The 65,851-nt window shown below is 62.8% G+C and overlaps 6 protein-coding genes and 1 long non-coding RNA gene across 17 annotated transcripts; 3 read left to right on the forward strand and 4 right to left on the reverse strand.

Moving 5' to 3' along the window:
* Window positions 1–2,683: 2,683 nt before the first annotated feature.
* On the forward strand, window positions 2,684–6,485 carry PSCA (prostate stem cell antigen). Its single transcript, XM_082433470.1, has 3 exons — window positions 2,684–4,255; window positions 5,328–5,435; window positions 5,712–6,485. Exons 1-3 carry the CDS (start codon window positions 4,204–4,206, stop codon window positions 5,924–5,926), a joined length of 375 nt encoding a protein of 124 aa, XP_082289596.1. The 5' UTR covers window positions 2,684–4,203; the 3' UTR covers window positions 5,927–6,485.
* A 5,203-nt stretch (window positions 6,486–11,688) lies between these two features.
* Window positions 11,689–16,232, forward strand: THEM6 (thioesterase superfamily member 6). Its single transcript, XM_082433469.1, has 2 exons — window positions 11,689–12,416; window positions 14,550–16,232. Exons 1-2 carry the CDS (start codon window positions 11,904–11,906, stop codon window positions 14,661–14,663), a joined length of 627 nt encoding a protein of 208 aa, XP_082289595.1. The 5' UTR covers window positions 11,689–11,903; the 3' UTR covers window positions 14,664–16,232.
* Window positions 16,233–19,547: 3,315 nt separating this feature from the next.
* Window positions 19,548–30,345, reverse strand: SLURP1 (secreted LY6/PLAUR domain containing 1; the record flags this gene model as incomplete). 2 transcript variants are annotated; one of them, XM_082433468.1, is made up of 3 exons in its annotated part: window positions 19,548–19,752; window positions 19,996–20,115; window positions 20,562–20,922. In XM_082433468.1, the coding sequence occupies 3 exons, from the start codon at window positions 20,920–20,922 to the stop codon at window positions 19,577–19,579; spliced, it is 657 nt and encodes a 218-aa protein (XP_082289594.1). In that variant the 3' UTR covers window positions 19,548–19,576. The 2 variants fall into 2 exon arrangements, 1 of the variants encoding a protein (XP_082289594.1); XR_014255601.1 differs by lacking the exon at window positions 20,562–20,922 and adding an exon at window positions 26,527–30,345 and having other exon boundaries at window positions 19,670–20,115.
* A 1,962-nt stretch (window positions 30,346–32,307) lies between these two features.
* LYNX1 (Ly6/neurotoxin 1) lies at window positions 32,308–37,925 on the reverse strand. 9 transcript variants are annotated; one of them, XM_082433494.1, is made up of 7 exons: window positions 37,804–37,925; window positions 36,704–36,905; window positions 36,388–36,489; window positions 36,162–36,184; window positions 35,661–35,803; window positions 33,392–33,426; window positions 32,926–32,990 (listed from the first exon to the last, which is right to left on the reverse strand). In XM_082433494.1, exons 2-5 carry the CDS (start codon window positions 36,753–36,755, stop codon window positions 35,675–35,677), a joined length of 306 nt encoding a protein of 101 aa, XP_082289620.1. In that variant the 5' UTR covers window positions 36,756–36,905; window positions 37,804–37,925; the 3' UTR covers window positions 32,926–32,990; window positions 33,392–33,426; window positions 35,661–35,674. The 9 variants fall into 9 exon arrangements, 6 of the variants coding, with proteins under 6 accessions (XP_082289619.1, XP_082289618.1, XP_082289617.1 ...); XM_082433493.1 differs by lacking the exons at window positions 32,926–32,990; window positions 33,392–33,426 and adding an exon at window positions 32,308–32,608; XM_082433492.1 differs by lacking the exon at window positions 33,392–33,426 and having other exon boundaries at window positions 32,308–32,990.
* A 310-nt stretch (window positions 37,926–38,235) lies between these two features.
* LOC309646862 lies at window positions 38,236–49,588 on the forward strand. 2 transcript variants are annotated; one of them, XR_014255633.1, is made up of 5 exons: window positions 45,330–45,407; window positions 45,558–47,506; window positions 47,829–47,973; window positions 48,130–48,202; window positions 48,638–49,588. It is a non-coding gene; the product is annotated as an uncharacterized lncRNA (long non-coding RNA). The 2 variants fall into 2 exon arrangements; XR_014255632.1 differs by lacking the exons at window positions 45,330–45,407; window positions 45,558–47,506 and adding an exon at window positions 38,236–42,727.
* LY6D (lymphocyte antigen 6 family member D) lies at window positions 43,367–44,888 on the reverse strand. The gene is made up of 3 exons (XM_082433554.1): window positions 44,761–44,888; window positions 43,873–43,971; window positions 43,367–43,657 (listed from the first exon to the last, which is right to left on the reverse strand). Exons 1-3 carry the CDS (start codon window positions 44,810–44,812, stop codon window positions 43,422–43,424), a joined length of 387 nt encoding a protein of 128 aa, XP_082289680.1. The 5' UTR covers window positions 44,813–44,888; the 3' UTR covers window positions 43,367–43,421.
* LOC309646861 (uncharacterized protein) lies at window positions 46,238–55,406 on the reverse strand. Its single transcript, XM_082433555.1, has 2 exons — window positions 50,922–55,406; window positions 46,238–46,314 (listed from the first exon to the last, which is right to left on the reverse strand). Exon 1 carries the CDS (start codon window positions 53,259–53,261, stop codon window positions 53,025–53,027), a length of 237 nt encoding a protein of 78 aa, XP_082289681.1. The 5' UTR covers window positions 53,262–55,406; the 3' UTR covers window positions 46,238–46,314; window positions 50,922–53,024.
* Window positions 55,407–65,851: the final 10,445 nt, after the last annotated feature.

Consider the following 65,851-nt stretch of genomic DNA (forward strand, 5'->3'; position numbering starts at 1 on the left):
TCCTGGGCCACCAGGCCTGGCGAGGTCCTGCTCTCACTGTCTTCCAAGCCCACGGGGCTCCTGAGTGCTGTGGTCCCTCTGCCCATGGCCCTTGGCCTGGGCCACGCTGGGCACCCAGCCCAGGTTCCAGACCCTCGGGTGGAGAGATGTCCGGTCCCCCCAGAGCCAGGGCGAGGGTTTCTCACAGCAGAGGGGACTTTACTTGGGGGTTGGGGGTGTGGCCGGAGCTCCTGGCTCCCCGACTTCACTCGGGGAGGGAGGAGTGGACAGGAGAAGGGGGGCTGGCTAGGGGCTCAGTCCTGAGAGGCACCGAGGCCCTGAGGACTTGGGAACACACAGGAAGGGCACCTTTGCGACCAGGGCTCTCTGGGGACTGAGACCCCTGAGCCCAGGACGGACGGTGTGGGGCTGGTGCACCGATCAGGTGGATGGGGTCTCAGTGCCCTGCACGCACACTCAGCTGTGGGACGCGCATTTACACACGCCCTCCATGTGCACTGTTCACCCAGGAACACACCCTCACACATGCATTCCACACGGTCGCTCCCACATGCAGTTTTCACACACAGAGACACCTCACAGAGTCGGAGCTTGCAAGACACGGCTTTAATTTTGAGAACCTATAATGGGGAGCCCGGCGCCATGGACGCTGTCCCCAGTCTGTCAGGGATCTGGCAGTGCACCAATTACCCTCCTGGTGATACATGCACTTTTCTAAAGGAAAATGTCTACAAATGTGGAAGAGAATTCAGTTGCGGTTTTGCAGTAATACCCCATCTTTACTTTTCTTAATTAATTCTGCATAAAATAATGAATTCATTCAAAACTGATGTCCATTAAAGTGTGGAGCCATGTGGCAGCCCCAGGAGGCGGCAGTGGTCTGTTGGCAAGGAACCCCTGTGAGGTGGGTCTGCCCCACACAGCCTGCCTCCCCCCCAGTGCCCAGCCCCACCACCAGTCCTAGCAGCCCCGGCTGCACACTGGCAAGATGAGGGAAGTCCCTGAGCTATGTGAACAGGCAGGATCTCCAGGGAACCCAACCGGTTTGGGCCCATGGGCAGGCAGGCGGAGGGCCAAGAGAACAGGAAAATCTGGAGTCCCAGGAGGTGGCTGCAGAGCGGAGGAGAGGAGGGGCTAAGGGCGAGTCACATGGAAGCCACCCCTCGACCCCATTCACTGTACAGAGGAACTGCGGGGAGCCACGCCCCTACAGGCCTTCCCAGGAAGGTGGATCCCACCAAAGGATCCAGGCTCAATTCAGGCTCCCTGCGTGCCCAGCGCACGAGTGGCGGGATGGGGCTCAGCATGGGACCAGGGTCGGGGCTTAGACTTTGACCCCAGTGAGAGCTCAGTTTGGGGCCCAGGTCAGAGCTCAAACTGTGATTAGGAGTGGAGTTTAATAACTCCACAGGGCATGACAGCCGTGGTCTTCTATATTTGAGTCATGTCCATTAGGTCATCTATCTCGGTCAGCTTGGGCTGCCATAACAAAATACCAGAGTCTGGGTGACATAAACAAGAGAATTTGTTTCTCTCCCAGTTCTGGAGCCCGGCAGTCTGAGATCAGGGTTCCTGGGTGGGCAGGTTCTGGTGGGGACTCTCTTCCTGCTTTGCAGGTGGCTCCCTCGCACCGTATCCTGGCGTGGCAGAGAGAGAGCTGGTGCCACATCTTCTCAGGTCACCGAATCCCATCGTGAGGGCCCCAACCTCATGACTTCATCCGACCCTGAGGCCCCCTCTCTGAAAACCATCAGGTTGGGGGTTAGGGCTTCAACATATGAATTAGGGGAGGACACAGTTCAGCCTATAGCACTGCGCCCTTGGCCCTCAAAATTCATGTCCTCCTCACATGCACGGTGCATTCCCGTCATCCCAATAAGCCCAGGAGTCTTAACTCATTACAGGGTCCACACGAACCCCTAAAGCCCAAAGTGTCCTCCAGACCCTCTCTACATCAGCCATGGCCGAGTCCAGGTGTGATCCTTCCTGGCAAATTCCTCTCTGGCTGTGAATCTGTGCAACCAGACAAATTACGTGCCTCCAAAATACAGCCGTGGGACAGGCCGAGGACAGAGATTCCCACCGCAAAGGGAAAAATCGGAAGGGAGGGTGGCGGGTCCCAGCCCCAGCAAAGCAGCGCCATCGCCGGGGCTCCGGGCGGTCCTGCCTGACGGCAGCCGAGGACCCTGCGGTGCTGTGCTGTGCACGGCGGGGTGTGGAGTAGCATCCTTGGCCTGCACCCCCGGACGCCAGGAGCACCCCCATTTGGGCAACTGAAAATGTCTTCAGGCCCCGCCAAACGTCCCCTGGGCCACGGAGACGCCCCCATCTGAGAACCAATGCCGTACGGTAACCACTTCATATCAAATCACGTCAACGAACACACGGGTAACTGTCAATATTTGAAGAATGAGTGCTCCAGGCTGGTGCTAGGTGTTGGGTGCCTTGAACACAAAACAGATAAGAAAGGCCCCGGCCCAGGGCACCGCAGCTCCCCGTGAACTGGGGTGGGGGCGGGGCGCAGACGGGCAGCCCCACAAGGGAACAGTGAAGGCACAAACATTTTACTTCCCACGTGAGGCAGCTGAGCTGAGGGGGTGGGGGGGGGGGCGGGGGGTCGGGTTCAGAGAGAAAGTACCAGGCGGGCAGCGTGGGCAAGGAAGGTGCCGGTGCAAGGGCCACGCTCACCTCTCTGTGACCTTGAGCAAGTTCCTCCCTCTCTGGGCCCCAGGCTCCAAGGGACAGAGCCCGGCCTGGGGGGAGCCGGGGCGCTGGGGTCGGGGTAGACCCCAGGATTGCCGTGAATCCCGGGAGGGCTGGGTCTCAGGGCACCCCTGCACCCAGGCGTCCCCCCACTGCGGGGCACTCACCTGCTCCCCGGCCTTCCCTACGGCCCAGGGAGCCCCTTCCCCTGGTGCCCCTGCTCCTGGCAACGTCCTTTCCACCCCTGACGTGCCCTGGGCCCTTTTCTGGGGGGTAAATCAAGGAGGGGAGTGAGATATGCTCCACGAGGCCATCCACAGGGCCAGGAAGATCTGAGGAAATGAAAGGCCCTCTCCCCTTGTGGGAGGAGCTCCTCGCCCCCAGACACACCCTGGGGCCAGCAGGCGGTGGGTGCAGCCTGTGCCTGCCACCACCTGGCCGACACTCCAAGGGGTCCCAGGGAAACTGGGCACAAAGGGAGGGTCAGGTTGAGAGGGCCACAGGAACCACTCATGGCCCCCAGGGCAACAGCAGCCGGGAGCCACTGGCCCTCCTGGTGCAGAGGAATGAGGGGAAGGGCCAGTCCCAGAGGCTGGCTGGAGCTGCTGTGATGGGAGAAGGCTGGTGACAGGGATGCAGCTGCTGCCACGGTGGCCCAGGCGTCAGGTGTGGCAGAACAGGTGGCCTGGCTGCTGAACCTCTCACCCTCAGGTCTTGGCCAGTGGAAGCCTTTATAGGATCCTTATGGGACCCAGGACATAAACAGGGTGGAGAGGGGGCCTGGGTCTGGATGGAGAATGTCTGGCCCAGTGCCAAGCTCTTGTCACCTCCTCGTCCCGCAGAGGCCACTGACATGGCATTTCCCGGACTCCCCTGCAGCTCAAGTGCCACGGTGTGGTGGGGTATTGAGTAAGGTCATGAGGGTGAGGCCCGCAGCTCCGGCCCGTACGCTGTGCGCCACACCCTCGCGCCCTGGCAGCCTCCCCAGGAGGTCCCCACCAGGCCCCCTCTCTGCAGCCCACGTTTCCTTCCTGCTGATTGTCTGTGCCGTCTGTGCCGTCTGATCGAGGCCTGTCAGCCCAGTGGGACTCAGCCACAGGGGTCAGCGTGGCTCCCGCACAGAGCACAGTGGGGCCGAGGGAGGGGCCCTCAACCTGGGCTCAAAGACGGAAGGAGTGAGTGAATCTGGGGAATGCGGTCTCCTTTCTCTGGCCTCGCTGCCCCTCTGAGCTGGTGGAGAAGCGGTCTGGGGCCTCGTCCTGGGGTGGCTGAGACATGGCCCCTGCCCCAGGCAGGCTCTGCCTTCCCGAAGCAGAAAGAAGGCCAAAGGGAGTGGGAGGGTGCAGCCGGGCGAGGGCTGGAGATTGGGACCTGCCCCGCCCTGGAGCCCTGCGGCCAGGAAGCTAGTGGTGTTGACCGTGGGCGGCCACCCCCCCCACCCCAGCCAGCAGAGCCATATAAAGCCGCCCAAGGTCTGCTCCCCGCTGCCCGCCCGCCACCATGAAGGCTGTCCTCCTTGCCCTGCTAGCCGCTGTCTTGGCCCTGCGGCCAGGTGAGACCGCAGGGGGCCAAGGGGTGGGGGTGTGGGGGAGCAGGGCCCGGGGGCAGGGGGGATGATCGAGGAAGGCCAGAGAGGCAGAGAGGAAGGAGGTGGTGGGGGCAGGCTGGGCGGAAGGACGCGAGGCAGAGGCAGGGAGAAGGGGCTTTGACCCCACCCAGGTCCCCCTGGGGCAGCTCTTGGTGCAGCCAGGATACCGGGTCATCTCCTAGCTGTCCCCCGAGGCGGGAGCAGGCGGGTCAGAGCAGGGGTCTCTCCTCTAGCGCCGTGGGGCCGGCCTGGCTGCTGGAGGGGTGACGGACCGAGGGATGCGCAGAGAGCCTGCGGGGTGGGCGGGGGGCACAGGGGCAAAGAGCCTCAAGTGAGGAAGGGCCACAGAGGGACGGAGGGAAGAGTGACCGGGCCCTTCTCCCCAGGCCCAGCCCCGGCTTCCGATGGGGGCAGCAGGGGTAGGCTGTGGGCCTGCACTGCTCCAGGACTCTCCCGGCCCAGGGTCCCCGGGTGATCAGTAAAGCTCTCAGAGCCTCAGCTCCCTCTCCTGGAAAGCAGGGATCATGGTGGTGCCCGAGAACACACGGGTCCACGGGTCGGCCGGCGTGTGGGGTGCCCATGCACAGGCCACCCACGGGGAACCTGTTGGCACTGAGGTGACGTGGATCCCAGCTTCATCATCGTTTTACCCAGAGGAGACCTAATCGTCACGACAGCTGGGGCCACTGCCCCCAGGGACAGAGCAGGGCCGGGCCAGGGGCGCACCTACGGGCTCACAGCTCCGGCTCGGGGGGAGGGGGATGCTGAGAGGCAGTGTGAAGGGTCCTGTGCATCCTGCCCCCACCCGCCTAGTGTGCGTCCCTCTCAGGAGCGTGGGCATCGTAACGGGGCCTGGCAAGCAGGGGGTGGGCATGGCGCCCTCCCTGTGAGGGGCCCCCGCTTTGTGGCTCTTGTGCACCAGACAATGCTCCCTACTCTGTGTGACCGCTGAGAAAACGAGGTTCCCCCCATCCCCCCGCAGCGTGGGAGGGCAGGCTGGGCAGCCTCTGAGCTCCACCCCACCCCCACCTTGCAGGCACCGCCCTGCAGTGTTACTCCTGCAAGGTCAAGGTCAGCAACGAGGACTGCCAGCACGTGCAGAACTGCAGCCGCTCTGAGACCCAGTGCCGGACCGAGCTCATCCGTAAGTGGCCCTGCTGTCCCCGCAGGCCTCCCTGCGCCCCTGCCCTGCCCCCTGCACCATCCCCTAGAAGCCCTGCACCTTCCCTCCACTGGCAGGGATTCAAAGGGCCTGGGATTAGGCGTCTGCGCTGAACTGTCCATCCTTCTGTCCACCTGCCCCGCTGCCCACTTGTTCTCCTGTCCACACATAAATACTGATGCTCCGCTTCCCATCTGTATTTGGCGGGTGAGTATCCAGGGCCCGGCCCTCGCCCAGTGGTCCCCGTGCCTCCCCCAGGTGCTGTTGATCTCCTGACCTTCATCAGCAAGGGCTGCAGCTCGCACTGCGTGGAGGACTCAGAGGACTACTATGTGGGCAAGAAAAACGTCACATGCTGCTCTACTGACCTGTGCAACGCCAGCGGGGCCCACGCCCTGCAGCCGGCCATTGTCACCCTGACGCCGCTCACCGTTCTTGGCGTGCTGCTGTTCTGGGGCCCCGGGCAGCTGTAGGATCCAGGAGGACCCTGTTGTGTCCCATGCTGGGCAGTGGTGCCCAGGGGCCCGGGGGGCACTCCTCACACACACCTGGTCCAGTCACGGCCCCTTCTGAACCCTAACTCAGGTCGGGCGATGCCCCTCTGCCCTTTCCAGCCCTCCCTGGCTCCCTCCAGGACTCCTGCCCAGCTCCCACCTCCCGGCAGGCTGCGCTCTGTGATGTGGAACAGCGTGCAGATGGTCCATCAGACCCCTTCCCAATATTCCGACCCACCCCTTAACCTTCACTCAGGCACCTCTTCCTCCAGGAAGCCTTCCCTGCCTGACCCCGCCACGAGCTGAGCCAGGTCCTGCCTGTGGTGTCCCCCGCACCCAGCATGAAGCAGGCTCTCAGGAGGGCCCCGAAAAGGCTGAGAGGAAACATTCCGAGTAGAATTAGGGTCAGGGGTGTGAGGTCCTGGGAGCCCCAAGAGATGAAGCTTGGAGGGGGGACTAGCTCCCCATGTTCATGGGGGTCCTGGGGCAGCAACCCCAGCACACAGCAGGCCCTTAATAAAGGTCCATGGGCTTGGTTGCAGTGAGTCTGTCCTTGCATGCCCGCAGGCTGAGGTCAAGGTTGGGGTCCAGGGCTGTGAAGGGTTGCCACCTGGGGCCACGTCTGTGGCTGTGGCCGTGCCCTTGGCTCCGGCCAGGGCAGGAGCAAATGTCCGACTCCTGGAAGGGAGGACATCGCTGCAAGGCCGCGTCCCTGGGGCCTCCCGGCTCTTGCTGTGTGGCCTCGCACATGTTGCTCAACCTCTCTGAGCCTCAGATGCTCACTGGGACCCATCTCTGCTGTGAGGACTGACCCAGAGACTTCAAGGCATGGAGACATTTCTGGGTGGCAGGGGCTGCTGCTGCATGAGGCCGCCAGACCCCTGCCCTGTCCTCCCCCTTCAGCTTGAGGACAGCCCCTCTGTCTGTTTCTTCAATTTCTTATTTTGTTTGTTGTAAGGGCTTCACACCCAGAGCAAAAAATTCAAACTGTACAAGAGGGTCTCCAGTGCTGAGCCAGTTCCCCAACCCCGAGCGCGGGACCCTCCCCTCTCTAGGATGCTCCCATCGCATGCTTGGGGCTCCTTCTGGGGTAACTAACTGTGAGGCCTGGGGGAGCCCCAGGGGACACGGCCCCTGCCTGGCCTCTTTCATACCTGGGAAAGTCCTTCTGAAAACCCAGCTGGCCCCTGCCCTCGGACGCCAGGGCTCAGGAGGGCCGGGGCCCGGGTGAGACCTGCCTGCACAGGACGGTGCTTCCAGCCCACACCAGGCGCTGGGCGGTGGATGAGGCAGGATTAGAACCCGGGTCCTGGAGGGACCCTCCAGGTTGGCACAGCAGCAGGTGGGGTGGGGTCACGCTCACCAGAGTCCAGGCCAGGGCACAGGGAGCCCCAGGCAGCCCAGTGTTCCGGGTGGTGACGTCGGGAGGGCAGAGGAGACCAGAGGTCCCCACACTCAGAGCCCACGGCAACCCACACCTTAGCACCTCCCTGTGCAGGGCTGCTCCGCCCTGGGGCCGAGGCTCGTGCAGGTGAGGTGCCCTGGGCCCCAGCGGTTTGAATTCTTTGGGTCAACATGAGAGGAGAGAGACGGCAGGTGGGAGGCCTGACCGCGCTCCCCAGGCCCTGTAACCCGGGGCCTCCCCTCGCCTCCTGAGCCATCCCTGAGGTCACGCAGCCTTGAGCCTCCAGAACAGGGACAGGCCCCGGGCGGCCCAGGAGCCTGCTCTGCTCCCGACCCAGCACCTCGGGGCAGAGGTCTCCCCCTCCTGCAGGACCCTGCACCCTCTCCAAGGGTGAGGACAGCACGGGGGCCACCTGCAGGGGCAGCCCAGGGTCGCTCAGCCGGCCCAGCGCAGGGTCTGGCCTGGGATCCCCACCGCTCCACCCCACACCATTTCATCGTCAGAAACTATGCGAAAGCAAGAAAGAGCAAGTGCAGAACCCTCTCCCCGAGCCCTAGGATGGTATCCGGCCCCATTTTCACCCTCATGCTGATGCTTCTTGTGCAAGAATAAGGAGCATCCTGTGAGTTTACACACCTGGTCACACTCTCTTCAGGAAACGACTTCTTTTTTTTCTAAACCTCTATCTCTCCTTGGTAAGGACTAGACACCCCGTGGTGGTTGAGATGATCCTCCGGACAGACCGACGTGTTTTTGTTTTTAAGATGCCACTTGCTGAGCGTCTTCCGTGGGAGAGATACTGTCCTGGTCTGTCTGCATCTATAGTAACAGGTGACGACAAGAGCAGACATGGCGTAGCGCTCACCACGGGCCGGGCACTCCTCTGCCGCCTCCCATGCAGCCATTCATTCATTCCTCCCCCCTTGGGGGCAGGGCTGTGCAGAGGAGGAACCCGAGGCAGAGAGAGGTGAAGCAACTTGCCCAAGATCACACAGTTAGTTAGAACTGGTGAGGCTGCATTCCAACCCCGGTTGAAAGAGGCTCAGAGAGGTGAAGGAGCTGACCTGGGGTCACACAGAGGGCTCCTGCCCACCCCAAATCAGGCCCCTGAGTGGGCATCTCCCGCCCTGGCCCCAGCTCCCAGCCACACCCAGCCCTGGGCTTTCCTCCCCTGAGGACTCTGGCTCGGCCGGACCATCTCTCCGGCCCCTCGGGGGCTGAGTTTGATGACTGGTCCGGCTCCCTGGGGATGTCCCCACCCTCCCCACTGGACTCCAGCTGCAGCAGAGAGTCAAGCTAGATGGGAAGGAGAGTGGGTCTCCAGTGGGTGCTGTGCAGTCCTGGAGTACCCCAGGGGGCCCTTCCTGAGTCAGGAGAGACGCAGAGCTCTTGCCCAAGCGCCCACAGCTGCAGGGCGCAGAGCTGGGACCCCATCCATCCACCCCACAAAAGCTATGGGGTGTTGGGGCAGCCCTCGGGTGAGCAGCTCGCCTGTGCCCGGTGCTTGGACCACCACCGTGGCCCTCTGCCTGAACGTCAACACGCGCCCTGGGGGCCCAGGCCTGCCTCACCAGGGACGCTGGCTCGGGACTCGCCCTGGGCAGACAGCACCCAGAAAAGAACCCCAGCACAGGAGTAGTCGAGTCGGTCTCCCCCAGGCCTGCGATAGAGCTACCCTCTGTTAGGGAGACCGCCCCCTTTTTACGGAACTGAGTTTCAGGTGGCCGGCCCCCCAGCTCGCACTGCGGACAAACAGGTCTGCGCCCTCGCGACCCTGGCTCTGTCCCGCCCGCAGGCTACCCCTTCGTGGCACTGTGGTGGTGACCAAGGTGTGCGCGGACCCATGCGAGCCCTCGAACGCGGACGGGCTGGGCCAAAAGGGTCCGCAGAGCTGCTGCCGCCAGGATCCGTGTCCCGCGCCGGTCGCTGCTGGCGTCCGGGCCGGGCCCGGCCCGGGGGCGGCTCTGGGGGCGGGGCGGGGCGGAGCTTGGGCGGGGCCGGGGCGGGGCCGAGGTTGGGTCCCAGTCCAGGGAGGGGCTGCCCGCCGCGTTTCCGCCACTCGCACTGCTGCTCCTGGTTTGCCGGGCGGCATCCTGAGCACCTGCTCCTCTTGGTTCTGGAGCCTCGAATCCAAGCAGGCAGCCGCTAGAACTTAGGCTGCGGGCCTGCCTCTGGCGGTGACACCCGGTGCTACCCAGACACGAGAGTCCTTGAGGAACCAAGGGGACCCAGATGTACCCCTCCGCTGCTCCTCCACCCTGCTTGATACTCCAAGCCAGGGCCGAGGGAAGGGATCGAGGTTCCGCGCCCAGGACTCCTTCCAGACTCCCAATAAACTGCCAGTGACCCATCACAAGATGCCTGCGTCCATTGTGTGGGACCGAAGCGGCCCGATGGTTGGGGGGGGGGGGGCGGAGAAGGCGCTGGTCCTTACAGCATTCACGTTTTGAGCGCCCTCGGTGCACCGGGCATCCCGCTGGCCCTGGGATTTGGCAATCAACGAGACAGACCAGGCCCTGGCCTCCTGGCCTCAAGGTCTAACAGGGCGAGAGCCCCCCCTGCCTACGGATCATATCTGTGAGTAAAAGTGGAGTGAGACCAGGGCTCTGGGGATCTAGCCCAGTCCGGGATTCAGGAAAGGGGCAGATGGGGCAGGGAGGGTCCCCTGGCAGAGACAACAGCATGTGCAGTGTGTGTATGTGTGTGTGTGTGTGTGTGTGTGTGTGTGTGTGTATGGTGTTGGGTGGCCTCCTGGATAGCAGAAGCTCAGAAGGAAGCCAGGTGGGCGGGGCGGTGGGGGGAGCACAGGCTGTGAGGAAGTTGGGGGCAGGGGTCTCATAAGCTCCCGGCTGGATTCTCATTCACCAAACTTCACTGACATCTCCAGAACCAGGTCTCTAGCTTCGGGGCCCTCCCCTGGGGGGACGGGACAAGGTGGGTGACAAGGAGGCTGTGTTCTCAGAGGAGCAGCCAAGGGGGGCTCCAAAGACATGTCATTCTTCTATTCGCCCTGAGAAGCTAGCTCACCCCCGACAGACAGCTCAGAGCCAAGCCAGGGCAGGGAGAGCATTACCCGGACACGCGTGAGCAATGTGCGGGAAGGGCCTTCTTACCGCCAGGGCTTCCTAGGGCCTGCCCTGATAGGAAACGAGTTCCCTGTCCCTGGGAGTATCCAAGCAGATCCAGGGACTCAGGAAAACCCAGACCCCACTCTGCCCAGCTGCTGGCCCCAGAAGCAAAGCCAGAAAAGCAAAAAACTCAGCCTCTGCCCTGACAGTGAATGTGGCATGGGAGGCCACCCAGCCCCAGCGTGGACTGTGGAACAGGGCTACCCCAGGATCTCCTTCAGGGGCTTTCAAGAACCCCTCAACCCGAGCCCAGGCTGGGTGTGGACTGGATGAAAGCCCAGTTGCCTCAGTCCAGCTGCTGCCAGATGCGTTCTCAGAGCCTCGGGACCTCAGCAATCACTCCTTAAACCCACCCATCCCGGGACTCCAGTACTGACCTAAGGAGGCGGCCTCCGGGGTCACTGGCAAACGCCGTCGTTGGAGAGGCCTGGAGGCCGGCCGGGCCTTCTCTGGGCCTTCCCTCCCGGCCTCGCAGAAAAGAGGGACAGGACACCTACTGTTCGTGGCAGTCCGCCAGGCCAGGCATCCCAAGTGCCGAAGGCAAGGCCTTTGAATCGGTTGCTGAGTCATTTACATTTACTGACTCCTCCCTCTCCATCCGGGACGTTATTTGCTCCCGCTTCAAAAAGTGCAAAGGGTGGGAATGCTTGGAAATGAGGTTGCGGTTATCAGGACCTTTGGGGAGGAAGTGGTGAATGTGGAGGGAGGGTTAATGAGGTTACAGGCTGAGACTGAAAGGGTGTATTGGAGCCAGACTGAGATACTCCCTGAACCCGCCGCATATGGGGCTGTCGCCCTGCGAAAGTGGGGAGCCAGCCCCCGGTGGTTCTGGAGTAGAGGAGGGTCGGTTTCCAGCAGCCTCCAAGCACCGCCGCTAGGGACCGGCCTATGTCCATGTGTCCTGCCAAATTCCACAGCCTAGGCTGGGGAGGTGCTGGAGACTTTGACCCTCCCAGATCAGAGGCGGAATCTCCGGGGTCACTCCAAGTCTTCAAGAGCCAGGGAAAGGCGCGAGGGGCTCGCGCTCCCAGAGGGCGGGCAACGCTGGGGGAGACCCGGAACGCTCCCGCGCCTGCAGCGCGGGGCGTGACCGCCAGATGGCGCTGTGGTGCTCGGCGCGCCGCCCTGTGCCCCGCCCACTCCGGGGAAAGCAAAAGCGGCGCGGGCGGCTGGGGTAGGACGGACCACTGAGAGCGGGGAGGGGGGGGCCCGGGGCGGGGGGCGGGGCTCCGCGCAGGCCTCCGGCGCGCCTCCCCCCTCAGCCAGCCTCGCGAGATGGTTCGCTCCGGCCGCGCTGCGCTCAACGGTTCCCAGGCTGGCCGGCGGAGCTGGGGTATCAGGGCTGCACCGCCGCGCGCACTGTCGCTACCAGCGCCGAGGGCTCCGCAGCACCCCTGCGCCCGCCGCTGCCGCCGCCGCCGCGATGCTGGGGCTGCTCATGGCGGTGCTGGCCCTGGGGCTCGCCTACTTCGCGCTACTGGACGGCTGGTACCTGGTGCGCGTGCCGTGCGCCGTACTGCGCGCGCGCCTGCTGCAGCCCCGCGTCCGTGACCTGCTGGCTGAGCAGAGCTACGCGGGCCGCGTGCTGCCCTCGGACTTGGACCTGCTGCTGCACATGAACAACGCGCGCTACCTGCGCGAGGCCGACGTGGCGCGCGCCGCGCACCTGGCCCGCTGCGGCGTGCTCGGGGCTCTGCGCGCGCTCGGGGCGCGCGCCGTGCTGGCCGCATCGTGCGCGCGCTACCGCCGCTCGCTGCGTCTGCTCGAGCCGTTCGAGGTGCGCACCCGCCTGCTGGGCTGGGACGACCGCGCCTTCTACCTGGAGGCGCGCTTCATCAGCCTGCGCGACGGCTTCGTGTGCGCGCTGCTGCGCTCCCGTCAGCACGTGCTGGGCACCTCGCCGGAGCGCGTCGTGCAGCACCTGTGCAAGCGCAGGGTAAGCGTCCCCCGCCCCGAGCGCACTCCTCCCGCTGGACCCTGAGGACTCCTGGTCCCTGCCCCTGCCCTTGGGAAAGGCTTGCCGCCTACCCCTTTTGGGGTGCCCCTGTCCGGCCGAGTACCGCTCCAGCCCTTTTCTTTGGACCCAGGGCCTTCTTCACTGATGCCATTCTTCTTGGGACCTCTCAGGGTCCCCTCATCAACTCTCTGTAGTCGGACTCAGCATGGTCCTCTCCTGCCATCCCTTATCAACCCCTCAAGGCTCCCTGCCCCATGATACGCCTTTTCCAGAACAGGGAAGGCCAGACCAGGCGTCTCCCAAAGAGTCTAAGTGTGGCTTGGAGTGCGGAGCCGGCCTCACTGGTCCTGGGTTCTGAATGTAGCATGGAAGCCAGGTGGGGGTGGGGTGGGGAGATGGGGGCTGGGGCGTTAGTGAGAGGAGGTTGCTGGGAGTTCTCAAGGACCTGAGACCCCCTTCACCCAGCTTAGACCTGAGGGGCTGGGTCACCATCGCCTGGGTTAGGGGTGAGCCTTGAGCCCTATAGAGCTGCAAGCCCTTCTGCCTTTTCCAGTTGGAGAAAAGAAGGCTGCAGCACCTGCCTGGGGCTCAAGGCCCCTCCCCAGGGCCTGCTTCTCCCAGCACGGCCTGCTGCTGCAGCGTGGCACCTGGGCCCTGGGGACGCTGCTGCGGTGCTGGTTGCCAGGGCAGGCTCCTGCTGCAGGCACGTTCCTAAAAACATGCTTGGAGCCTCCATGCCAAAGCCAGGGCCCGCTGGGCCCCAGGGTGCCCTCAGGCAGGGTGCTGCCCTCTCTGGCCCTTGACAGGAGCAGAGGAGGGACACAGCCACACGTTAATCACGAGAGGCTAGCCTTTTCTTTATATCGGAGGTGGGGAAACTGAGGCTCAGAGGGGCAATGCGAACTGCTTGAGGCTGCACAGTGGGCCACAGGCCCAGTCCCCTGGTTTTCTGTCTCTTTGAGTCAGGGACGCCCCCAAAGGGCCTGGAGCCCTCCCACCCCACACCCACAGAGGTACTCTGTATGTCCCTTCATGCATCAGGAGGCTGGGAGGGGACGGCCATCGAGGCTTTAAATCGATGGGCTGAGAGCTGCGAGCAAAAGGCAGAGGAGAGGGAGCCAGGGCCACTTTCCTGCAGGGGAGGGTGGTCAGGCGTGGGTTGATGGATGAGATCCACATGAGAGGCGAGGGGGCCCATACCATGGCATGGCGAGGACACTCGGCCACAGATGGCCAGGAGTCAGCCGGCCTGAGCCCCTGGGCCGGGAGGGTCCCGGGCGCAGTCTTGGGTTTAGTGTGGGACAGGCTGAGCCCAGTGCCCAGAGATCTGCATGCTGAACGGCTGGTGTGGGGCAGAACGGCCTTGCAGGGAGAGCTGGGCTACAGCCAAGCCTGGATCTGGTGATTCCAGCTGGGCTGGGAGGAGCACGCTTCCGAGAGCCAGACCCAGCTCTGCCCAGACTTACCCTGTGACCCGGCTCTGAGCTCCTCTGCCCAGCCTCCCTGATGCCCCGAGGTGCGTGCGCATTCCCCCTCATCCCTGTGAGTCCCGCAAGTCCTCGGAGCCCTCCAGCCTGGCCCAGCCCCTTGCCCCATCACAGAATGGTGGCCGAGTTTGCAGGGAGGCGGCTGGCGTGGCTGAGCAGGGGGGCGCAGGAACGCGCTGCGGAGGCCCCGAGCTGACGTCTGGCTCCTGCTGGCGCGCTGAGAGAGAGGGCCTCAGGCAGGGCCCTGTCCTGGGCTCTCCCGGCAGAGCCGCTCCAACGCCGCTTCTGCCCCTGCATCCCCTGCCCTGCCTCTGGCCGCTCTGGGTCTCCCGTCTCCTGTCACCCCCTCCAACCAGCTGGCCTCAGAGGTTCTTGCCCCTCAGTCGTGACCCAGTAGGGGAGACAGGCCTGACAAGGGGCGTGGTGTCCTGAGAGCTGGGATGGGGAGGAGCCAGCACTGCGGGGCCTGGGAGGGTGTCAGGGAGGGGGCTGGGGCTGGGGAACGGTGTGAGCCGAGGTCCAGAGGTGTGAAGACCGCAAGCTGGCTGTCCCCCCGCCCCCGGCCCTGCTGGTCCCCACGGCAGCGGGTGGCCCGTGGGAGCCTCACCCTCGTCTTCCCCCGCAGGTGAAGCCCCCTGAGCTGCCAGCCGACCTGCAGCACTGGATCGCCTACAACGAGGCCAGCAGCCAGCTGCTCCGGGCCGAGAGCGGGCTCGGCCATGCTGTGAAGGACCAGTGAGCACCGCAGCCTACCCGCCCTGCCCACCAGCCTTGACCTGGGGGCAGTTGCCCACCCTTCCCCGCCTGCCAGGAGGCAGAGAGCGCAGAATGGGCCGGCCGGGCTGGGCTCTCTCTGAGCTGGAGTGGCCTTGCGACCGGCCCAGCCCCCTTCACACGCTCGAGGCCCTCCCCCGCCCCCATTATCGATGCCCCTCTACGCCCCATCCCACGCGGAGCACGGGATGCGGGTGACACAGGCACCCAGACCAGCTGTGCGCTCAGGATGATGACGATGGGCAAACTGGGAGGCCCAGGGCCCTTGGCATGCAGGCAGCGGGGTTTGGGGGTGGCCCACCCAGCAGGTGCAGCCCCGTGTCCATGTGTCGCGTTGGGGGAGAGTGCCTGGAGCAGGGGTCTGGCTAGAGTTGCCCTGAGCACCAGAGCTTGGAGTCCGAGCTGCCGTGGGGGTGAGGCCCAAGCAGTCCTGGAGGCGGGGCTGGGGCTGGCCGGGGCCGGGGCCTGGGGGCCTGATTCGGGTGCAGCAAGGAGCTGGGAAGGATCAGAGCAGCATTTCAAGGCAGATCCCTCTGGCTGCGAGTGAGGGAAGGGGAGGCCCAGGGCAGAGTCTGGCAGACTAGGGGTCAGGCAGACTGACCCAAGGGCACTCAGGAGGGAGGCCTGGCCACCAGGCTCCCGGGATGGGGGCAGGTCCTGCAGCAGAGGCTTGTGGCCCTGGAGAGTGTGCTGGGGCCAGTGCAGGTCAGGTGGCACAGGGGCTCCAGTGGAGGTGGTGAACTGTCGTAGCTGACGGTGTCCTAGTTGGGGCCTGCTGCTGAGGAGGGATTGGGGAGTGGGATTCTGCCTGGGTGCCCTCACCCATCTGCACCCATCAGTGCCCATAGGACTGCTGTGTGACGCTGGGGGGGGGGGTCCTGCCCTCTCTGGGCCTACAGCACCTCAGTTGTCTGCCCTCCTGCTGGGGCTGTCCTTGCCTGACATTCTGCCCCGCTGTTGACTTTTTTCCTTCCTGCGCAGAGAGCTGCTTCCCTCAGTGGGCTGAGGCTGGAGAGAGTCTTCTTGGTTTTGCTTGAGTGGCTCTGTCCTGGCAGCTGCTCTTGGGGCTCCCTGATGGCGTCACCGGCCGAGGGCTCCCACTCCTGCCCAGTCTCCCGCCTTGCAGCTGGGGAAAGGGAGGCCTGGAGAGAAGCAGGCACTGGCCCGGAGCCTCCAGGAGCGCTGAGGGCAAAGCAGGTGGGCCTTGTCCCTGGCTGGCTGGGGACAGAGGTCAGGGCTCTGGGTGTGGGATTGGTGCTTTCCTGTGTGGGGGCTGCCTAGGGCAGGGTGCCCACTCACCTGTGCCCCTGCAGCTGCCCCCTCCGGCCCACGGGGCAGGCCAGAGCAGCTGGGGCCCAGGACTGCCCCCTTGCCACCCAGCCCACGACCCCGCTGCCAGCTGGAGCCAGGAGCACAGCCGCACCCCTCATGCCTCCCCTGTCCCCACAGTGTCATCTGCCTCAGCCACCGTGGGAACACTGCAGTATTTCTGTTTATTTAAAGAAAGCCCAAGAGTAAAGGGTCTCAAACGTGAGCTTGCTGGGGAGTCCTCATTTCCGAAGCCCTGGTCCCCCAGGGGTGTTTTCTGGTGTGGGGGGCTGTCGGGCTTGTTGGCTGAGCTTGGGGACCACGCTGGCAGGCTGGAATGCTGTCCCCATTCCACAGAACGTGGGGTCGAGGCCAGAAAGGAGCTGCCCCAAGCCCCTCCAGCCCTGGTCCTCTTCTCATCTGCAGCTTTCCACAGGGACTTGGGAGGTCATGCCCCAGACTCTGGGTCTGGGCCCCCAGGCTCCTGGGGTCACTGGGCAGGGTGTGGGTGCCAGGGGGGTCAGAGGTCAGTGGGCCTTGATGCGTGGGGGGCCAGGGGGAGCATAGGGGCTGTTCCGCAGGCTGCTCCAAGAGGGCAGGGAGTGGGACCCCTGGGATGTAAGGCAGGTGAGTGATGGAGGGGCGGGTGGTGTCTGTGCTCTGACCACCTGCCCAGGAGGGCCAGCAGTGGGACCTGGGACAGAAGAGCAGTTGGAAGCAGCTGGGTTTGCAAGAGGCATTCAGCGATGGGACAGTGGGGCTGGAGAGGCGGGGAGCAGGTCAGCGGTTTGCTGCCAGGGTGGTCGGCTGAGGCCTCGGCCCTTTCCACCTTTCCGGGCAGCCTGAGGGCCTTGGGGACTGACGGGCCGTGCCTCATGCCTGTCCTGAGCCAGTGGCCACGTGGGGGCAGATGGGCACCCGCACAGAATGTCTGTTTCTCTTCGTGTAAGAGGTGTTTGCACAGGTCCTGAGGGGTTGGGGGCAGGGGAGGTTGGGGGATCGTGTTAGGTGTCTGAGCTGAGCATTGCCAGACAGGACAAGTTCCCGGGTGGGACCACAGATAGGAAATGGTGCACGCAGATGGTCTGGGCCTGGGCAGGTCCAGCCAGTGGTCCTAAGTGGCTGGCTGGGGCCCTGGAGCAGGGCGGGGGGCTGCGGAGGCAGGATGGGGGTGCCTGGGTGTGGTCTGACCCACTTGGCCGTGTGTGTGTCTGTGTGTGTGTGTGAGTGTGGGGGGGGGGGGAGAGAGAAGGGGTGTTCAGGATGGTCAAGGGCATCTGGGTTGCATGTGGCTGCCCCAGGGGCGTGGGGGCTTCTGTGTCCACTTCAGGGAGATGCACCCCAGCTGGGCAGGGGGAGGGGAGGCTCTCGGTCCACATCTGGAGGACAGGCCAACAGCAGAGGGGAGGAGGGTCCTTGTTGACTAGGGGCCCTGGGGCCAGGGCTGGGGCTTTGGAAGTGTATCTGCAGCCTGGCTCTTCTGGCGAGTCCCACTCTGATCCCATGGACTGGCCGCTTTTGTTGAGAAATTCAGGTGACTGTTTCAGCCCGCACGCGGGCTGGGCACTGGTTCTCCCCTGGGCCACGCTCCCCACCTCCCACAGGCCGACGGCTACAGAGATGTCCGCGCCAGCACCCCACAACCCTGTGTTGTCTGTGGGGTATCTGACTCCCAGGTGACTCCCCCGCCTGACACCTGCCTGCGGGACACGGGGGTGGGGAGGGGAGGGGCGCCGGAGCTCCTGGCGGGGCAGTGGTGGCGTTCCACACCCTCATCTCATCTCTCCTTTTCTCGATTTTAACTTAATGGAAGAGGGACCCTTGCTCCTTTCCCTTGCCAGTGGGCAGGGGTGGGGGGTTGAGCAGCCCTTGGTAACCCTTGGTGGGCATCTCCCCTCCCTTTGCAGTTCTCTGTGACCCACAGCTTCCCCATGACTGGAGGTGGGGCGTGGGCGCGGTCTGGCACCAGCTCCGTGCCTCTAAGGCCTCACGTGCCTGCAGATGGTGTGAGCAGCTGCCGGCCACCCTCTGGCCACTCCTGAGGCCCCTCCACCGCGGCCTCCCCAGCTCCCGTGGTGGGTGCGGGCCGGTGGGCGTTTCCAGGCCCGCGGGCTGGGCAGGGACTTGGTGGGCTCCCTTGGGCTCAGACCACCTCGCTGAGCTCCCGTTGGAGGTGTCGGCAGGGCAGACGCATGACCTGGGTGCCCAGAGGAGGGGTCCGAGGGGCGCGTGCCCTCTGCTGGCCATGTCGGCGCAGGGCGGAGGCCCCGCAGGTGCCTGCTGCCACCCGCCCGCTCACCTGCTCTGCACCCCTAAAGAGCCCAGAGGTACCCTCCGTGTTGCTCCTCTGGTGAGGCTGAGGTGGGAGTGACTCAGCCTGCCACTCCTTGGGGTGAGGGTCCCCAAGGTGAGGCGGTGGCCCTGGCCCTGGCCTCCAAATGCAGGGTCCATTAGGTGCTGTCTAGAAGTCTGGCCGCAATGCAGAGCGTGGAAAGTACCCAGCCCAGAGGCCCGATGGCACGGTGGGCAGAGACACCCTGGGCTCACTCTGGCTCCCGCCTCTGCCTCCCTGTAGTGGGGCTGGAGCAGGTGACCGCCAGGGACAGCTGGGAGCCACGTGGGAGGGGCAGGAGCCTGAGACAGGGCCTCCTGGGACCTAAGGACCCTGGGCTCCTGGGGGGTGGTCAGCCTCCGAGGACACTCTGCTACCCATCCTTGGGCAGACAGGCCAGGCCACTGGGAGTGCTGCGGGCGCAGCACGGCCTGGACCCCCGAGCTGGCCCTGGGGGCCTGGGGTGAGCTGGCATGGCCTTCGTGTTCCGTGCACACAGCCTCCTCTAATCTCAGCTGTCCCCAGGGCCCAGGGTGTAGTAGGCCCATTGTCACAGGAGGTGACTGAGCTCCGTGGAGATGTATGGGTGCCAGCAGGCCCCGGGGCACCCCACTCCTACACACTCGGGAAGACCCAGCCTGGGTAGGCAGGCTGTCTGAGCTCCACATGCCCTCTTCCCCAGCCTCCGCTTGCTGCTGCGGCAGCCCTGGGCTGGACAGGCATACTCGCCCGTGGAGAAAACTGGATTGCAACCCCAGTTTCCTCCCCATCCTGGGGGTGTGGGGCGGGGGTGATGCCTACAGGGTCTCAGGGAATATTCTGGAAGCGGGGTCAGATTTTCCTTGGGCTGAGGAATGGGTCCTGCCTGGTCCGACATGCAGGAAGGCTGGCCTAGGATGCATTTCTCCCCCTAATTCTCTGTTTTCCCATCTGTGAAATGGGTCAAAATGGCCCTGGGTGAGAACAAGGCTCAGGGGCCAGAACACGCCTGGTTCCACCCAGCTGCCTGAAGGCAGTCTGTGGGCTCTCAGCGTCCAGAAGAAAAGAGGTCGTCTCCAGCCTCACCTTATTTATTTTTGACAAGTTTGGTGGAGGAGGGCAGAGAGTGCCCTGAAACGGTTCTCTCCCCTAGGGTCCCACGAGTAACCTGAGGCCCAGTGAGCTTGGGCCATGGGGGCGTGCCAGCAGCGCTGACCGCCAGCAGTGCCAGGCTCTTCAGGAAAGGAGGTGGCCCAGGATTATGGCCCCCTAGGGACTAGGGCCCCAGCACTGAGCCTGGCAACCCCCATAGAATTACAGAGGTCATGGAAACAGCAGTAGCTGGGGTGGGCAGCCCCGATGGTGTCTGGGTCAGCGGCCTCGCAGGAGCTGGAGCAGGAACTGGTCACCACGGGGCTGTGGTTGAAGGGGAACTCTGCCGGGGAGGGCAGCCATCAGAGACTGGTCCCCACCGCCCAGCGCCTTCTTCAGCCGCCCTGGCCTCCATGCACTTGACCGTGCCCTTCCTGCCTCTTCCCATGCTACCCTGAGACCCCTAAACTAACTGCCGCCCTGGGAAGTTACCCTGTTGGGGTCTGTGATGTGGCCCTGAGATGGGAGCTGGGAGCCCGAGGCTGATGCAGCCCCACAGAGCCAACCTGCGGGCCCCCAGCCTCACCTGACTCCACCGTCAGCTGCGAGGTCTTGCACGCTGTGTCCTCCGGCTTGCAGTTAGTAATGGTCTTGCTCAAAAGAAGGGCCCTGGGCTGCTCACAGGTGACGCATCTTAAGGCCTCACCTGGGAGAGGGATAGGGACAGACCCTCATCATCTGGCCTTGAGACCCATCCTGGACACAGGAGGAAGGGCTGGAGAAGAGGCCAGGGATGGTCCAGCCCCTGGGCCGTTCCCCACGGATCCACCTGGAGCATCTTCTCCTGTCCCTCCCTGGGAGAGTGGCTCGCCCTACTGAGCCCCTTCAGGCCCAGGCCACCGAGTGCAGGCTTGAACACTGCGACCCTCTACCCGAGCCTTGGTTTGCCTTCCTGGAGAGCGGGCTGTGACCCCTGTCCTGGGTGAAGCCAGGCTCAGGACCGGGCAGCTCATTTAGGGTGAGGGAAGGTGAGCCCAGTGGGGGACCTAAGGAAGCCTTCCCCTCAAAGCCCCCCAGTGGCCCCCTCCCCACTGAGGAGGTGGGCCAAGCGAGGACCAGAGACAGGGCCCCTTGCCAGCCGGCCGCACTCACCCAAGCTCACGGTCAAGGCCGAGGTGAGATGCAGCGGCAGCAGGGCCCTGGGAAAGGCCGTTCCCTGTGCTCCTGAGCCGGGAGGGCGGCCGCCTGTGCCGGCCTCCGGTGGGGATTTATAGCCAGCCCTTGGGCCCCCATCTGGGTGGCACAGGGCAGAACTGGGAGGCGGTTGGCCGGAGGGTGCGTGGCCGCCAGCGCACGCACAGGCCCTGAGGGAGCGGCACCCCGCGGCGCTGGAGGCTGCCCTGGCCCCTCCCTGCAGCCCGGCCTGTTCTTGCCACACAGGAACTGCAGGCCTGTTTGTCAGGCTCCGGCCTGGACTGATGTCCATCTCAAACCCAACCAGGCCAAGGTCCATCTACTCCACTCCGAGACGTCCTCTACCTGGTGCATACCTGACCCAGGGACCCACCAGAGCAGAGGCCCGGAGGTGGGGTGTCAGGTCAGGTGCAGAGGAGGTGAGTGCCTGGTGAGGGGGTGGGTGTGGGCCCACCAGGCCCCCTTTTGGGCTGATGAGGGTGGTGCCAGGACCAGCCGCCTCATCACTGCCAACCCCTTCCCCACGAATGGCCTTTAGACCAAGCCTGGGCCTCCTGGTTCTAGACCCCAGACAAGAGGGCTCTGCCCCCCCCGCCCCAGGCTCCTGGATCTTCTTCAGTGCCCACCTCCACTGCACACTCCCATCTCCACGCCTTTGCCTGTGCTCTGCTTCTCACTGAGCAGCCTCTCTGGTCTCCCGTCGTAGCCTCCAATCTCCCCAGTCCAGGTGCTTCTCACCCAGAGTCCTTTCTGGTTTCTCTGTCCTCTGAGGGCTCAGTGAGTGGTTGTGTGGATGGATGGATGGGTGGGTGGGTGAGTGGATGGATAGATGGGAGGATGCACGGATGGATGGTTGAAAAGACAGGTGGGTGGATAGACGACGTTTGAGAGAGTGGGTGCGTGGAGGGAGGAATGAGTGGATAGACGCTGCATGGCGGGGGGGCTGGCTGGTGGGAAAGGGGGGTGGATGAAAGAACAAGTGGACGGGTAGGTGGTGGATGAAATGGTGTATGCCATGTGGATGGTGGAGGGGGGCCGGCTGCAGGGTAGGTAGGGAGTTACCCCCAGTCTCGGGGCAGGATGGCATGCTGGGAGGAGCTCGGGGCTGGCACCCGGGAGGCCTGGGTCTGGGCTTTGCTGCCGTCTCCACGTGTGGCCTTGGGGTGACTCTCATCCCTCTGGACTGGATTTCTGTTTGTATGATGGGACTAGGGACCCTGGGCAGTTGTGAGGGCAGAAGTGACCTGGCCACGTGGACTGAGAGATGGCTGCAAGGAAACAGGGCGGGGGCGTTGTTTGCAAAGGGAGAGACTGTGGCTAATGCAAGTCGGACCATCAAGTCGCGCACGGCAGGTGCGGCACAGACAGCAGCAGGACGGCCCTCCCCTGGGGCTTGGTCCGCGAGCGCACTAAGGACTTGGTGAGAGGACCCGGGGAGCATCTGGTCTGGAGCCTCGGGGACTGAGTGGGTCCCTGCTCCCCCGACCTCCCGTGCGACCAGGTCTGCTCATGAGCCACCCTGACCCCCTTCCTTTATGTGTAGACCGGGCAGAGGATCATCGACCCAGAGGGCAGCTGTGAAGACTTGCCCGTGAAGGTCACAGTGGAGGTGGACGTGGAACAGCGGTGGGGTGGGCGTGCCGAGAAGCAGGCTGGTCTGGGCTCCAGGTCGGGGGACCCCGTGTGCTGTCGGGGGAGGCTGCCTGGAAAGGGCCTGCGCCCCGGCTCTGAAGGAGCCGGAAGACCTCGGAGGTGGAGGCTGGCAGGGAGGGCGCTGCCGGGGCGGCAGCGGGGTAGTGGCCAGGAAGGGCACGCAGCCTTCCCGTGTTTGCCTGTAGGGCTGTGTGTGTGTGTGTGTGTGTGTGTGTGTGTGTGTGTGTGTGTGTGTGTGTGTGTGTGTGTGTGTGTGTTTACTGAGTCTCAGTCCAGGCTTTAAGGCCAAGTGACCCTCCGCTGTCCTCATTTTTGTGAGAGGCGCGAGAAGAGCCAGGTGAGAGGTGTGATGCGTGACTGGGGGCAGCGTCTCCCCCTTGACAAGCTCAGCGCTGTCACAGCCCCCGATGTGGCATCCAAGACAGCGTGTGAACGTTCCTGGCCTCCCAGCCCAAGGGTCCGCCCAAGGCAGGGGGTCTGCGGGGGTCCTGCTGGCTGGGAGCTGGCTCGGATGGCAAGTCTTACCCACAGGAAGCAGAGGTGTGGAGTTGCCAGGGTCCGAGGAACAGGGGGCCTTCTAGGCCACCACCGGTCTCTTCTCCCACGGGCCTGGGGTGCCCTCGGTGGCACCCGACCATGAGTCCTGGCTGCTGCCTTCCTCCCTCCAGGAGCAGGAGGCCCTTAAAGGGGGTGATGGCTGACAGTGGGGCTCTCTGGACCCAGGGTTGCAGGCTGGGGGACACCCTGTGGTGCAGAAGGAAGGCTACACAGCCCCATCTCAACTTGGCTGGAGACGCTGGGTGCTGGGCGCCCCTCCCAGATCCCAGGGGCCCACTCACCCAGGGGCCTAGGAGAAGCTTCTGGAGCAGGGCAGGGCAGGGTGGTGGGGCAGAGAGGAGGGGGCGTCCCAGGGTACCTAGGGCCTGTCTCCTGCCCTCCCCTGGGTCCATCCTTCCTCAAGTGCCTGGGTCTGTGCTGAGTGCTTATAGGACCGTGTATACGTGTGTGTGTGTGTGTGGTCGGGGAGTGGTTTGAGAGGCCTGTCGGATGGGTGGCTCTCTGGGGAGATGGTCTGGAGCTTTGGAGCTGGCCCAAGGCCAAGGTGAAACAGAGCTCCCTCCTGCACTGGAGCTTGGGCTGCCCTGGGCAGCAGGGAGTGGGGCTTGGTGAGGCGGGGCCAGGGGAGCTTTCCGGGGTGGGCCCGGAGAAGGCTTGCAGCCTGTCCCCCAGCCTGCGCCTCTCAGCGCCCTCCACCGCACGACGCAGGGGACCACGTCACCACAGGCCTGACCACGGGGTAAAGCCCTGTTCAGGGGCCAGGCCAGTGAGCCTTGGGACGCTTCATGGAGTCATCCCAGGTCCTGGGCCGCTTGCCCCCCTAGACCTACCTTCCACCTGGCCTGGCCTGCCCTCCTCTACCAGCCAATGTCTCTGTCATTCAAGGGCAGCCCTAATGCCCCCTCCTCCAAGAAGCCCCCCAGATCCAGTCCTGGTGGATGTGGTGCTCCCCCTGCCCGTGGGGCTCCCAGAGCCCCCGAGGCCAGGAGGGCAGAGACCTGCCTGGTTGGTGGGGGTGTCCCAGGGCTATTGACCGTCCTTGTCCCCACGTCACAGGGAGATGGAGGGCACACGGACAGACGGGGCAGCAGTGTGGGCGAAGAGAGAGCTCCCAAGAGAGCCTGGGCGGCTGGGCCGGGCAGAGGTGGACGGAGAGATGGATGGAAGGGCTAGAAGGGCTGAGGGGGACATGGCCTAGGTGACGGAGCCTGAGACACAGCGGGCGGCCCTCCCCATGCCAGCGGGCAGGTCCGCTCCCAGAAAAGAGATTCAGGAGGCCTGGTGCGGCCGTGGGCCACGATTGCTCAAAGGCCCAGGGCAGGCGCCCCGTCCACGTAGCACAGGTCAGTGTTGCAGCAGGACACGGGCTGGGTCCAGCCGATGCCATCCATGTCCGAGGGCACGCACTTGCTGGCACAGGACTTGGTCACCGCGGAGCCCCCCCGGAAGGGGGACGCTGGGGGTACGGGGGCACCGGCGTCAGGCTGGCCTATGACCCCGCCCTCCACGGCCTCCAAGCCCCAGCCCGGCTGTCTCCTGCAGCATCCACTCTGGGGTCACCACCCCCGTCTCAGTCCCTCCGTGACCCAGCCCCTCCTCCTGTCCACCACCATTGCGCAGCACTCGTGGTGATTCGCTCCAGATGCCCCGTGGGATGAGGCCACTCCTCCCCCAGCGACTCCCCAGCCAGGCTGAAGATTGTTCCCATCGCAAGAAGGACAGGGAGGAACGAGGGAGGGAGGGAGGAACGAGGGAGGGAGGGAGGCCGGCTGCTTGGACCCAAAGCCCTTTCTGGAACTGACGAAGGTGGCGACTGCTCTCTGCCCACGGGGTGCCTGGCCTGGAGGCAGCTCTGACCCTGGGACCCCAGCCCCGCCCTACCCGGCCCCACTGCCCCATCTCCAGGGAGCAGAGCGTGGTCTTGCACATGGTTCTGTGGGCATTGCAGGTCGTGGTGGTGACTCAGCTGGACACGTTGGTGGGCTCAGGACTGTTGTAGCATTGCAAGGCCACCACTGGGGAAGGAGTGGAGAGGGAAGGGTCAGGCAGGCCCTGGCCCTCCCAAGCCCTCTGACCAGAAGGCCCAGGTTTGAGGGGGACAGCTCCACCCAGGGTCCAGTCACCCACCGACCAAAACTCAGGGAAGATTCAAGAGCTTCGAGCTGGGGTCCCCGAGTCCTGAGGCCGACTATGCCCCTGGAGGGGCCAAGGCCAGGCAGGGATGAAGCAGCTTTGGGAGCACTGGGGAGGCGCGGGGAGACAGAGGCACTGGGGCCCCTGCAGTAAAGGGCCTGGCAGGGGCAGGCGGGTCACCCCTGGCATCCTCATCAGCAAAATGCAGGACTGAAGGGCTGCAGAGGGGATCAGGGATCAGGCAAGGAGGTATGTGGCGTGCAGGGTGGGCCGGGCTGGGCCCGGTGTGCCCGCTGGTGGAAGCTTAACAAGGGAGGGGAGAAGAGCCACGGTCCAGTGGGACCCAGGCCGGTCAGGGCGCAGGGTGGTGGGGTGGCGGGGGGCTTAGGGCACACAGGCTGCTCCTCTTCCCTCCAGCCCCAGTGCCCCACCCCTACCATGGCAGCCCGAGCCGCCCATGTGCACAGTGAGGCCCCTCCACCCCCGCTGACTGTTGCTGTGTCTCTCGGGATGACCTCAGTTTTCCCCTCTGGGAAATGGGCAGAACCATCTGGCTGGGGCCCACCCAACCCAGCTCCTTTTCTGGTTGGGGGTGGGCCCCCCAAGGACCTGGGATGTCTCTCAGACCCCCAGTTTCCCAGTATGTCTGGTTTGCTTCCCTCTTCTCCACCTCCTGCTCCCCCCACCCCCCGGTGCCTCCCTGTTGTCCGCAAGGCCCCTCCTGAGACCTGCCCCCGCACCATGGCCCGGGAGCCGGGGAGCGTGATTCTGACCCTGCCCGCCCGCCCCAGCAGAAAGCCCTTCCCTGGAGCCCCATGCTGACGAAGGGCTGTTCTCCAGTGGGCACCCAGGACCTTGGCCACCAACCCCCCTGCCAGTCTCAGCCCTGGGGAGAGGCCCCTCCCCGCCACACCCCTCCTCACCCTGGCCCAGGTCGCAGGCGCCCCGTCTGCCGCAGAGCCCCACCGTGCCTGGCCCACCCCACTGCCACCTCTCCCTTCTCACACCACATCTCCTCTGCCGCTCTGCTTTCTTCCTCTCCCTCCATCCCCCCATCACCCCAGGCACTGCCTCCTCTGGCGGCCCCGCACCCCTCACCGAGCTCACAGCCGGCGGCCAGCACCAGCGCCAGCAGCGCCAGCCGTGTCCCCCAGAGTCTGGTCCCTGCAGTGCGCGGTCCTGGGCCTGCCCCGCAGGGATGGCGAACACCCGCTGCAGCCACCTGACCGGTCAGCCGAGCAGATCGGGGGACTGTGGGTGGCAGAGGCACGGAGACCCGCCCCCCGCCCACTGGGCCCCACCCGCCTCCACCTGGACACCCGCTCCTCTGTGGTCCCCCCCGCCCCTCCCTGCCCCTTCCCCATTCCTCCACCTCCCGCAGTCTGGGCCCCTCCCCGCACCCTCGTGACCCCCCTCTTAGGATTGGGGGTTCCTCCCCCGCCTCTGTAACTCCCTCGCTGAGGCTCTCTACCTTCTCCCCCCACCCCAACCTGAGACACGCCTGCGCCTGAGGAGGACGCCCAGGCCACCCGGAAGGGAGCAGCAGAGGGTGAGGGCTCTCCTGCACCCTGAGCCCTACCTCTGCCAGGCACCTGTCTGGCCTGGGGTCCCCACGCCGTTCTCCAGGGTGGATTGCTGGTCTAGCGGTTCTGCGTTCGAATCCTCCCAGGGCGCCCCAGGCCCCAGCACCCAGCTTCTTTGAGGTGGTCACGTGGGACGTAGCGATGGGGAGATGGCCGCCAGGACAACCAGCCAAAATGTGCTCACAGGCTGAAGGGGACAAAGACAGGAAAAGTGCTGGGTCAACAGGAAGGTCCTGGATGTGGGGAGGGGGAAGGGGCAGGGTCGCCTTGGGATGCTAATCCTGGCGTCCCCTGGGGGGGCAGGCACTCCTGGATCAGGGCCCAGGGGGCTGCCCCTCAGGCAGGGCTCCCCTGGCCCAACTGCAGGTCACGAAGTTGACAGGCAGGCCCCGGCCCGGGCTCAGATGGGGGAGATGTGGATTTGGGCCCTAGATTCAAGCGGCTCCAGGCACTGTGCCCCCCCCCGGGGCGGCCTGCACCTCAGCCTCGCCAGGTGTGCCCCACCTGTGACCCTGTCACCCCCTCCTCCAGGCCCCATGCTGCCCGAGCACACGCTGGGAGGGTAGGGGCGGGTTGTTGGCAGGGCTGTGCGCAGAGGCACTCGGGGCTCTGCTGCAGCCTCGCTCCACCCTCCATCTTCTACCAAAGGCTCCAGACCTCACTCCCCTCCAGACTCTGCTCCCGCTCTTCCTGCACCGGGGATGCCCTTCCCACCCCTGCCTCTCGTGGTTGAAATTCTTTCTTGGGACCGCCCGCCCCACCCCGCCACCACCCCACGGCCTTTTCTAGCCTCCGGGCATCAGCTCTATTTGGGGTCTGGTCTTTGACCCCGAGACTGGGAGGGCCTATGTCTCCCTGGGCACTGGGTCGGGGGACACCTAGCCTTCCTTAACACCCAGAATGTGTGAGACACTCCGCCTGCTGAATCTTATTTTTCTCACTACAGCCAACGATGGTACCCAGTGCTGATGCCTGGATTTTGGATGCAGGATGGGAGGCTCTTGCAGCGAGCTGACAGGCCGGTCATCCAGGGAGGGCTGGGCAAAAGCCAAGACAGCAGCCGGGCCTGTCTGATTCTGCTCTTCACCAGGCTGCCAAGCTTGATGCTGGGTGCAGCTAATCCTGGTGGTGCAGACACCACCACGCACAGCCGAGGTTCTTCCTTGGGTTGAGCCCAATTCCTTTGCTGTGGCTGGCCCAGCCCACCGCCGTCCTGCCCTCAGACCCAGGGCCCCCACCTGTTCTTTCCTCCCGGAACATACCTGGCCCTTGGGCATTAGCTCCTCCTAGAGTTTCTGCGTGACCCCTGCTGGGGAGACACAGGCTGAACCTTTCTGCAAAGTTGCTACCTACTTAGGGTGAGGAGGAATGTGCCCCAGCCAGCGTCTGGGCTGCTCTGCTTAGGGTGCCTCCCTGCTAAGAGGTCTACATCCTTCTCTCTGTTTCTCCAGGAGCCTCTGGATCAGAGATCAGCGTGCGACCAGGCTCAGGGGTCAGAGTGTGACCAGGCTCAGGGGTCAGAGTGTGACCAGGGTCAGGGCTCAGCATGTCACCAAGGTCAGGGCTCAGATTGTGACCAGTGTCAGGTCTCAGAGTGTGACCAGCATCAGGGCTCAGCGTGTGACCAGGCTCAGGGCTCAGAGTTGACCAGGGTCAGGGCTCAGCGTGTGACCAGGGTCAGGGCTCAGAGTGGGACCAGGGTCAGGGCTCAGCGTGTGACCAGGCTCAGGGCTCAGAGTTGACCAGGGTCAGGGCTCAGCGTGTGACCAGGGTCAGGGCTCAGAGTGGGACCAGGGTCAGGGCTCAGCTTGTCACCAGGGTCGGGGCTCAGCATGGGACCAGGGTCAGGGCTCCGCTGCTCCAGCTGCCCGGCATGGCCTCCTGCCCAGCCTGCCTGTGGGGTTGTCTCCTCAGAGCAGTGTCTGTGGATCCCCAAGTAGGCCAAGGGGTTTCCCTACCTGGGTTTCCACTTACCTATGCCCCTCTTGTGTCCGGCAGAGCAGACTGAGGGCCCTTAAACCCATGTTTCTAAGATGTGAAGAAACTGCACAGACAGTGTGAAGGGCTCCTGGGGCCGTGGCTGTACCTGTTTCTTCTCTCTGCAGCGCCCAGTGGGATGCCCTGACGGATTACTCCCTGTCCTAGCGGGCACTCAGGCTGCTCAGTCTGTGCTCAAAACACCGCTGTGAGGCCCTCCACTGCAGAGTCTTCACGGCCTTTAGCCACGGGCAATGGGACACACACACGGGGGCCAGATCAGTCCCTCGAGTACCGTGCTGTCTCCCTCCCGGGCAGGGCCCTCCTGGTCCAGTGGTCAGGGCTTCTTACCCCACGTCCCTCCCGTCCCAGGTGTTTGGGTGACTTCTCGGCAGCCTGCACTCAACAACACTCCAGGGACATCTTACAGCTTCACAGGCGGCACCTCCTTGCACGATTCCCGCAAGGGCACACAGCGGGCGGTGTCCCTGCCCCCTTGGCATCACTATCCTGCCATTTTTTTGCTCAAAGATTTAAAATGCTACTTCCTTCATTTTGCTCCTCTCTGATTGGAAGTGTGGTTGAATGTCTTTTCCTTTGAACGTGCTACTCACGTCCTTGCCTCTTCCTTGTGGATTTGTAGTTTTCTTTATATAGGAATGGAATCCACCTCTTTTTCGCATATAGCAAATGTTTCCTACCTTGTCTTCTTTTAGTTTTGTTTATGGCATTTTTCACGCATTTCTTTTTAGATTTGTATGTCATCATGAATCTTTCTCAATCTGAATTTTGAGTCTTGTTTTTCTTAAAATGTTTTTTCTTTTTTTTCTTTTTAACAGCTTTATTGGGTATACTTCACATACCATGCAGTTCACCCATGTGAAGTGTTTTTGGCATATTTAGAGATACGTGCAACCATCAGAGTCAGTTTTAGAATACTTTCATTGTCTCAAAAAGAAACCCCTACCCTTTGGCCGTCACCTCCAAACCCCCTGATGGGGGCCCCTGGGGGCGGAGGGTCAGCCCCCCACCTGGGTGGACCTGGTCCCCTCTCTCAGGCCCTCTTCTGGGCTGAGGCCAGTGGGTTCTCTCCCTGCCCTGCTCCTGACTTGCTGGACGCCTGGGTCAGGCTATGCCCCTCTGAGCCTGGCGCCCCCCACCTGGGCCAGGAGGGTGTGGCCAGCCCGCTCCGCACCCCCTACTCATGGGTGGCGATAGTGATACAGCGGCTGGAGCCTGCTGGGCCTCTGGACTTGTGGGAGCATCCTCCAAAGCCCTTGTACTGGTGACACTGCAAGGCTTGGACTGCAGCCACAGGCATAGGGACAGACAGACGGACACACAGACAGGGACAGAGCTGAGGGCAACTCCTGCATAATGGCACCCTCTCTTTCCACTCAGCGACGTCTCAGTGGACACTCAGCACCCGGCGGGGCTCCCATGATCCCCAGGCCATAGGCTGAGCCGGGGGAGGGAGAGGAGGCCGCCCAACCCCCGTGACCCAGCCCTGGCGGTGACAAGGGCTGTCTCTGCATTGAGCTCAGATCCCCCAGTCTTCCTGTCCTCATCCATCCACCCTGATGACCCAGGGGCAGTTCTCGGGGGTCATTGGTGAGGCCTGGGCCCCGAGCCTCACAGACTTTTCCCACAGGGCACAGACCCCCCTTCCCCAGGGTCCCTGCAAGGGGAGACAGTGGGCAGATCCCAGAAACAGTTGGGAGGGGGAGCGCCAGGCTTGGGCCGGGGCTGTCCAGGTGCTTCCTCTGTCCATCTCATTTAGGGCCATGGGGCTGGTGAGGCAGGTGCTGACCCAGGTGGGAAAACGGGTGAGGGCTGGGGGAGTGGGCTGGTTGGGATTGGATTGGGGGGGCCCAGCTGGTTTTGTTCAGGCATCTGGGTGGGTGGAGATGCCACCCCAACTCGGGGGTCGGTGGGGAGATGACGAGGCCAGGTGTGGGCAACCCCATTTTGGGGCATGTCCCCGAGGACCCCTTGAGCAGGTCTCAGGGGCAGATGCAGCCAGCGACAGTGGATATGGGCGGAGCCAGAGAAGACTGCAGTGATGGGAGTGGGAAAACTGCCTCCAGAATAAGGCCGGACCGGAAAGGGGAGAGGCCTGGATCCTCCCTGGGGGGGAGGAAGGAGGAAGGCAGGAGAGGGTCGACCCAGGAGCAGGCCAAGACATCAAATTCAGGTGGGTGGGGTCACTGCTGGACTGGGAAGGCCTGTGGGGGTGGGGGAAGGAGGGGTCAAGCCAGGGGCAGGGCGCTGAGCGGTCCGCACCTCTTGCAGGGACGAGGACAGGGTGAGGGCTCAGCTGATGGGCCCGCAGGTCTGGGGTGGGGGGGCGGTTGGGCAGAGGGTAGGAGCTGGTGGACGGGAGGGCCAGTGCCTCAGGAAAGGGGGCGCGGGGGCAGGAAGTGGGCTCCCCCAAGGTGGGAGTCACAGCTCAGTGGTGGCCGAGATCGGAGGGACAGGCTTAGAGCCAGCGGGGAGGGCTGGAGAGGAGGTGGCCCTGAGCCCTGGACTCACCCAGCTCCAGGTTCAAGGCAGCGGCCAGCAGGAGCCCAGGGAGCAGCCTCATGTCCTCCTGGGGAGAGGCCTGGCTCCCAGGGCGCCCGGGCTGCTGTCTTACACCAGCTGCTGCTCTGCCCCGCCCCAGAGGCCAGCTCAGCCGAGGAACTGGACTGGGGCCTGGTCCCCAGGCTCGATGGCTGTGTGGCCTCCGGAGAGCCTCATTTAATTCCATAAACCTCTTTCCTGGTCCTCAAATGATACGACTGTAGATCACGTAAGATGGCGTGGCACACGATGAACCCTCAGCGCACAGCCTCTGGCCTCCCGGGTGAACAGGAATGAGGGTCTGGCTCAGGCCTGGGGGCCTAGCCCCTGGCCCTAAACATGCAAACAAAGCTTAGGGCCCGCCAAAACCAGAAGCCTCACCAGCACGGCCCCCTGCGGGGCCCCCTGCGGTGAGTTAGCGGAGCAGCTGCCCTCCAGAGCCACAAAGCACGGTCCTCAGCATTCCTGTCTGTCAAATGGGCCTCCCTCCAGAAGTGGTGGTTCTGCACTGTCTGCCCCCTGGGAGTGACGAGGGACCCTGGTCACGATCGTGACTGTACTGCAGGGCCCAGGACCTGTGGGAGTTCGTCCAGTGCTGGGGGGCGGGGAGCAGAAAGGCCCTTGGTATTAAGAGAGGCCCCATGATGGGTGAGAGCCCAGAAGGACCCTCCTGAGAGCAGGAGCCAGACTTTGTGGGAGCGATGCACCAGCCAAGCCATTCTGCCAAAATGGGAGGTGCACCGTGCGGGCAGTGTGGGTGGCTGTCTGAAGGGGGCCGGCCCTGCCGGCCCAGAGGCCCTTGTCTGCCCTGGCAGCCCGAGTGGCTTTTGTCCATTCCTCTATCTGGTGGGCTCCTGTGGGCAGTCGGTCTCAGACCCCGCTCCCAGGCAGAGAGGAAGAGCCGGGTGGTGGGGGGGTTCCTGGGGTCCCACCTCCCCCACCAGCCCCGTCAGCCTTCCCCCAGGGGTCCGCTGGGTGAGGTGGTGGGCCTGCCTCGCTCCCAGGGAACCAGAACTGGGGCCGCTCCCGTGAACCCTGGGAGTCCTCCTGCCTCTCCTGTCTGGCTCCCCTCCCGTGGGTCATCCCCTGCCCTGGGCCAGGGCTGGTTCGAGGTCAAGACTGGGTGACCCAGGGTGGGCGGGAGCCTAGGACAGACAGAGCCAGCAGGACCGGCAAACCAGACCACTGAGTGGAGGTGAGCGCAGGAGGGGTGGCTGGTGGGACAGAAAGTCGACACATGTATTCAACCATTTATTCACTAGCTCGAGGAGGTGCAAACGAGACCTCTCTGGGAGGCCGTGTGAGGGAGGGGGGCCATGGCCTGAAGTCGATGCCCATGCTGGGTAGGGTCAGGAAGTGGACAGAAAGGGCACCATCCGTCCGTCTGTCCATCCGTTCATCCATCTGTCCACCCGGTGCCTTCTGTGTGCCAGGCCCCAGACTGGGCAGTTACGCCCCAGCCTGGTGGGCGCTATTGTCCCCATTTTATTAGCAAGACAACAGAGGCTCAGAGATGTGAACGACAAGCTCCAGATCAGCCTGAGGGACAGGATCCAACAAAATTTGGGGGAGGGGGAGAGATGAAAAAGAAAGGGACCTCTCACTTTCTTTTTATCTTTCTCAGAGGTTTAGAATCATGAAAAAAATACACGTTCATCACCACAAATCAGATGTTACAAAGGGAGGTGAGAAGCAGCTGTCCAGCCTCCCCTGTGCACGTCCGCCTGCACCGGGGCCGCAGCTGTGTTCCAGGCAGATGGACGGCACAGGAGTCCATGGAGGTGCCACCACACAGTCAAGCAGCCGCTCCTGAGACAGGCAGGCTGCTTCCAGATCTGAAACGTCACGAAGAGCCGCGAGAAAGAGCCTGGGCCTCTCCGCCTGCTGAGCGGGCTCTCGTTTCCGTTGGGGCCCCACGATCCTGACACAGGTGGGGAAGGGGTCTGGGCCAGGTGAGCTCGGAGTGCCTGGCACCCCTCTGCCCTCCTCTGTGCTATTCCACCCCTGGCCCAGCACCCAGACACAGGGCTGGACGCCCTGACTCTGTCCTTCATGGCTTCTCAAACCTCCTGGTGCTGATTTTCTCTCTTTCCTGACCCTAAGCTGTTATAATTATTTCACATGCTAAAATCCTCTTAAATTTATAAACCCACCTTCTCAGCTTCCCCTTCCTCTCCCAGCTGATGGGAGAAGCGACTGCAGGGTGGGGCAGGGGTGCAGTGGGGGCGGGGGACAAGAAGTCCCACCTGGCTTGGGCAACTACTTCACCTCTCTGTGCCTCAGTTTCCTCATCTGTGAAAGGGGCATGATAACGGCTCCTACCTTGCAGGGTTGTCTTGCAGTGCTTAGAGCCACAACTGCAGGGAAACGGGCAGATGTTAGTTACTAACCTCATGGACAGTCAGTTGGGACAAGTTGACTTGTTTGATTTCCAAAGGCCCTACTGGTGCGTTCCCCTGATTTTGCAGTGCCACACACTCCCCACTAAGGGGCCCGGCCAGGGCGTGAGCATAACACCTTAGGTGTGTCTGTGCCGAGTTTCGACCACAGCCGGGCCAGGCAGAACCCAGTCTGTGGAGGTGGGACGCGCAGCATGGTCCCCGGTGCTGGGGGTGGTGCCATGGGTATTGGGATGGGACCAGGTCAGGGTGGAGGAGGGTTGGACAGATGCAGGCGAGAGGCAGGTTGTGAGAAGCTCCCCCAACACCAAGCACACCCAGCTGCTGGATCCCTGATCTCAGTGACCCCAGAGCCCACAGGGGGCCAGGCAGGGCTCTACTCCATCCCCGCCAGGACAGGAGGGAGGGAGGGAGGGAGGACCCGATCTAGCCGAGGAGCCACCGGACCCAGGACAAAGTGCTTGCACAAGCAGGGCAGTGACAGTGCTTCCCAGGCCTCTCCTGCTGAGTCAGGAGGGCAGTCTGCCCACGGCTGCCCTCCCTCCCAGGAAGCATCTGGAGCTGCAGTGGCCCTGCAGCCAATTCTGCAGGGAGTGTGGTCACTTCCCTGAGGTGGACCACTCCTGGAAGTCTTTGGGTGGAGGAGCTGGGGGTGGGGTCTGGCTTCCCCCCAGCCTCCCCCAGGGAGGGGCTCACACCACACTGGGCATCAGGGGGAGGGACCACCTGGCCGGCTGTCTGGGGTTCGGTCCTTCTGCTTCTTGGCCCTCTGGGAAGCCTGACCCAGGCCTGCCTAAGGACCTCCTACCCGGGCTCCCCCAGGGCGACCTGATCCCCTGAGGTCTGGCGGTCCCAGAGGGAAGCTCTCAAGAGGGAATTTCCAGCACAGGTCCCTCTGACAGGGGCCATGCTTAGGGGCCAAGGGCTTCTGAGTTCCAGGGACAACCCCCCACGTGGGCACCTGCCACCATCCTGCACACTTGGGTGCCAACCTGAAGGGGCTCCTTGGTCCCTCCCCAGACACTGGAGCTGGGGGCACTGGTCAGCTGAGGAGGCCTCAGGCGCTGTGTGACCCCCGGCACAACGCTGCGCCTCCTGACTGGCCTCACTGGAAGGAGGGCCCGGCTCCCCGGGCCACCCGGATCCAGAACAGCAGACGCTGGGCAGACCCGGGCTTCCCCAAGCTGGCCAAGGGTGGGGCTCACCTAGGGTGGGTGCCTTTTAAATGATGCCCTTTCTTGGGTCTCTGGGGGTCCCAAGGCCCAGCTTGACTCGGGGCACCTGAGAGCCACTCCCTAAGCTGAGGCTGGAACGCTCCAGCCAGAGCGGACCTCCCGCCCTCCCCGTGGGCAGAGTCAGAGGTCGAGGGGTCCGCGAAACCCTTTGGGGCCAAGGCCAGCGCACCCGGCACTCGTTCAGTCGGGATCCTGCTGCCGACAGGATACCAGTCAAGCCGCTGCGAGGGGCGAGGGGATCCCGGCTGCGCGGGGAGGGAGCGTGGCCCTTTACACCCTCCTTTCCCGACCCGTCCTCCCCTCCTCCCCCGGACCTCCCCACTCCCTCTCCCCTCCCCTCTTTTCCTGACCCCAGTCCCCCTCCCTTCCCTGACCCCTCCTCCCCTCCTTCCCCGGACCCTGCCTCCCCCTCCCCTCCGGCGGACCGAGCCCACCCCTGCCCGGCGCGGCCCCGAGCGTCCACCAGAGGGCGCCCCGCTCCGGTTCAAGGATGCACCGCCCCCGCCCCCGCCCCGGCGAATCCTCGGCGCCCCCCCCCCACCTCCCCCGTAAAGAGGCGCACTCCGCCAGGGCCTGCTTAGGGCTGAAGGCCAGGCTTCGGGTGGCCACCGCTCTGCTCCCTTCCCTCCTGGCCCAAAATAGTCCTGGGATCAGCTCTCAAGCTCGACCAAATATAGCCTGGCCTCTCCAGGCTCAGGCCTTGCGCAGGGGCCCAGCGCCGGGTCTGGAGGGGCCTCAGGGGCCTCTTTAGACTGAGCCACTTCCTCCCCTGCCAAGGGCTGCCTAGACACGAGGGGACGGCCGACGGGGGGGTGGGCACAGGGCTTCCCCGATCGGCCCGCCATGCCACACGTGCCCTGGGCAGCCCTCCTGGGGCCGTGGAGAGCCTTCTTCCTAGGACTGTTCCCCACCCCCTAGGTCCCTAATCTCCCCTCCCCCTCCAGCACACTTACACACCTTCACATCAGTGTTCACCGGCCAACTGAAGATCCCCCATAAACAGCACACCGTGCCCACACCCCCATCCTTGGATAGAGGAGGGGGCTGAGCTGCCCCATCAAAGCCAGATGCCTTGGGAGGTGTGGTCCCACATCGGCCTTCTGAAAACAACAGGTCATGACCTGGAAGCAGACCCCAGGGTGGCTGGGGGAGGTCAAGAGTCCTCTTGCAGACACTCCTGGATGCGGCTGGGTGGGTCTGGGGAGGGCGGGGGTGGTGGTGCACGGGGAGAGGGTGGGGCCTTGCTGCTGAGCACTTTGCCCTTGAGTCTGTGGAGGGCGGAACGGGGCTTTAGAGCAGACCCCAGAGGGTGGCCAGGAGTACAAGGGCCAGGGTTGCAGGGGCCGCGAGGCCAGCGCCGTTACAGAGGTCGTACTGGCAGCACGAAGTGGTGGACGCGTGCTTGGAGTAGCCATCGTACACGGTCTCAAAGCAGCTGGGCACACATGACTTGCTCACCTTCATCCTGGTCGGGGTGTAGTCTGCAGAGGGATGGGGAGGTGGGCCAGGACCCTGAGGGGCCAACCCCCAGCATGCAGGGCCATCAGGCCAGGTTCCCCTAAGCCAGGAGCTCCCAAAAAGGATCCTGGGGCAGGCGGGAGCCTCCCTCCTCAGCCTCCCTCACACTCCCCCACCGCCGCCGTGCTCCCCAGGCAGGGCTGTGAGGGGCATCCCCGCAACTCACAAGTGCGCGTGGTCATGCAGTAGGTGACCATGGCCGGGCAGCGCACGGGGTTGAAGCAGTTCTCGCCATTGTAGGCACACACGTGGCAGTCCAGAGCCTGGGCTGGGGGCCGGGGGCCGGGGCCGGAGGGAGATGGGGGTCAGAGAACAGCGAGAGGCCCCCTCCTCCAGCCCATCAGCCCCCTGGTCCCGTCAGCTTCCCCAGGTCAGAACAGCTGGGAGGAGAGGCGGTCACTGGGATTTCTGCCCCCACCCCCTCCAGCCTGCCTGTCCCCAAAGGTGGGTCTGTCCATCCCTCTGTTCTCCATCCATCTTACCCACAGGTAGGCCCACCAAGGCCACCAGGAACAGGGCGAGCAGGGGCGCCATGGCTGGAGGTGAGAGGGCAGAGTGGGAGCAGGGAAGTGGAGAGCAGCTGGTCTTCAATTCAACTCAGGCCAGGGCTGGGGCAAGGCACAGAGGGGGTGGGACAACCCCCTGCCCTCTGGGAGCTCCTGGTCGACTGGAGGCGCTATGGCCCTGCACAGAGGGGGATGAGGACAGGTGGTCACAGCAGGGCCTGAGGGACCCACAGGCTTGGGCAGAGGAGCCCCCCAACTCAGCCTGGGAGTCAGGGAAGACTTCCTGGAGGAGGAGACACGAATGAGATGAGAAGGAAGCAGGGGTGGGGGGCCAAGGGGAGGCCAGAAGGCTGGAGGGGCCTTGAATGCGAGGCCAAACCCACAGTCTACCAGGGATGGTTGATGCAGGGGCCCAGGAGCTTGGCACCCAGCCCTCTCCCACCCAGGGCCCTGGGGCCGCGGGGTGGGTCTATCCTCACTGCTCCCCCTACCCTTTGCCCCTGGCGTGTCCCCACGTGGGCCCCCCCCCCCACTTTCTGACACTTTCAGGGCCCAGCTAGGGGCCCCTCTCCCGGAAGACCTCCAGAGCCCTGCCTGGGGTTTTGAGTCAGTACTGCAGAGCTACCGGCAGCGGAAGGCTTCGGGGCTCTGTCCAGCCTGCGGGGGAATGCGCTTTGAATGCACTCCAGGAGGGCACTTGGGCAAGACAAGAACTTCCCAGTCTGGATCTGCTGTTTGGAGCGGAGATGCCCACTCTCTCGGAAAGGGTCTGGGGGTGTGTGGAGTACGACTCCCCTCCCCGCGCGGATAGTCCAGCCCCGGGTCCCCGCCTCGGGGAACTAAATTAGACCCTCCCCTTCCCGAGAACAACAAATCCATCTTCCATGACCCATTTTCCGGGCGTGCACCTTGGGATGTTCAAGGTCTGAGCAAGGCCGGGCCTGCGGCTCCAGCTCTTCCCGCCCCCTCCCGGAGAGTCCCGGCCCCAAGACTGCGGTCCCAAGTTCGGAGGGCTGTCGGGGTGACCTCAACCATGACCTTCACCACAATGAGCCCCCGTTGCGCCTACGACTCACCCCTCGCCGGCCCTGCGAGCCCGGGTCTGACAATGCGTCTGTCCGTGAGCCCCGCCCTGACCACGCCGCGCCGCCGCCCCGCAGCAGAGCCGCCCACCGCGCGTGACCTCACCGCAGGCCCCGCCCCGCCCCGCCCCGCCCCGCCCCGCCCCGCGGCAGAGCCGCCCACCGCGCGTGAACTCACCGCGGGCCCCGCCCCGCCCCGCCCCGCCCGCGGGTTCGTCCTTCCCGCGGGGGCTGGGACCCCCCCGCCCCCCGCGGAGAGCCAACCGCGCCCAGACCTAGGCCCCCCGCAGGGACACCCGCGCTACCCTCAGACGCACGCCCTCCTCGGGGTGGGGCACGGGCCATCTCCACGGGGACGGAGTCTTCTGCCCCTCCCTCCCTCCTTCTCCCTGCTTCCGCCCGCCGCCCTTCGCCCACTCACCCCCGTGTTGCTAGTCAGCCCCGCACCCCAGCAGCAGCCCGCGCCCCTTCTTCCTTTAGCCCAGTTGTACAGGGATGTTAGCGGAGCTGCAGCGGGTGCCGGGGTGGGGGTGGGGGGGCGCTGACTTCTGGATCCGGCTTCTGGGTCCCCACGTGGCCCCGCTTTACCTGCTGTGTGACCTCGGCAAGTTACCTAGCATCTCTGGGCCTCGGTCCCCACACCAGGTCCCTCCTAACAAAGCGTAAAAGCAAGCCTTGAAAGGAGCCCATTGTTTCATGGACCCCCCTTCCACGGTAATAATAATGTTTAAGGCAAAATTTAAGATTTTCATGGGCCCTAAATTTTTTTTTTTTTCTAATGTGAGGGGAAAAATGCAACATTTTCTTTGACCCTCAATTTTATTTTTCTTTAAAAGAGTTGAACCACTTTGGGGACCCTAGGCCCTGAGCCTCCAACGCGAAGTTGGCACTCTCCCTGGACGCACTGGGATGGTTGGTCACCCTATTTGCCAAATAGTCCCTGAGATGCCACAGGGTGCCAGGAGTTGGGGATAAAACGGGCAAACGTTCCCAAATATTCTCACGGTCATGAAGCTCACACTCTAATGGGGCATAAAATAAACACGTGGGTCAAAACCCAAGTATGCTGTGGGCTTCAGCATCAGATCATGATGAATTAACAGCAACTGGATTTTACGCTTGCCTTTAAACAACTGAAAAATGGGACAAAATAAATGAAGCCATGGTTCTCGGAGGTCGCACAGCAGGCAGCAGGGGCCATGACCCTGGAGGTGGGGGAGACAAAAGAGCTGCAGGCCACAGCGCAGGGAGGGGAAACCCAGACAGAGCCCAGGATTCTCTGATTGAGGAGAGGAGAGTTCAGGGAAGCCAAAGCAGCTGGATCTCACAGGGCAGAGAGGAGAGAGCTGTCCCCTCTCCAACCCACAGGGCTGGGGAAGTCAGCAGAGGGTACCTGTGTCTTAAGCTGAGGGCCCATCAGTGCACACATTTGAGGAACCAACCCCAAGACGTGGAAGAAGCGGGCACAAGAGTTCCCAGAGCTCACAGAGGGCTGGAGGAGAAACCTTGTATCAACTGAAAACAATACAAACCCACACAAGCTAAAAGTCTTGAGTTAATATTTTATTTGGGGACCCTACTGAGGACCATAGCCCAGGAGACAGCCTCTCAGCTCTGAGGAACTGGTCCAAAGAGGTAAGGGAGGAGCCGGGACATACAGGAGTTCTTGCTGGGAAAAAACAAACAAACAAATGTACTCAAACATCAAAAGATCACTGCTAGTCACAAAAAGCAGACATTGTAAGTTAATGATTTTAGTGCTTTTCTCTGTTCGGGAAGATGCAAGAGTCTGGGCTCATTGAAATTATTCCTTTGATGTGCATCTTAGCTATCTAGGGCGAGTATCCTGTTTTCCTCTATCCTGAATTCCCCTCAGGGAAACTATAAACTCATGGAACCCAGAAATTCAATGAACCTCAAGCACAAGAAATTGAAGAAAACTATACCAAAGCACATCGTGATCAATTGCTTAAAACCAGTGATAAAGAGAAACCACTAAAAGCAGACATTGTGTGATGCACAAGAAGAGAAGGATGCCAGCAGATTTCTTGTCAGAAACAGTACAAGCCAACACAGTGAAGCAATATTTGAAATACCAAAACACAAAAACAAAACAAACAACTTGGAATTATATGCCCCCCAAAAACATCTCTGAAAAGTGAAGGGGAAATAAAGATGCTTTCAGACATGCAAAGGCAAAAAGAATTCTTTTCTAGAATTTAAAAAAAAAAAAAAAAAAAGAGCAAGAAAAGAAAAATCAAAGAGCTCTACTTAATAAAGTAACAAAGGAGATAAAATGGAATCACAGAGAGTAATCTGGTCATTGACAAGAAGGCAGAAAAAGAGGGGAAAGGAAAAAGAACAGGTGGGACAGAGGGAAGACAGAAGGCAGGATGAGAGAGTTAAAACCATGACACCTCTAATCACACTGAATGGTCCAAACACCCCAACTAGGAAGCAGAGGTTGTCAGATTAAATAAAAAGAGAAAGAGTCATGTCTCTGCTGCCCTCAAGAAGTCCACTGTACATGTAAGATCACATGTAGGTTAAAAGGCAAAGCACAGAGGAAGAGACACCAGACTCACAGTAATTAAAAGAAAGCAGGAGTGACCACACTCATATCAGACAAAGTGGATTTTAGAGCAAAAGATATAGCCAGGAATAAAGAAGGACGTTACATAATGATAAAAGGGTCGGTTCATTAAGGGGACATAGCAGTCCTAAATGTTTATGCACCTAACAACTGAGTTTCAAAACACACAAAGCCATAAAACCTGATAGAACAAAAAGGAGAAAAAGAAAATTCATGATTCCAACCAGAGATTTCAACACTCCTTTCTTAGAGAATTTTTTTTTTTTGGCTGCATTGGGTCTTCGTTGCTGCACGTGGGCTTTCTCTAGTTGTGGTGAGCCGGGGGCTACTCTTCATTGCAGTGTGCAGGCTTCTCATTGCAGTGGCTTCTCTTGTTGCGGAGCACGGGCTCTAGGCACGCAGGCTCAGTAGTTGCGGCGCATGGGCTTAGTTGCTCCGTGGCATGTGGGATCTTCCCGGACCAGGGCTCGAACCCGTGTCCCCTGCATTGGCAGGTGGATTCTTAACCACTGTGCCACCAGGGAAGCCCAACACTCCTTTCTTAAGAGCTCATAGAAGTCAACAGAAAATGACTAACGATAAAGGAGACTTGAACAACACTACCAGCCCATGTGACCTACTTGATAAGTACAGAAGGAGAGCCCGTTCTTTTCAAGGACACACAGAATATTGATCAAGATAGACCTATCGTGGGCCATAAAATAAATCTCAACAAATTTACAGGGATTGAAATCCTACAAATTATTTTATTGGGCTACAGTGGAATTAAATCAAGAAATCAAGAACAGAAAAATAAGATCACCAAATGTTTAGAAACTGGGCAACACATTTCTAAATAACCGGTGGGCTAAAGGAAAAATTTTAAAGGAGATTAGAAAGTATTTCCAACTGAATGAAAATGAAAACACAATATATCAAAGTTAGTGGATGCAGCTAAAGCAGTGTTTAGAAGGAAAGTTTTGGCACTAACGCTTGTATGAGAAAAAATAAAGTTCTCGACACAATGGCCTATGATCCCACATTCAGAAACTAGAACAAGAGTAAATCAAACCCCAAGTAAGCAAAATGAAGGAAATGATAAAAATAAGAGCAAAAAAATCAAGGAAATAGAAGAAGAAAATCAATAAGAGAAAATCAATCAACCCAAAAGCTGATCTTTGAGACTATCAATACAATTTTTAACCCCCTAGCCAGACTGCTCAGAAGGAAAAGAGACAAGACAGATCACTAATATCAGGAATGACAAAGGGAGCCTTGTGAAAGGCCATAGCAGCATTACAAAGATAATAAGGGAACATTATGAATGACATTGTTACCAAAAGTGGGGTCTGCCTGCTTGCCGCTCAAAAGCCAATAAAGAGGCCAGATTGGTGAAAAGGAAAGTTTGGTTTATTTCCGAGGCCAGCAACCAGGGCGAGGGGAACTCCTGTCCAAAGGGCGACTCCTCCCCACCCCAAAAAAAATCCGTGGGCTAGAGCTTTTATAGACAGAGGGAGGGGCTCCATGCAGAAACAGCACAGGCACCTCTGACAGTCATCTTGAAATTGGTCATCAGTGGTTTGATCAGCAGTCATCTTGATTGTTTTAAGTACAGTTAATCTTCATTTCCAGGGTTGGTTTGTTCCCATTTCTTTGAGGCCAGTTCTCAGAATTGTGGCAGCTTATGTCATGGCTACAGCCTGGTCATCATGCAGTTAACTTCTTCCACCTGGTGGGGATTTCTAACCCGGGGCCCAGGTGGCCTCGGTTGTCCCTTTAGGGATGGCCGTTCTGCGGAGCCTTCCCTGACCCCGTGTGGCGGCCTCCTCCTCCTTCTGCCCCCGGAAGTTTGCTGACTGCGCCCCTGGCTTCCAGGTGGGGGTGAGGGGTCTTCTCCGGAGTTTGGCACCAGGAGGCACTTTCCTCCCTGGCTCCAGCTGGCCTCTCTCCGGAGGCGGATGTCCCTGCCCCCCACCTCTTGATTCCAATCCCAGCCGCACAGCCGGCCTGCTGCGGGATATCCCGAGGACTCGGGATGGTCCGCGCCCTGTGCGTCCCCGCCCCTCTGTCCGACCTCAGTGGCCCGCGCATCTGACCCGGCCTTCCCACTCCCTGCCCCGGGCGCCGGGTGCCGAGGGCACAGAGTGGGCTCTGAGGGAGGGGAGAGGCGTCCATCCCCCCTTGGCAGCTCCTCCCACGGCCCGGCTCTCCGGCGGCCACCGCGGGGGGCGCGCTGGTCCTCGGAATATTCCCGCCGCAGCAGGAGCTACGGTCGGATCGCAGCCCAAGGGAGCGCGGAGCGGGAGAGAACTGCCGCGGGCAGAGGGTGTTGCTCAAGGTCAACTGGTAGGACAAGGTGGGACCTGGGCGAGCCTGGGCAGGCGGGGCTTGGCCGTGAGGGGTGGGGGAAGGGCTGGCAGGGTGGGCGGGGCGGCCCTGAAGGGAGGGGCTCCACCGCGTGGTCTCAGGCAGGCTGGTGGCTGCCTGGTGAGGAGCTATGGCCTCGCCATCACTGCTCCACTGACACGCTTCTGCCGGCGCGCCCGCTCAGGCCTCCCCCAGGAGGGCCCTCCTTGTCTGGGGCTGCAGAGGAGGTGCCTGGGGAGGGTCGTGTCCCCTCCAGGGGTGAAGGGTGACGGTGGCCCTCCAGGCATCATGCACGCTGCCAAGACTGGCCCTGGGTGACAAACCCGGGGACTTGGGGGCCTGTGTGTGTGGATGGCTCCTCCCCACCCCCTCTACTCCCGGAACCAGCACAGACACGACCACACTGGTTTGCAACCATTTATTCCTGTGCAGGGCTTTGGTTAGAAAGATAAACGGAAACCAAACAGAATGACTATGAAGCCTGAAGGGAGCCGAATGCCTCCCGTCCCCCCTCCTCCCCCCGCTGCTCAGGGAGGGGCGTCCTCTTGTGCTGGGGGAGGCGCGGCTCCAAGCCAGCAGCTCTTCGTGCCGCACCGCCGCCCTGCCCTAGACCTTCCAGGGGAGCCCCCATCCTGGCCAGGGAGAGGAGGGGGTGGGGCCCCGGTCCCGAGGGTCACAGGCTGGGGGCCCAGGTGAGGGCGAGGAGGCCCAGGGCCAGCGCCAGGCCGAGGGGGGCGCTGGTGAGCAGGGCGCGGGCGGGCGCAGCGCTCTCCAGGTTCTCGTTGCACAGGTCGCTCAGGCAGCACAGGGTGGACGAGGACCCCCTGCTGACTTGGCCCTGCAGGTTGTGCGTGGGCGTGCACGACTCCGCGCAGTCCTTCACCACCAGGTTCCCAGATAGGGGCTCCACTGGGGACGGGTGGGCGAGGTCAGGCCAGGCAGCACCTCCGACCCCCAGGGCCTCCCAAGTACCAGTTCCCAGCTTCCATCGCCACCGTGACCGGACAGTCACCGAGATCACGCCCACCATCCTCCCCAGGGATGATCGTCCAAGCCCTGGGACACGGGGACAGAGCCCTGGAGTGTCCTGCAGGGGCCCCTTTCCCCTCCCCCAGATCGCTCACCCTTGGTCACGGTCCTGCAGAATTTTGAGTTGACTGAGCAGGTCTGAGGTTCCTTACAGTTGGTGGAGCTTGTGCATATGTGACAGCGGAGAGCCTGGGCTGGGGGCGAGGGTGTAGGGGTTTCAGCAGGCCCCAGGGAGACCTCCCAGGGAGACAGGGAGGCCTGGGTTTACTGCCGGAAAAGACTCCTCCTGGACAGAGCCCTCTGCCACCCCTGCCCTAGGCCAGTCCCCTCTGAGGCCCCTGGGCCCCGCCAGGGTTCAGATCTTGCACACAGCCTCAGGAGGCAGGAGGTGACAGTCCCTGTCTGCTGGGGCCCTGGCACCCCACCCGGAGGAGCTGTCCAGTGCCGGGCATCCCTACAGGACCAGTGAGGAGGTGGCCAGTATGTGGTGCACTGAAGACCCTTCCCCAGGGGCATCAGAGGCTCTGGAATTTGCTAACAGTGGCTCACAGGACCTGGCTGCAGTCCCCACCCTGGGGGCTGTCTCCTGGTGGGCAGCCCACGGTGAGGACCTGAGGCTGCGTTGGGGTCCCGGAGGCTGTCAGGTGGGCCATGCTGAGCCTGCGGGAGGGAGGGTGAAGGGTGACCCAGGAGGGCCCTGGGCCCTGGAGAGGGGGATCAGGGGCTGAACCCTGGGTATCTGTCTTTCCCCAGGAGAGGCATCTCAAGACAACTCCCAGCATCGCTCCTTCTCAGAATGTCTGATTCTCGGGGTTGATTCTCTGATTCTGAAATATTAAGTCTGTGATCCCACAAAGTTAAGATGCGGGGTTCACTTTGTTCTAGGGTTCACAACGCCGAGGTTCTCTGTGCCTAGAGGTGAGCAACTCCAGGCTTCCAGGGTCCAGCTCCCCACTGCCCCCAGCCCCCAGCCAGCCCCTCACCTGGCCCAGAAGCCACAGCCAGGGCAACAAGGAACAGCAGGGCTGTCTTCATCTCGGGCGTTCCCGGGAACAGTGGGAGCCCCTCCTCTCCAGAGGCCTTATAGCTGGGACAGGTGCTGGTGGGAGGGAGGAGCGGGAAGCGGCCCCTCCCTGCCTGGCCCACGCCCTCCAGCGAGGCACACCTCTGCCCTGCCAGCTGGAGGGATCCCTGCCCCCGCTCCACCCCCACCCCACCCCACCCCCACCCCGCCGCCTGCCCCTCTCTGGGCTGTGGACAAAGGCCTCAGCTGGCTCTGCAGCCCACCTCCTCTCTCTGTCCTCTGCCCAGCTCTGGTCACTTTGTCTTTGACCTTCCACTTTGTCTCTGACTTCCACCCTCAGATAGGGTCACAGAGTCCCAAGCCTGTGTGGGTGCCCTGGGGGTGCCCAGCGCTGTGCTGGGGCCGAGGGGCGTGGTGCAGGAGGGAGGCTCAGGCCCTGCATTCTTGGGCTCCCGGGGGCTCTGGGTTGCTAGGTTGACCCCCAGGGGTCCTGGGGAAAAGACCCTGGGGAAGTGAAGTGTTCACTAAGATGTCTGGACCTGGGGGAGAAGGGGAAAGAGAAGCCCTCGGGGCAGGGACGTGGATGCCAGATGTGCCTGCGGAGAGGTGAGCACCTACTGGGTGAGGGCTGTGAAGTCCAGCGGGACCTGGGGCTTTGGAGGAGGGGCAGGGGCTGGACTGCTGGGGAGGGGGTGGTGTGGAAGCAAAGACGCAACCCCCCATCGTCTCCACCACCCCTGCCTCCCATCTTTCCAGGCCCCAGGACCCCTCCTCACCAAGTGCTCCCTCCGCCATGCTCCAGCCCGGCCCTCCTCCAGCAGCTGCCCGCATCCTGCTTTGTGACAATTGCTCTCTGTGTCTGCTTTGGTCCTGAAAGGCAGTGTGCTCTTCCAGGCCAGGCCTAGGGTCCCGCCTGGTGCGGGGTTCGGCTGGGGGGTGCCGGGCAGATCCCGTCCCACCTTCCCCCTCTGGCAGTGCTCACAGGAGGGACTCGGGCCTCTGCGCATAGGCTCCCCCTTCCCTTGCCCCTCTCCCCGCAGGTTTCCCTGTCTGCTTGCTGGCCCTGGGACCCCACTACTTCTCCGATGTGCCCGGCAAACCCTGCTGGGAGGTGCGGGTGGGACCCGCAGAGGCACGCTGTGATGACGCTGAGTGGGGCCGGGGCGCCGACGGAGGTCAGCCCTGGGCCGCCGCCAGCAGCCCAACCTGCCGGTGGACACGCCCCTGAGGGTCTGGTGGGGCAGCGCCTGCTGTGGGGATCTGGGCCAGCCTAAGGATCTTTGGAGCAGAGGCTCAGGCCGGTCAGGTCTGGGCTCCAGACCCCTGGCCTTTCCTCCTGGCAGGCCCCCAGGCAAGCTGGCTCGTGAGCTGGGCCTCACCTCCTCCCTGCCGAGTCAGGGGTGCATATCGTGATGCTGGTGGTCCAAAGAGGTGTGCCCACCCTGAAGCAGTCACTGGACCTGCAGGACCTGCACGATGGTGGAGGGGCGGTGTCGCGGTGCCTTCCAGGATCCTGGGGGGCACAGGGAGGGGGCAGGCAGGAGCCCCCGAGGCAGCCTCGCATCAGCCTCCTGAGCCCGCGAAGGCTGCCTGTCCCGCTGGCTGGTCCCTGGGGCTTGTTTAAGGCAGCTGGGGTGCGGATTGACAAGGCAGGTGACGTGGGGGTCCCTGGGCCCTGGTCCAGAGAGAGAAAGTCACCCTGAGTTCCGAGGTCTCCCCCGGAGCGGGAGGGAGGATGCCCAGGGGGCCCTGGGAAGCAGGGCACAGGGCTCAGCGACAGGGTGGCAACTGGCAAGGGGTGGCGGATGGCAGGTGGGGAGTGACGACTACTTGGGCCAACGGTCATGGAAGCTGCTGGAAAAACAGGTTTGGGGGATTAGGTTTCCTGTCGGGCCCGGTGGCGCTGCGGGATCCAGGGATGTCGGGCCGACTGGGAGTGGAGGTCTGGGCGTGAGGGCGCTGGGCAGCGGGCTCCCCGCATGTGGGGCTGGAGGGGGCCCTGTACCCCCGATCCACCTCCATGAGGCACCTCAGGCTTTTATGTGACTGTGTGCCCTGGTGGCAGGGCTAGACACTGGAGCAGAGGCGGCAGCTGGTCCTGTTCTGTAGGAAGGAGGCCTTTGCCCTGGCAGGGCTGCCCACGAGGATGCGAGCTGCCTCTCCTGGGGCGTCCTAGCAGAAACATCAACCCCAGATACACTTTACTTGTGGGAGAAAGTGGGTGATTCCAATGACAGGAGCTCTCAGAGAACTGGGAGTTATCAGGACGGTGCAGTCGGGGAGGGCTTCCTGCACGCAGTGCTCTGGCCACCACGGTCTTAGAGGCCGGGTTCAGGGGACAGAGGAGCCCTGAAACTCGTCCCCTACCAACCCCTTTCACTGGTGAGGAAATAAGGGCCAGAGAGGACCGGGCTGGCACCAGGTCATCCGGGAGTGGGGCAGAAACTGGCACTTGTTTCTGTCACCACTGACCCCTCCTTCCCTCCCCCCTCACGTGCTGGAGAGAGCAGATGCTTTCCAGAACCCGAGCCCTCCTATCAGCCTGGGTCCCTAGACCTGACTGTAGCAGCAGGCGTGACGCCCAGGAGAGGCCTTGGAGGGACTACTACCTACTACACCCACCCGCCAGCCCTGCCCACCGCCTGAACTCAGCCGTCCAGGAAGCCAGACGCCGAGATAAGCCCAGGCCTCTGCCTGCGGCTGAGGTTCTCCTGCCCGGGCCCTCTCCCTGCACCTTGCCTTCCTGCCCTCTCCCGCTGGTCTCAGCCTGGGCATGGGCGAGGGGCCAGGGCCACTGGGCTTATGCAGAGCAGGAGTGTGGCCCAGAGAGGGAAGCGCCCGGCTCAGTGTGGCACAGCAGCCGCCCCAGGCCTGCCCCGGGCTGAGGGCGGGCGCCTCCAAACCTCAGGCCAGGACAGGCTTCTTCAGCTCAGGTCACCATAAGGGCAGCCCCGGCCCCGGCTACACCCCCAAACTTCCCTCCACCTCAAGGCGCCCCATTCACCCCCTCCTTCATTCCTTCAACAGAGTCTTAGGAGGGCTCAGCTCGTGCCAGGCACAGAGGGTGTAACAGAGACTGCGCGAGGAGAGACAGGGCCCAGGCTTCAGGGCCCCCCGACTAGCTGGGGAGATGTCGAGGGGGAGGACATGTGATGCTGTGTGTGTACCCGACGTGAGCATGCTGACCACGGAGGCCGAGGGACCCAGGGGGGCTCTCCCCGGGGTGGGGCGGGGAAGGGCATCCCAGCGAGGGAGCCAGGGTCTGGCTCAGGGGCCGTGCGTGGCCTCGGGGGTCATGCTCCCTTTCTGTCTCTCTCTTCTTCCCCAGCTGGAGTGAGGTGACTTCCCCTGAGTCAGGCAGCGGAGCGATGCAGGGTCTCCCTTGGGCCTGCTCTGTTCCTGTAAGTCACACACATGCATGCATACAGGGCCTCAGCTGACATACAGAGGGTAGGGCCTTGCCCTGGGTCACCCAGTCAGTGAGTGGGAGCCAGAGCTGGGCCTGGCCACCAAGCCTGGGGCTCTAACCCTCACCCAGGCCTCTCCACTCCTCCCTCCTGGTGCAGGAGAGTTGCCTTTACACCCAAGGCCGCAGGCCTAGATGTGGGTCTCTCTCACCAACTGCCCAGGGCCTGACGTGGCCCCATCCATCCTAGATCATGGGACCCTGGCCACCAGCTGCCCTTCTCCAGAGACACCTTCTCCCCATCGCTGGGCGAGGCTTCTGGATGCAGTTCATATCCTTGGGCTGGGCTGGGGGCTGGGGTCCAAGGCCGGTTCTGCCCCTCTGCGCTGGCCTCTCATACACGCGGGGCCCTTCTTTCCTGCTCTGCCAGACCGAAAATCCAGGGAGCAGCCACGTGGGCAGCCCTTCCCTGCCTCGAAGCACAGCCTGTTGCCAGGAGTGGCTGGGCAGGAGCCCTAGGGCCAAGAGAGACCAACCCCCCCTGAGAGAGGCCTCACAGGACCCCTGCTCACAGCAGCTCCGAGGACCAGCACAGGGCACCTCTCCACGGAGCCCCACGTGGGCCCTGACTGTCAGCTCCTCTGGCTGTGTCCCTGAGAGGGCAATGGGACTTGGGGATCTGGGTGATGAGGGCAAAGCCCTCAGGTGTGGGCTGCGTCCTTCCGTCCTTCCGTGAAGGCATGGGTATAGGTTCTGGGGTAGTGACCTCGGGGCCCTTCTCACTTTCCACCCTCACTTCTCTGCCCTCACTTGCTCCCAACGCCTACCCACCCATCCACCCATCTATCCATCATGCATGCATCCATCCACCTATCCGTCCATGTATCCATCCACCCATCCATTATCCATCCATCCATCCTCCCCATCCGTCTAGCCACTCATCTACCTATCCATCCATGTATCCACCCATCCTATTATCCATGCATTCATCCATCTTCCATCCGTCTATCAATCTATCCATCTGTCCATCCATCCATTCATCCATCTACCATCTACCCATCTACTCATTCCACTTACACGTCCTCTAGGAAATAATTACAATGATGTTTCTCCTCTCTCCTCTTCCCTTTCTCATTTACACACACACCTACCCCTGACAGGAGAAAACAGTAATTCTCAAAGACCACGGAGTGAAACCTGGTGGGGCTCGGAGAGCCTTAGGTCTGCAGGTGGTTGGCAGGCAGCTCTGGAACTTGCAACACCTGACATGCAGACACTCCGTTTTTATTTAAGATTATGTTAACTGGGGAGGAGAAGGGGGCTTTGGGAGGACATCACTGATCCTACCCTTAAGAGGGGAATAAATATCTAATATAAATCATGCGCTCCGTGTCTGTCCGTCTTTGGCACTAGTACCTCTTACACAGGGCAGTGTAAATTCCTTTCCTTGGCAAACCTCCACCCCTGTCACTTTGTCCCTTGCCCCTTGGGAACAGGAAATGACCCCTTTTTGGGTGCTGCCACTCTTTAAGCCCCACTAAAACATGGCCAGGACAACCTAGAATTAAAAAAAAGGTTTTTTGGAAACAGCTGATGAAACTGTGGAATTGGGACTATGTGTTGGGGAAGTCTTCAGTCTGCAGTGAAACCCCGATTTCAGACGTGGATAGCCTCTCTGCAGACCCTGCATTTTGCAGACACGGTTCCTGGGCACAGGGCAATGGGAGCCAGCAGGGCGGCATCTGCAGCAGCCACGTGGCCTGGGGGCTAGTGGCACTCTGTCCTCACGGGGCCGGTGTCTGCTCCTCCAGGCCTCAGGCGGCTGCTGAGCTTGGGGTCTGGAACAGCCCAGCTCCAACGCTCTCTGCTCAGCTTGGTGGCCTCAGGGACCCGGCTCTGGCACCAGTCCCGGTCCAGGGGTTTGCATATTGTTGCAGCCCACTCTGGGTGTGGGGACAGCCCCCAGGCAGGGAGGTGGGTCCCAATCTGGGCCTGCCAGGAGCTCATGACTACAATCCCAGGGGCTCAGGGGATCAGAGGGTTTGTGCCGTCATAACTTGGGGACGTTATGTAAGAAGGGAGCAGGGGCGGCCCCCCTGGCTGGAGGGAAGGTGACTCACAGAGGCCCAGGAGCCCCGGGGGTGGGCCCAGAGCAGCGGAAGCAGCTTGACTGCGAAGCCTGGGGCACACGGAGGGCCTGGTGCTCCAGGACCCCTGCTGGCTGGCGGTCTGGGCTTCTAACCCAGAAGACTGCAGAGCCACCCCTGCTGCCAAGCCCTCTGAGCTCCAGCTGCTTCCCTGCCCTCCCACCCCACCCTCTGTTATTCAGGGATTAATAAATCCCTGTTATTCAGGGATTTCAGAAATAACAGGTCGCAGCCTGAGCCTTCCACGGACGGCCCCACCCCCGCGCCCCCCAAGTGCTCCTCCCTAAATCAGCAGCAGCAGCAGGGGCTCCAGGGTCAGAGCCAGCCTCCCTGCCCCGCTGCCCCCGCGCCCTGCTCTGCTGGCGCATCAGGTGCCCACCCCAGGCTTCCTGCCAGGGGATCCTCCTGAAGTCCCTCCAGCCCTTCCCTACCTCCGGGCCTTTGCACCTGCCGTCCGGCTGCCTGCCTGTGGTCAGGATCACAGCCACAGCCTCGCCCTCTGAGAGGCCAGTGAGCCCTGCAGCACCCGACCTCCTCCCGAGCCCCCGTCACAACTTGCGGGCCCACCTTTGCTTGTCGGTTTGCGGGCTACGGCCCCCAGGTCTGCTGTGTCACCGTGGTGTCTCAGTGCCCACGTGATCTCTGAGTGTCTTGATTTAATGACTGGGGGGCACCTGTAGGTGGGCGTGGAGAGAACTCAGGCTTGGGTGCAGACCACCGCTCCGCCACCAGGAGCCGGGGAGCCAGGCAAGGGTCCGGAAGGCTCTTCGTGCCTCAGTTTGCTAATCTGTAGTGAGGGAGAGTGAGCGTCTTCATCTGGAAACAGCCCCCTTGCCCCACCCCTACTTCTGAACACAGAAGCTCTTGGAGGAGGCGGCCATGAGTCGTCATGTGGCGTCCAAGGTGGTTCTCCGTTGGGACTTGTAGGGGTGGGGCCTGCCCCAGAGGGAAGGTTGGTCAGACAAGAGAGGCAAGAAAGGAAATTTCCACTTTCCTTAAGAGAAGAAATCCCAGGCTTCTAAGGCTGGGTGGGGTGGTCCAACCCTGGGCTCCACCTTTGCTGCTGGGACGGCTGCCCCATACGTGCCCCATAACCACCTCTTCCTGGGCCTCTAGGCCTGGCTGTGCTGGGGGCTGGGAGGGCCCCCGAGGGAGTCCTGACACCCTTATTGCAAGGCAGGCCACCCTCAGCCTATCTTGTCCCCCAGACAGCCCAAGGTGCAGACAGCGGGCAGAAGTCCCACAAGAGGGCAGGCCCCTCCCACTGGCTTGAAACCTCCGCTGCCCTGTACTTCTCGGGACCTCTGTGCTCCCCGACGGAACGGCCACCACCGCCCTGTCACAGGAGCAGGGGACCAACAGTGGCCGGGCACACAGGCCCTGGGGCCAGAGAAGTGGCTGGCGGGAACAGGAAGGGCCTTCCTCCCTCTGGGGCAGGTAGACGGGCTCCTGAGGAAGGGCCCTGGGCAGACGTGTGGAGGAGCAAAACTGGAGAGTTGGGGGCCTTGGGCCCTGGGAGGAGACTCAGAGCTCCGGGCGCCTGGCGTGCCCCGATCGGGGATGTAGGACGGGCAGGGGTGGGCACAGAGCTGACCACCCATGCTGGGGGACACTGAGACTCCGAGGGGCTCCCCGGGGGGCGCCGTGTCAGCCCCCAACTTGGGATTTGCTGAAAGCATGTTTCTGCCTCTCTGGCCAAGGGGCTTCGGGACAGAAGTTGGCTTCTTAGAGAAGAGGACATTGCTGCATCCCCACCTGAGCATGTGCCTTGTTGAGGACGCCCCCCATAAAGGGCCACCTGCCCCTCCAAGTGCCACCTGCCTTGGTCCTTGGGTCCAAGCCCCAAGACCGAGGACTAGAAAACTCACCAGACCCCACGTCTCAGACTGAGCTCAGAGCAGCCCTGCAGCTTTAATCCTTCTCTCTCAACATCCTGGGGGGTCGCCTCTGGGGGAGGTAGGGCCACCTCCCAGTCCCGATGCCCCCCGCAGTGGGCAGCCAGGGTACCGTGGGAAAGGTCTGCCTTCACCTGGCAGGGGCTGGCAGGGGTGCCAGTGGCCTTCCAGAGGCTCCGTCCTTCCCCGATTTCAGCACCCTGAGCCCCGGAGGCAGGCAGGAAGGAGGTCCCCTGGGTCTGTGATGCATCAACGCTCTAGCTGACCAGTGGACGGGAAGGTGGGAGAGCGAGGGAAAGAAGGGCCAATGGTGGACGAACGAGCGTCCGTGTGGGCACGGGAGTGGCCGGGGGGGCGCATGGAAAGCCCAACCCTCAAATCTGCCTCTGCCTGCACGGGAGGCGGCTGGAGGGACCTGATGGCCACGGAGCACAGGGGTCCTGGGAGGCAGGACCTCTCGGAGCCCCAGGGGAAGCCCCTGAAGTGGGATGGAGGGTGCTGGGGAGAATCGAGGTGCCCATCCCACTCCCGGATGGTCAGGGGACCCCAGGAGCCCTGGAGAGGGCTGAGGGTGTTCCCGCATCGGTGGCTCCCTGAGGGAGGGGGGCTGGTGTGGCCTGGGGGGAGCAGGGAGGAGTGACAGGGAGACGAGGGCTCTTCCTGCCAGCGCTGGGGTTTGTGGGGGGATGCGTGGGCTGCAGATGGACCCCGTGCAGCCTGAGTCCAGGCTGAGAGGGGTCAGGCGAGAGCCAGGGCCGGCCCATGGCGGGTGGGCTCACCGGGCTGCCTGGAGCAGCGCCCACAGCAGGCTGGCCGAGGCGCTGAGCCCCAGGGTCCCATGGCCGCCCATCAGACCCACGGCCGCGCTGCTGTTGCGCTGGCTGCCCTGACAGCAGGAGACGGAGGGGGCCAGGCCGTCCGAGGACACGGTGCTGCTGGGGCACGTCGGGGCGCAGGACCTCATGACCAGGATGCCTCTGGGGCTGGCTGTGGAGAGAGGGCCAGGGCCCATGGGTGCCTGCTCCGTGCGCACCCACCCAGCCAGCCCGTGGGGAAGTCCTGCCGCCTGGGGCCGTGGGCACTGCAGGCACAGCCCCTCTCTGGGCTCTGGGATCTCACGTGTGAGTGTCCCAAAGAGCCTTCCGCTGTGTGCGCAGGTGAGTCTGGGGAGACCGGGCGCCCCCGTGACACCTGGGGTCAGGGAGTGACACGGTGACTCTCCACGCCCAGGCTGTCTTCCCCTCTCTCTGGCACATGTGGGGACACTTCTCTGCTCTGGGTTTCAGGCTCCAGAGGGAATGCCAGGCCCTGTCCTCACCCCGTCCCCTTCTGGGACTGCAAAGCCCTAGGAAATGGTGGGTATGGGATTAGAAGGACACCGGGCAGGCTGCACAGTTGCCTTTAGAGCTTCACAACCCTACGGGGAAGGGAAAGTGCTAGCAGGGAGGCAGGGGCCCCTGGGGAGTGAGTAGGGCGCTTGGGTAAGACGCCTTCCCCCGTGGGCACTGGCTCGGCCTCCATACCTGCACGACAGGGCCGCTAAGCAGGGCTCCTGAGATGCCGCTGTCGGCAGCTCAGAGCCCAGTGGTGCTGGGTCAGCGTGAGTTGCTTCCCCCAACCTGTCCTGTGCAGAGCGCGCTGGAGCCTGTGAGCCTGACCAAAGGGGACTCCTGTTCGCAGCCGGCCCAGAACCCAGAGGACTAGAGGGTCTATCTCAAGGCACCTCAGTGTCCTTGTCCGGAGAAGGTGGGTAATAAGAGGGCCAACTTCTGTGGTTGTTTGTGGTTAAACGGATTCATTCATGAGTGGTGTTGACAGCAGGCTGAATAAACGTCACTTTTGGGTTGGTGTAGTTAGGAGCAATGTTTAGGGTGGTGCCATCAGAGCCACCAGTGCAGGAAGGACATTGCCCTCTAAGGCCTTGACCAAGCAGAGGGACAGAGCTGCCAGCTCCTGGTGGATCGAAGCTGTGCCCTGACCAGGAGTGTCACAGGCCAATGTGACCATTTGAGGGGCCTCAAGCAAAGGCCAACTTGCCCAGGTGGGCAGCAGTCCCCTACCAGGAGGCCACATTTGTGGACATATCCGCTGGGGCAGTGTCAGGCCAGACACCGGATGGGGGCATTTCTTTACCTCTTACCCCAGCAGTGGATTCTTCAATTAACATGATGATTAGTCACTGCTCTGCTCAGTTATTTAAATAGGGAGCTGTGTTTTTGTGGATAGAACATAATAGGGCATTCTTGGAGAAACCCAGCAGGACCTTGGGGGGCCCTCCCGGGTACAATCCCCTTCATGTCCTCGCTTCTTGTTGGCCTTCCTAGAGTTCCAAAGAGTAGACTCAAGCAGCTAATGATTAGGGCGACAGAGTCACAGGACTCCTTGTTCCTCTGGAAGGGACACAGATGACAATCTGATGCATATCTCTGAGCTGTTCTATGGAAACTAAGGCCCCCACCCAGTGGAAGATGGTAGCTACATGCTGACCACAAGCACTAGACCCCAGATGAGCTGGAACCAGAAAGTCAAGGTTCCAGAAAATCCCCCAGTTAGGTACTTCACCACCAACCAATGGAGAAATGTCCACGAGCTGATCAACCCCCTGCAACCCTCATCCCTAATGTTGCCTTTAAAATCCCTTCCCTGAAAGCCTTTGGGGAGTTCAGGGCTTTTGAGCACGAGCTGCCCACTCTCCTTGCTTGGCACACTGCAAATAAATGCTGTACTTTCCTTCATCACAACCCAGTGTGAGTAGACTGGCTTTGCTGCACGTCAGGTGAGTGGACCTGAGTTCTGTTTGGTAACAGTGGTAGCAGTGACTAACCTGTTTCTGAGTTACTACTGAGAAGACACAGCAGGTGCTGGTGACACTGCCCAGTGTGGGCACGTCTTCCCTGGAAGGCTCTGAGCTCCAGCTTCCTGGCCTGAGGAATGGGATATTAGGCCAGGGCTGTTGGAGGATTGACTGAGAAGATGGACTCATACCTTGGGCCTGGCGCCCAGCAGGGGCTGGCTCTTTGCTGTGAGGACCTCTGAGGGGCTGTGGTCCCAGACCCCTCCTCACCGGCTCCACAGAAGTCAAGGTTCAAAGATCACCCTGTCCCCCAGGACTGCCCAGCTACCATCCCCATGGTCAGATGAGAAAACTGAGGCTTGGGGAGGCACCATGACCTAATGGAGGCACTTTGGGGGGGACAGGGGTGGTGCAGAGGATTGACCGCCCCACCACTGCCCAGGCTGAGTCGGCCAGAGGGCTCTTGTCCCTCCACTCGCTGTCCCAGGACCCCCAGTGCCCCCCATCTGCCCGGGTCTGCCAGCACCCTCCTTCTCAGTGGGGCCTCACTGCTCCCTCCCCACTTGTCAGCCCGGGGGACCCCCTGACCACATGGTCAGGCTGGGTCTGACTGCTGCCCCTGGAGGGGACACTCAGGGAGTGCCGCTGGGCCAGACAGGTGGATGTACAGACAGATGGGCAGTGAGGGGCAAGTGGGAGGTGGGGTGAAGGTGGAAACAGCAGGCCTGGGCAAGGCCCTGCCCCAGGGAGGGAACTGCAGCCCTCAGGGTGTCTGGTCCTGTCCAGGGTGAAAGAGCTGAGGCCCTGGGTGTGAACAGAGACCTGGTAGGGGCGGTCCTGGGGAGAAGCAGTGCCCCCTTGGTCCCTCTCACTTTGAGGCTCACTGTTTCCTAGCCACCTCCCCCCAGTAAACCCCTTGAGGATAGGGACCTTGTGGTCCCTGCCTTGTACGAGGGCCAAAGCCAAGGGCGCACAGTAGGTGCTCAGGGGCCATCTGCCAGGTGGCTGAGGGAGGAGCAGCTCCTGGCTGTGGCCCCTGCAGCTGGGGCTCTGCCAGAAGGGGGGCTTGTCCCCTAGCCCCTGAGAAAGTGACATGCTAGTGCCTCTGGGCAGGGTCTTTCTCTGCCTGACAGACAGGGGAGGGTCCGGGAGGCACTGGAGGGGCCCTCTGCTCCCGCACGGTGTCCCTGGGCTGAAAGGAGGCCGATGGCCAGCTGGGTGGTGGGGAGACCCCCGCATGGATCCCAGCCCTGCCGTGCACCCGTGGGGGCTCTGGCCATCCGCTGTGCACCCCCTGTAATGAGTCCCGGCTGCTAGCGCCTCTGTCACCATCGGGATTGACAAGGGGCTGTGGCCCAGAGGATGGGTCCCTGGTGAGGCTGCTGGGCTGCCCTGTGCGTGGCAGAGCCCCTGCTTCCTGTGGGGAGCCTGGGGGACATGGCTGGGGCCTCTGCAGATGTGAGCCCAACGGTGGCAGCACCCTGAAAGGGGAGAGGGCTCCTCGTTCCCTCGCAGAGACAGACAAAGCTGCCCGGCCGGCCTCCCCTGGACCTCACGCAGCGCCCATAACTGACCGTCACCACATCACGCCTCTTCTCTCTGAGGGGCAGCAGCTTCCGGGGCCCCCTTCATTTCAGGTCCCCACCCTATCCCTGCCACCCCTTCCAGGCCAACCATTCCTGCCGCACAGACGCCCACCAGGTAACCTCCCGGGGCCCACCGGCACCCCGGCCCTGCCTGTCACTGTCACCAGCAGGCCCTACTCGAGAGCTTGGGCCCCGGTTCAGCCCGCGGCTGCTCAGACCCGAAGAGGGGATCCCGGGAGGTTGGAGGAAGGAGGGGCCTGCCCTGGGGGTGTGGGGGGAGCCTGGAGAAGGCAGGGTCCGGGTGTGGTTGGGCAGGGCAGGTCGGGGCCCCAGCACAGTGCGAGGTGCCCGGGTCAGGGGTCCTGCCACCCATGATGTGAGGTAGGGAGCCCGGGAGAGGCACCCCGGCCAGGCTGCCGACCGAGGCCTGGCGTCCCAGGCATCACTCTCTTTCCGTGCCCACGTCTTGCAGAATCCGTGGACCACCTGCTCCCTCCCTCCCAAGTATCTTACATGGACTCACTCAAACCGGGAAGCCCATGCTGGGGCCTTGCTGTGACAATGTTGTTGGGTTGCTGAAGGAGTGTCTCTTAACCGACCCTTGTATGGACACGTGCGTAACACAAGCAAGGACGGGTAGCCCCTGCCCCCTACAGCCCGGGGTGGGCCCCACTGCGGGGTTCCTGCTGGAGGGCGTGGTGTCCCCGAGGGTCTGGGTGGGCCGAGGAGAGGCCGGCGGGCGTGCGGGGGCCACGGGGCGGTGTGGGACTCACCGGCGTGCATAATCACACGGCACTTGTCGGGCAGGGCGCACTCCGCCAGCGGCTCGCAGGGCTCGAGGCCACAGCACTGCAGGGCCTGGGCTGGGAGGAAAGGAAGCACAGGCCCGTGGTCAGTCCGGGCTGGGGGCTCAGGCAGTCACTGGGGTGGGCGGCCTGGGGACCTGGGCCTGGGGCTACACTGAGCGCCTCCTCTTCCTCCCCGCTGCCCCTGGAGGTGCTCCTGGTCCCCTGGGACAGGCCGAGGGGCTCAGGATCTGGTGGCAGGGACTGATGCGCTCCACTGGCCCCGTGTGTGTGAGTGCCCGTCCGGCAGCAGGAGTGCGGGTATAGGCGGTGGGTGGAGGTCCCCCGGGACAGAGGCGATCTGGGCCCTCGTTCTCACTGCCCCTGTCCCTCTCTGGGCCGCAGTGTCCTTACCTACAAGATGGGGCTCCAGGCTCAGGACTGCTGCCTGCACACAGTAGGTGCTAAGGGTTGTTTACTAACAGGAAGGAAAGGCCTTGCCCCTCAGTGCCTGGGGCCTGCTGGTGCACCCCACCCCAGGCCGATCGATGGCGAGTCTGCAGCAAAAGGTCCGGTCCTGGCTCGCCCCTGAATGCTGAGCAGGCGGCCCTAGGTCCCACGACAGGGAGACCGGGACAAGGCTCCTGTCCTGGAGACCCCAAAGGCCATCCAAGGGTGGCCGCCCGAGGTACAGCGTGTAACCCCGAGTGTGCTGGAGCGGAGTGTGCAACGGACACTCTGTGGGCACTTGGCCGAGAGGGACCGCGGTCTTAACAGAGGGTGGGGGCCGTCTGGGAAGGCTCCCTGGAGTGGGTGGCCCTGGAGCTGGGCCTGGACAGATGAATGGATTTTTACTTGTCATCTGGGGAAAGAACCCTTGGCAGAAGGTGCAGCCTGGCGGAGGCCAGGCCTGCGGGGACCAGGCTGCGAGGACCCAGGAGCTGTGACAGGGCAAGCGGGCAGGTGGGAAAGCTAGGAGCCCCTTACGCGGGGTATGGGGTTGTGCTGTAGGAAAGGGCGCCTCTCTGCCAGGGCTCGGGATAGGGGGCTGTGGGGGCCCTGGGCGGGGTGCCCCGTGGGGTGTCCTTGCCCACATGGGTCAACTGATGTCAAAGCTATTTTCCCCTATGGGGAGGGTTGGGGCACTTGTGGCTGGACCACGGGCAAGCAGGAGGTCAAGCTCAGACCTCCAGAGCCCCCGCCCTGGGCTCGGAGGCCGTACTTCTCAGGTCAGGCTTCTGGAACTCACCAAGAAGAATAGGCCTCTGTGTCTGAGGGTGACCCTTGGCCACTCCTAGTCCTCTGTGTGCAACTAAGTCCTGGGTGCTGGTGGGGTGGGGAGACACTCCTAGGTTCCCTTGACCAAGAACCTTATTGTGCCTCAGTTTCCCCCACAGGGGTCCAGATAGGCCCTACGTCCTCGGGCCGTGCTGAGCACTAATGGGTTAGTGCTCCATAGGTCCCTGTGCTGTCCCAGTGTCAGCCTCCCAGGGGCGCTAAGCCCTGGAGGACAGAGGCGTCCCAAGCCCGCCCGCCCCCTCCCCTGCTCCCACAGCACAGGCGGTGGGGCGCCTGCCCAGCGCCGGCTCTCTCTTCCCACTCCTCACCTCTGCACCAGGCTCTCTTTTGAGAAGCGACCCTGCCCACTGCCCGGTCCACAGAACCGGCCTCACACCCTTGCCCGAAAGTCCCCTCCATCTATCTTTCCGGCCCCCCCCCCCCAATCTGGGACTGATCCCCAAGGTGCCTCGTTCCCCTCTGCCCTCTACCCCGCGGGGCCTTCCCCGGACAGCTGGCTGGTCCCCGTCAACCCTTGCCCCCTAGCCACGCTCAGGGAAGCCACAGATGGGGCTAATTATCCCCGGATGATAATTATTCAGCTGATAATCACGGGCTGTACCACCCACTCCTCAGGCCCCATTTCCGGTGACCTTAAAAGCAGCAGGCGCTGGTGTTCAAGGTCATAAAGCCAGGTCATCAGGCAGGGGCAGAACTGGGACTGAAGGGGGGTGACCGATTCCTTCCCCCAGTTTTAGCACCGCAGTCCCACCTCCCAGAAATCCCAGGAAAACAGGACAATTGGTTACCTTGGCTGGAGCCCAGGTCCCCCTGCCTGGCCCAGAGCTCTGCCGCCTCGGACCGCTCACCAGTGCCCTTCACCCCACAGGAGGCAGATATGCCAGAAACTGTGCCCAAAGGGACACCAAGGTCTCCGTGTCTGGCTGGTCAGGGCCTCTCCCCCCAGCCCCTGCAGCCCCCCATCCAGGCTAAGGCCGCAGACCCTCAGACCGCAGCCAGCCCTACCCGGCACCTCCCACCCCGGTCAGCGTCCCTTACTCAGGTCAGTGCATGGCGCAGCCGGAAGCAGAAACACCAGGAGTGGCCTCATCGTGGGGCATCTGCCAGCTGGGACTGGGGACACAGGACACCGCTTGTGGCCCCCACAGCCGACGCCGGGGGCCTTCATACGGCTGGCTTCCTGGCCAGGCAGACCTAGTAATTTAGCCGGAGATGAGCTTGGGCCGGCCAGGCCAGCCTGACCCATGACTCCTGGGCCTCCCCTCGCCCTGCCCCCCAGGGGCCCCAGGGGCTCTCAGAAGGTCTCCTAATCCTCTCTGCCTGTCCCTCTGTGTTGAGCCATTGGCCTCTCTGTCTCTGCAGTTATCACAAGGCCCCAGGTTGAGCTGCGAAGAAGGAAGGCAGCACGGGCATGGTGTCTGTGGGTGACAACCCGCTCTGGGAGTCTTAGGGACAGGGCCCTGCCCTGGGGTCTGGTCTGGGGGTCACAGCTCTGCCCTGGGGTCTGGGGGGACACGGCCCCCCGCAGAGCTCTTCTGAGTAGGCATAGCCATCTCCCCTGGGCCTCTCTCTTGGGCCAGGGCCGGCAGGGAGGCATTTTAATGGGGCAACTGAGGCACCACAGGCTGAAAGCTGGCTTTGGACCGAGCATGCACGCAGATCACCTGGGCCCAGCAAAACGCTGCTTCTGACTCGGAGCCCCGGGCGGGACCTGAGCCTGCATTTCCAGCGAGCTCCTAGCGTGCAGGTGCTGCTGGTCTGTGGGCCCAACTGACCAGGGACAAGCGGAGCCAGGGGCGTCCCCCGGCGTCCCACTGGGAGCTGCTCTGCGGCCCATCAGGCCTCCAGGCCAGGCTTGAGGGACCGTGGGTGACAAGGGTGCCCTGGGGGGGGGTGCAGCAAATGGCCTACTCACACGGGGCTGCCCCCACTTAGTGTCTTGGGGTGGGAGCTCACATCTCCTGGGGTCTCTCCTCCAACCCCTCCCGGGGCTGCTGCCGGCCTCTCTCTCCTGGCAGCTACCGTTCCCTCCCCAGCGACTACAGCCGCCCTTCCGGAGGCAACTCTGGCTGGGCCACCGTCTGCTGAGAGCCCTCGGCCCCCGCTCTCTGAGTGACTCTGCCCTCACATCCGCCTCCAGGGTGGACCCACACATACCTCCGGCGCTCCCTCGCCCAGGCCTGGCCGGTGCCCACGGCCCTCTCCCCACCTTCCCCTCCCCGGAGGAATCACCTCTGTCTAGAACGCTGTCAGACGCCCCGCCCTGGCCTGTGTCCTAGAGGTGCCCGCCTGGAGCCTGCACCCTTCCCCAGGACCCCTGTGGGGGCACCGCTCCTCCACCCGCCCGCAGAGGATGGGCCGAGCTGCTGCGTGCTGGTCCCCAGGCCCAGGCGTGGCGCAGGGCGGCTGGAGGCGGGGGTGGGAGGAGGAGCTGGCGCACAGGCTGGGGCCACACGCACGCAGGGCCGGCCTTGCAGCGCAGGGCAGCTCAGGTCTCGGGCTGGGGCCAGCCGCGCTCTGTGCAGCCAAGGAGCCGGCAACCTAGAGTCGCACTAGATGGTCCAGTTTTTGTTTGTTTGTTTGTTTGGGTTTTTGTTTTTTCCGCGCCATGCGGCACGTGGGATCTTAGTTCCCCGACCAGGGATAGGACCCGCGCCCCCTGCATTGGAAGCACAGAGTCTTAACCACTGGGCCTCCAGGGAAGTCCCTGTCCAGTTTGTTTCGATGGTATATTTGTCAGTGATATTTTAGTTTAACTCTTTTAAAGCTTCTTTTAGAACTGTCATATTTTTGGCTATATGGTATGTGGGCTCCCATTTGCCCCAGGCCCCAAAAGATAAGGGTGGGCAGGGAACCAAAGTTCTGATCACTTCCCCTAAAATTGTGCACGTCCGTGTACTGAGATGGGACGGACACGGGCCAAGCAATCCTGGTGTCCACTCTGTCCACACCATCCACACCGCCCACTCCGTCCACACCGCCCACTCTGTCCACACCACCCACACCGCCCACTCCACCCACACCGCCCACTCCGTCCACACCGTCCACTCCGTCCACACCGCCCACTCCGTCCACACCGTCCACTCCATCCACACCGCCCGCTCCGTCCACACCGCCCACTCCATCCACTCCGTCCACACCATCCACTCCGTCCACACCGCCCACCCCACCGACACCATTCACTCCATTCTACTCCTCCCACTCCATCATCCCTCCGAGCTTGGTGACCTCCTGCGGCCATGGCCCACAGCAGTGGCCAGGCCTTGCCCAGCAGCCCCTGGCTTCCCTGGCCTGAAGCCCAGTCTTGCCTGGAGCTGTCCTGAGACACGGACTGGACTCTGAAGCCTGGGTGCCTTTCCAGACTCCACCGCAGCCCTCAGCCCAGGCCTGAGGAAGTTCTTTGATCTTGCTTCGAGGGGCATGTGGCTGGGAAGGGCAAGATGGAGCCCAGACTGGTGCCGTGAGAGTTTTGTTTGGAGCACCAGGCAGTGGGCCGGCCCTAGACCCAGCGCAGAGGCCAGCAGGTGGAGGCCAGGCCTCGGGTCTGTGGGTGCAGCAGACAGGCTGTGGGAGGGAGAGAGCACCGGGGGCTCTGGGCTCCCCCTGCTCCGGGTGTTGCTGATTTCTACTCCGTAACCCCTTGGTCCTGGGGTGCGGGGACGAGGGGCTGGATGTGAGGGATTGGGGGACCCGCATTCAGTGATCGGTCGGGTAACACACGGGAGCCCTGTGCGCAGCCTGGAGAAGGTGGGCTGCATGTGAAGTAGGGGCGACGAGGGGCGGGGCTTGAAAGCAGAGGAAGAGCCAGTGCAGCGCAGTAGGCAGGGGGCGGGTTCCCGAAGCTCCCGCAGGCAAAGTCGGCTGCACCTCACCCGGGGCACAGCATTTCTCAACCTGAGGTCTATATTCCCGGGGATCTGTAAGAGCTTTTGTCCCCCGATAGGGCAGTGTGGGAAATACTGAGTGTAAGGGCTCTCAAAGGGCCTTTCGCAGCAAAGATTCTGCAGTCCTGTGCGGCAGGGGCCTGAGACGGCCCAGCTGTCTGCAGAGATGCGCTCAGGGAAGCGGGGGATCCTCCGCACCAGGAGGGCAGAGGCTGCCCTGGCCTGGCGATGGGCAGAGAAATGCGTCCCAAGTAGCAGCCTGCCCAGGGGCTGGGGGCGGGGGTGGACCCACCCCTCATTAAACTAACCAGGCATTTGAAACTCACTCTTTTACGAGCTGGACATTCTCCAATTAAGGCCCAGGCTCCCACCCCAGGTCACAATGAACACATGGCCTCCTAAGCCTGGCATTGGCCTCCACTCCCCAGAGTGGCTGAGAGGAGACATGGAGCTCCCTGCCCCACAGGTGTGCAGGACAGGCGAGAAAACTAAGATCCCAGTGAGGCCCTGGACTGGACACCTGCCCAGAGGACCTCGATCCCACCCTCTGGGAAAAGACCTTGACCCCAATTATGAACCCCAGGACCGCCACATGAGCAACAGGCTGAGTCCTGCTCCTGCCTCCCCCTCCCTCCCTCCGCTCCCTGCTTCTGACCCTTCCTCCCGCCCTGTGCTGGGGACAGAGTGGTGGGGACCCAGGATGTGAACTCAGGCCCCACGCTGTCAGGCAGGTCTGGAAAAGGGATGTTCCCATGCCTATTTCACCAAGGGGGCTCCAGAGCCCTGAGCCTGGTCCCACTCTGAGCCCTGAGCCTGGTCCCACTCTGAGCCCTGAGCCTGGTCCCACTCTGAGCCCTGAGCCTGGTCCCACTCTGAGCCCTGACCCTGGTCCCACTCTGAGCCCTGACCCTGGTCACACTCTGAGCCCTGACCCCTGGTCCCACACTGAGCCCTGACCCTGGTCCCACTCTGAGCCCTGACCCTAGTCACACTCTGAGCCCTGACCCCTGGTCCCACACTGAGCCCTGACCCTGGTCCTACTCTGAGCCCCGATCCTGGTCCCACTCTGAGCCTGGGCTTTGGTCACATGCTGAGCCTTAGTCCTGGCCATAAAGAATGGAAGCTGTTCTAGTCTTAGGACCCATGACCAGAGTGCTGGGGAAGGAAAGAAAGGCTGGTTTGCTCACGGGCACAGGGTGCCTCGCAAAGGGCTTAAGCAGCCACCGGAGAGCTCAGGCTAGTGGGACTCTGAGTGTCCTGAGTAGAAAGCTTGGTGTCCTGAGTTGCTCTGGCACCTGCCCTCGGCCAGTCTCCCCTCTTCCTTCCCTTCCTGCTCACGCAGAGCCTGGCCCCTACCCCCGGCACTGCAGCCTTCTGTTCCCCTGCAGCAGGGAGAATACCAGCTCCTCCATACCCATCCTGAAGGACCCAGTCTCGGGGTGGGGGTCTCTGAGGGTCCACCTGGCCCAGGAGTGTCCCAGCGAGCCCCTCCTTGAGCCTCCCTGGCTCCTTCAGAGGAGGGACAGAGAGAGAGGTGGAGGATGGGGATAATTCACTCTGGGTCCCCGGGTGGGCGGGCTGCTCCTGTTCGGGCTGGTCTGGGCAGCGAGGAGCCAGGATGCAGGGACGCCCGTGCTCCTGAGCGTGGGCAGCTGGTATTTTCCAGGAGCGAGAAGGTGGCAAACTGGATAAACAAGGGAGTCCCAGCAGCCAGCATCCGGCAGGGCACACCTGGGACAGCCCGGCACGCCCTCCTTGCAGGTTGGGGCTGAGCCACGGAGTGGGGGGGGACACTGCCGGCTCCCCAGTGAGGGGCACTAGCGATGGGCCAGGAAGGGTGAATAGGAGCTCACCAGCCAGAGCAGGGGCCAAGGTGAACAGGTACACCATCTCAGGGGATGTCCGCGTGGGAGAGGCTCCCTCTCTGAGATGGTGCCCTTGGGTTCTGTTCCAGCAACACGTCACGGAAACTTCGGCGCACCCTGGGCAGAGCCGTTATCTTGTTTAATGTGGTGCCAAGGGACAGCCATGTCCCGGGCACAGCTCCTGCCCTCCAGTGTCCATCTCCCTCTAGCACCCTCTGCTGGCAAAGCAGGAGTGTGGCGGGCAGCGTTGCTGCCAGAAGCTGGGCACAGAGGGTGGGTGTGGACCTGAGCCCATTTCACCACCAGCACCCTGTGAAAATTAATAAAGGGAAAGTCACTAAAGTGGAGTCGGGATGCCAGAAGAGGGCGCTCTCATGCACCTACCCCTCAAGGTCAATACAGATCCCAACAGGAAGAGACCTACCTTGCATCTCTGGCAGGAAGTGACACTAAGACCAGCAGGAGGAAGGAAGATTTTTCTCCCCGCCCGACAACAGCCCAGCCAATGAAAAGCCACCACTCCGTCAACTCCCAGTTTCCTCCAAGGGACTCTGTTTATAACAGCCCCTCCCAGCTCCCCTTCTCCTCTGCAAAAGAGTCTCCTCTTCTTTGCTTTACCAGACTTGCATACAGTTCACCACAGCTGCATTCTTTGCAAATCCCAATTTGCAGTCCTTTGCTATTCCAGAATAGACACGTTTTGCTGGTAGAATAACTGGCTGTTATACTGTTTCAGGTGAGCAACCCCCGCCCGTGGCCGAGACCACGCGCCCCTCAGGGCTCTTTCAAACCTCGCTCCAGCCCAGGACTGGAAGACGCCTCTAATGGGCAGCCTGGGCCTGGCCCAGCGCGCACTCCCTCCCGCCCCCCCTGCGCCGTGGAGAGGTCTGGCTGCTCCTACGCCCTCCTGTTACCCTCCTAGGGCTCCAGAGAGCGAGGCCACTGGTAGGGGCTGGAGCAGGGTGGCTGCAGGGCCACGCTCCCCACCTGGACGAGGAAGCAGGGCTCAGCGGAGGCTACGCTTGCTCGGGCAGTGGAGCTTTCTCTGCCAGGTTCAGACCTCGAGTTCGTGCCCCTTGCCAGGTGGGGAAGGGTCTTGAACAGGCACTGAAGTGGCTGAGTGGGCACAGGATTGCCGCCCATCTTTCCCCAGCTTGGAGGATGCCAGCAGGGATGGTTCTGAAGGAGAACCTTGTGTCCCCGATGCTGCCCTGAGGTTCTCCATCCCCAAAGTTCAGGCGCCCTCTTGGCTGGTGAGGGAAAAGCCGGGTTGCTGGTCTGTGGGCAGGGACCCAGGCCTCAGGGGCCCGTCTCCTCCCCACGCTCCACCCCACGCTGTTTATACCACCACTGGGTCCCCTCTGCCTGCCCGTGCCTGCAGTGCCCAGC

This window comes from Balaenoptera physalus (genome assembly GCF_965194825.1).
Source record: "Balaenoptera physalus genome assembly, chromosome: 17".
NCBI lineage: Eukaryota > Metazoa > Chordata > Mammalia > Artiodactyla > Balaenopteridae > Balaenoptera > Balaenoptera physalus.

Excerpts from the sequence above, each read along its gene's own strand:
- LOC309646861 (XM_082433555.1), bottom strand. The coding sequence starts at position 53,261 with ATGGGCCCTGGCCCTCTCTCCACAGCCAGCCCCAGAGGCATCCTGGTC.
- LYNX1 (XM_082433489.1), bottom strand. The coding sequence starts at position 36,755 with ATGGCGCCCCTGCTCGCCCTGTTCCTGGTGGCCTTGGTGGGCCTACCT. Across the intron at positions 36,490-36,703 it reads CTTGGTGGGCCTACCTGTGG|CCCAGGCTCTGGACTGCCAC; the intron begins GTAAGATGGATG and ends CCCGGCCCCCAG. Across the intron at positions 36,185-36,387 it reads CTGCATGACCACGCGCACTT|ACTACACCCCGACCAGGATG; the intron begins GTGAGTTGCGGG and ends ATCCCTCTGCAG.
- THEM6 (XM_082433469.1), top strand. The coding sequence starts at position 11,904 with ATGCTGGGGCTGCTCATGGCGGTGCTGGCCCTGGGGCTCGCCTACTTC. Across the intron at positions 12,417-14,549 it reads AGCACCTGTGCAAGCGCAGG|GTGAAGCCCCCTGAGCTGCC; the intron begins GTAAGCGTCCCC and ends CTTCCCCCGCAG.
- LY6D (XM_082433554.1), bottom strand. The coding sequence starts at position 44,812 with ATGAAGACAGCCCTGCTGTTCCTTGTTGCCCTGGCTGTGGCTTCTGGG. Across the intron at positions 43,972-44,760 it reads GGCTGTGGCTTCTGGGCCAG|CCCAGGCTCTCCGCTGTCAC; the intron begins GTGAGGGGCTGG and ends CCTCGCCCCCAG. Across the intron at positions 43,658-43,872 it reads CTGCAGGACCGTGACCAAGG|TGGAGCCCCTATCTGGGAAC; the intron begins GTGAGCGATCTG and ends ACCCGTCCCCAG.
- PSCA (XM_082433470.1), top strand. The coding sequence starts at position 4,204 with ATGAAGGCTGTCCTCCTTGCCCTGCTAGCCGCTGTCTTGGCCCTGCGG. Across the intron at positions 4,256-5,327 it reads TGTCTTGGCCCTGCGGCCAG|GCACCGCCCTGCAGTGTTAC; the intron begins GTGAGACCGCAG and ends CCCACCTTGCAG. Across the intron at positions 5,436-5,711 it reads GTGCCGGACCGAGCTCATCC|GTGCTGTTGATCTCCTGACC; the intron begins GTAAGTGGCCCT and ends TGCCTCCCCCAG.